Source organism: Ptychodera flava, chromosome 20 (assembly GCF_041260155.1).
Source record: "Ptychodera flava strain L36383 chromosome 20, AS_Pfla_20210202, whole genome shotgun sequence".
NCBI classification, from domain to species: Eukaryota; Metazoa; Hemichordata; class Enteropneusta; family Ptychoderidae; genus Ptychodera; species Ptychodera flava.
The window spans coordinates 16,470,610-16,542,698 of record NC_091947.1 but is presented as its reverse complement, the minus strand read 5'-3'; the positions used below and the strand labels follow the sequence as shown (position 1 = coordinate 16,542,698).

General features: G+C 37.0%; 1 protein-coding gene across 1 annotated transcript; it reads right to left on the bottom strand.

The window, feature by feature from the left end:
* Positions 1 to 13,896: 13,896 nt before the first annotated feature.
* LOC139120169 (transient receptor potential cation channel subfamily M member 5-like) lies at positions 13,897 to 68,558 on the bottom strand. Its single transcript, XM_070684330.1, has 22 exons — positions 68,394 to 68,558; positions 64,545 to 64,736; positions 63,777 to 63,930; positions 63,513 to 63,681; positions 60,156 to 60,297; positions 52,858 to 52,965; positions 52,073 to 52,201; positions 48,154 to 48,253; positions 41,281 to 41,389; positions 39,423 to 39,566; positions 31,522 to 31,663; positions 30,756 to 30,838; positions 27,636 to 27,711; positions 27,053 to 27,117; positions 26,470 to 26,601; positions 25,683 to 25,943; positions 24,307 to 24,490; positions 17,920 to 18,028; positions 15,926 to 16,095; positions 15,204 to 15,447; positions 15,028 to 15,115; positions 13,897 to 14,394 (listed from the first exon to the last, which is right to left on the bottom strand). The coding sequence occupies exons 2-13, from the start codon at positions 64,647 to 64,649 to the stop codon at positions 27,705 to 27,707; spliced, it is 1,392 nt and encodes a 463-aa protein (XP_070540431.1). The 5' UTR covers positions 64,650 to 64,736; positions 68,394 to 68,558; the 3' UTR covers positions 13,897 to 14,394; positions 15,028 to 15,115; positions 15,204 to 15,447; positions 15,926 to 16,095; positions 17,920 to 18,028; positions 24,307 to 24,490; positions 25,683 to 25,943; positions 26,470 to 26,601; positions 27,053 to 27,117; positions 27,636 to 27,704.
* Positions 68,559 to 72,089: the final 3,531 nt, after the last annotated feature.

Sequence of the window (72,089 nt, the reverse complement as noted above, 5' to 3'; positions counted from 1 at the left end):
GAGACTCCTGAATTGACTCTCTAACAGCAGAGAGCAGAAAATGAATTCCTTCATCCCACTGCTTCTCTGTGTCAAAACAGTAGGTCCTAATCATATTTTTCAAAGTTTGATGAAATCGCTCAAGAAGCACCCTGACCTTCTGGGTGATAAGCGGATGACCTATACTGTTTAATGCCTAGCTGATCCATTACTGTTTGAAAAATACCAGACATAAAGTTGGAGCCTTGATCGGACTGGACATATTTAGGGAGGCCGAATAAAGTGAAAAATTTGACTAAAGCTCTCACTATAGTCTTAGTCTCTATATTTCTCAGTGGTATGGCTTCTGGAAACCGAGTTGATGTACACATTATTGTCAACATGTACTCATTTCCTGATCTTGTTTTTGGTAGAGGCCCAACACAGTCTATTAGAATCCTACTAAATGGTTCTTGAAATGCAGGAATAGGCTGTAAAGGGGCCTTTGGAATGGTCTGATTCGGCTTTCCTACCATCTGACATGTGTGACAAGTTTTACAGAAATGTGCTAAATCCTGCCTGAGATTAGGCCAATAAAAGTGACTGAGAATTTTATGATAAGTTTTCCTGACTCCTAAATGACCAGCCAAGGGCGTGTCATGGGCCAGGCGCAATATTTCAGCACAATAGGACTTTGGAACCACAATTTGATGTTTTATAGCCCAATCGTCATCAACCAAGACATCTGGAGGTCTCCATTTACGCATTAGAGTACCAGATTTTGTATAATAGGAAACAGAGCTACCTGAAGTCTTACCTTCATCATCTACCCTGTCAAACAAAGACAAAATATCAGGGTCTTTGTGTTGTTCTGCAATGAGATTTGATCTAGAAAATGTCTGACCTTGGTCAGCATAAGTTTTACTGGAAGTTTCAAATCCACGAGGGAAAACGGAATGATCCGTGTCAAACACCTGACTGAGAAAGGTGTCATTTAAGTCAACATCTGTGACATTATTTTTGAGAATATTTTGATTCTCAGAAGTTTTCTTTGACATGGCTCGAGTAATAGCACATGAAGGGAAAACCCGGGAATTTCCTCTTCTATTGGCTCTGGATTCTGATCTAAACTAGGATTATCAGTCACAAGTGGATTAGTAATGACCTTGTCCCCAGCAAGGTCGTTTCCAAGAAGAAGGTGAATCCCTTCAAAAGGCAAAAAAGGCCTAATATCTAAAGTCACAGGTCCAGAAACAAAGTCCGAAGACAAATAGACATTATGGAGAGGAACAGGAATGTAGTCATTACAATCTACTCCCTTAATGAGAACTTTAGAACCTGAAAATGACTTTTCAGAAAACGGCGGGGTATCTGCCACCAAAAGAGACTCGGACGCCCCAGTATCTCTTAAAATTATGACAGGGGTAGCAGAAGAAAAATCACTAAAAAGTGATATAAAACCATCATGGATAAATGGTTCGAAAACACCCGTAATGCTATCTTGAGAAGAATTGACCTTGACCTCAGTAATTGGGGATAAGAGGGGTTTAACCTCAGAAAATGTATTACACACATTATTAGACTCTAATTGAGTTGATGAAGAAATAAAGCCTGTGGACTTAGATCCACTTTGACCACTTTGACCTTCACGTTTTCTTTTCAATTTGAAACAATCTGACACTAAATGGCCATCTTTCTTACAATAATTACAAGAAAGTGTACCAAACTGTTTGCCAGAAGAACATTGAGATATGGGATCTGATGATGTTGGAGTGTACTTGAACTCTGTGAACTGTTGTCATTTGTTTTCCTTATCTCCTTTGAAAAATTCTTCGATGAAAAGGAGGACTTAAATTTACCTGCATTGTTTCTGTATTAAAAGGACTGGGATGGTTTGCTGAGAAAGGAAGATTTGTGGGTCAATGAATAGTCATCGGCCAAACGTGCAGCAACCTCCAATGTATCTGCCTTTTGTTCATTGATAAACGTCTTGATGTCACTTCTGATGCACCTTTTAAATTCCTCAATCAAAACAAGTTGTCGTAATTTTTCATAATTCTGACTGACCTTTTCAGAAGAGCACCAACGATCAAACAGTTGTTCTTTTGTCCAGCAAATTCAACATAAGTTTGATCCTTCACCTTCTCACAATCCCTAAATTTCTGACGGTAAGCTTCAGGCATCAACTCACAGCCCTTGAGAATTAATTCCTTCACAGAATCATAATTTGAAGCCTCTTCTACTGACAACTGAATATAAATTTCTGTGCCTTTACCCACCAAAGCACTCTGCAAAAGCATAGACCAGGACTCCTTGGGCCAATTCAGACTCTGAGCAATTTTCTCAAAATGAAGGAAATATTTGTCAACATCCTTTTCTTGGAAAGGGGAAACTAACCTGAAATGCTTAGTGATGTCAAAATTGTCTGAAGGGAAGAATTTTCCTGACTGTCCAAGCTCTAAACGTTTTATTTCTACCTGTAATCACTGTTCTTCTAATCTTTGCTCTTTTTAACTTCTGTATATTTTTTTTTGCTTCTATTATTTAACATTATGGGCATTCATGGCCTGAAATAAAGATTAATAAAAATAATAAAATAATCGCAATTCTTTTTCTCTCTGTCTTTCTTCCATTTCTAACTGCATTTGTATTTTTTCTTTTTCTATGCCTGTCTCTCTTTTTCCATTTGTAATTCCAATTTCTTAAGTTCAAAATTTGCCTGTATTTCTAACTCTAATTTTCTGAGTTCAGAGGTAGACTCGGGCTCATAATCTTTCAGGGTGGATTCCTCAAATTTGCTTAAATCAACTAGATGTTTGGCATTATGGTACTGTATTTCCCATTTGCGCATAGATCTTTTGACTTCTACTTTCAGGAAATTGGTCAGTGTTATGAGGTCATCTTTTCTGAGGGAATCAAATGTGTCCTGATCAAGGTCATTCATTTCCTCTGGTTTAAATTCCGCCATGATTAAATTTCGCTGAGTTCACGGTTAACAGTTGTTTTGAAAAGACTGGCAAAATGTTGTCAAATGGCTCAAAATGTTCGTCTCCCGGACGAACCCCAAATTTTGTTACATGCAGAGATACGAACAAAAGGGTGAACTCAGCAGTTTCCGTTTAAACAAAATTTATTACGAAAATAAAAATAATTGCTAAGTCAGGGATAGAATACAAGCTTTCAAAGCGTAGCGTATCTCAGCTGGGACGGCAAAGCTCCAGTCTCAGAGTTGTAACAGTCAGTCAGATGAATGAACAGTCCTTTGGCTTGCAGGCTTGAAGTTGCACAAAGTCCACAGTATAAATCCAGCGTTGGCAGTGAAGGTCTTGAAAAGTCTTGAAAATTACTACTGCTGGAGTTTCCAAAGACTTGAAGTAACACACAAGAGACACAATCCCAAATGTCTGACTGCAAGCTGTGCACGTCCCTATTTATACACATGTGCTTACATAATAGCATATAAGAACAATCCAGAACTTTTATTGACATGCTAATTACTGTTCTAAAATTATCTCTCTTGCACAACTCAGTAGATTTCCAGAACATTCCAAACATGACTAATTGAAATCAAGGTTGTGAGGTCATTAAGGGCAGTAACCTTGAGAATGTTCTAGACTAATGGAACTCAGGTCATGATGAGTGTGTGAAAATGACCTACATAACACATCTTGCTCTGAAACATGGTCTTCTTGGTCCTCAGTAGCTTCAAGTAGTTTTGAAAATTGACTGTTTGGGTTTCCTAGCTTCCCCTTCTACTGCATGGTGGAATGCCTACATTCACCCCACCAAACATCATGCATATCTCATGATTTACAATTTATTTTGAGAAGCTGTTTGCAAAATATAGTGAAATTGCATATTTGTGTTTTTAGGGCAATTTTAGCCCTTTTTTGATCAAAGTATCTATTTCTCTGTAGCAGCATGTCCAAATTGATTGGATGTGTATAGATGTGGTGAAATTTCAATATTTGTCTTTTTTAGGGCAATTTATGCCATTTATCGTAAAAAAATCTGTATTCACTGAAAGGGCTTGTCCAATTTCTTTGAAATTTGCTACATAAGCCCCTTAAGATTTTTTTAAATCATGCTCCTTTTTTGTGATGGAAAAATTTTTCAGATAATTGTCATTCAGCATTTGCTACACACAAACGATTATTCGTGCAGATTCATTCAATATTTGCTATAGAGAAACCTTCAAAGTTCAACCCTTTTGTGTGTTTATGCGTTGGGATTTGTTGTATAGATGGCATTCTATGTAGTGTATTGTTGAATGTTAAAAGATGTGTTGCTGTTGTTTTTAAGGCTGTTTTTTAGGTTAAAAGCAAAAGCAAAATAATACATAATGACTTGATATGTTGTTTTATCATTATTGACGTGTTTCTACTTGTTCACCCCCCCCCCTAAAAAAATGAACCTGATGTTGCCTGCATCTGTTCACCTTGATCTTAAAAGGCAAATATAACTTTCTGTCTTGACAACCATACCGTAGTTTCAATGTTATACCTAGCGTACCTGCCTGGTTTGTACGCAGGAAACAAGTAGAAAACAGGCTCTATAATTTTATAATTTTAAAGCGATCAGAATACAAAAGTCCTGAAAAGATAAGATAATCACAACTTCTAGAATAAGGGATAAAGTCACTCTAAATGTATAAATTAATATTAAAAATGTGCCTGGAGGATGTACTAAAAATACAGAAAGTTGCTTTCTGTCGGTAAAATCTAAAAAAAAATTTAAGATTTTTTAAGACCTTTGCAGATATTTTTTAACGCATTTGTAGTCTTATTTATGTTTTTTTATTTTGCAAACTAGTTTGAAGATTTTTTTTCCTAACTTTCTGCTCTGAATTTTTTTTTTCTGTTTTTGACCACCCCCTTCCCAAGATCTAATGGTGCGTCCCTTAGTGTTGTTAAAGTTATTCAGTGTTTACTTCTGACTCATTTACCTTTTCGGGGGGGATATCGTGACTGAGTGACTCTTTATATTCGCTATGCTATATGTGCATTGAAAATTCATGTCGAGCTAGCTTGATGCAGAACGCGGATCCTGGAGCTGACCAATCACAGTTGTGAGTATATCATGGTCACAATACCTTTTTCGCTATCACAATCGGATGCAGATGTTTCTACTTCTCATGTCACTTACGGTATGATAATTTATGTATTTTTCTGTTGTTGATAAAATCTGATACATTTCAATTCCCTGTCGCCAATGACAAATTCAAATACTTTGTTTCGCTGACACATAAGAAGTTCTTAAATGACAACAATAATTCTTCCGTTTTGTGTTTTTTGTTGACAAGGAAAACAAACGATTTTCTAATATTTTGTCACTCATGACCTTAAAGCAAGTGTTTTAACTACCAATGGAAAATCCTGTCAGGTCTCAGAAGTGTCACTCATTTTAGTCCGGGCGGGCTTACAATTGCAGTTAGTTTCACAAGAATATTTGGATGACTCCTCCACGGCGATTTTGATACTTTTTTGGTTAAAACAAAAAACGGGATTCTTGACAAATACATATGCCAGTGTTTATCTAAAGGTATGAAATGCACCTGCAATTCTCTTTGTGACTTTAATATGATTATACAGTAATTGATCTAAATTTATGTAATTTGTACCCCCAAAATATTCTCCCGACGAAAGATTAGTGCAAAGGCAAAAATGAACCTGGTGCCCTCATAAAGTAGGTACGTGTATGGTATTGTGGGTGACACCATTGGCTACTAGCTTTGTTTAAATGCAAGTAACTGTAAATAAGTTTCTGAAATGCTTTAATGGACATTTCACACTTGGGACTTTGTTCTCCAAAATGACTAATGAATTAGGGGGACACCAAATTAGAGATACACTAGTGTGTTTTACTTAAGGTAATAGTTCTTTACTGATTTTATAATAGAAACGTTTTTGGGGACATACGGACAGACTTCCACATTTCGATTTTATCTAAGTAAATATTTATTCTTCAGTGTTCCCCTAAGCATGAATCAACCTGGAGAGAGAGAGAGAGAGAGAGAGAGAGAGAGAGAGAGAGAGAGAGAGAGAGAGAGAGAGAGAGAGAGTGCTTGTGTGTTCGTGAATGCTTGGTGTTGTAGCGCGGGGATGTCGCACAAAAATGTAAAGGCAGTGGGGTTGTGGAGAGGTCACTAAAAAAACGCACTAATAATTTTAGGACATGGTCGTTTCAAGTTTGGAATGCCAGGATTGAATCTCCAACGGTAAGTTGCGGCGTTCTTAATTCTATGCCTCAAAACAAGATTTGCCTTGTGATTTTAAAAAATAGAAAAAGTTGTAAACATACATGAGATGACAAACATATGAACCGTATATGCTCACGTGTTTGACAACAGGTTAATTAATAATAGAACGCTTCACAGAACAATAAGATATCTGTTATCACTATATGTAGCAGGTTTTTTCAACTTCGCACAGTACTCTTAGAGTTTAATCACTAATTACAAAACTTTATTTAATATGCAAATGGGCTGTTAATTAACTTGACACTGCTAAATACTTCATGGGAAAATTAGATATCCATCAGATTAACATTTGTAGCACGCTTTATTAATTTAATGCTGTAATTTTAGAGTAATGTCACTAATTACAAAGTTCGTTAAATATGCAAATAAACCCTAAATTAACTTGACACTGTTCAATGATTCATAGCACAATTAAATATTTATCAACTAAATATCTGTAGCACGTTTCACAAAATTTGGTGCCGTTATTTCAGAGTTATATACCTAATTACAAATTTTATTAAATATGCAAATGAACCCCTAATTAACTTTACACTACTAGATGCTTTACAACACAGTTAGATATTTGTCGGATCAGTATATAAGCAGCAGTTTTCATCACATTTGATGCAGTTATTTCGGAGTTATATGACTAATTATAAAACTTCATAAATTATGCAAATGAGCTAATTATTTACTTGACACTGCTCAATGCTTCTCAGTACAATTAGATATCTATCAGATCAACATATGTAGCAAGTTTCATTTAATGCGGTAATTTTGGAGTAATATAACTAATTACAAAGTTCATTAAATATGCAAATGAAGCTTTAATTAACTCTACACAGCTAAATGCTTTACACTACAATTAGATATCTGTCGGATCAGTATTTGCTGCAGATTTCATCACATTTGGTGTATTTATTATGGAGTTATGTTAGTAATTACAAAACTTCATAAAATATGCAAATGAGCTATTTGTTAACTTGACACCGCCCAATGTTTCTAAGTATAATTAGATATATATCAGATCAATATTTGTTGCAAGTATCATCAAGTTTGGTACTGGAATTTCAGAGTTATGTCACTTATAACAGAAGTTCATTAAATATGCAAATGAGCAGACAATTGACATTACACTCACAGTATCATCATAATGCTGTAAGATTGTCATCTGTGAAAAGTTTCATGAAATTTCTTGCAGTATTTCTTGATATATGTCTACACTGTCATTACCGTCTCCATAGGGAAACCATTGTACGGAAAAAATGATATTGCATGACTTCATAAATATGCAAGCCACACTAACCAAAGTCTAATCAGTTCAGGCGTTTTTGAGTTATCGTGTGAACAGACAGACAGACAGATACAGACACACACATACTAACACACACACACACTCACACACACGGACAGACAGACAGACATCGCTATGACATTAGCCCACGTGTTCACACACGTTAGCTAAAAATGAATTACCGGACTTCTATACATACACAAGTTTAGCTAATTTGATATTGGAAAAGTATTATTCATAGCTCTCTCATAGACTGCAATGTCGAGTGAATCAACATTTTGATTTATATCCAGAATCAAATTCGTTGCATACACGTGCACTTGTAACCACCCTAGTCTAATGGAGTATAGGAAAATGAATTATAAAAATGTCTATAAATACACAGATTAAGCTAGTTTTACATGGAAAAATAATTATTAATAGTCTCCCCATAGACTACAATTGATAGTGAATCAACATTTAGGAGAAATTCAAAAATCTGATTTCCTGCACACACATGCACTTCTAATCAAGTACATTGAAATGAATTATCAAACGTCTGTTAATGCACAAATGTAGCTAGTTTTGTATTGAAAAAAAAAACTATTCATAGTTTTCTCATAGGCGTACATGTTTCGTGTATCAACATTTTTTATGGAATTCAAAATTCAAATTTGTTGTACCCAAATGTACTTGTAAAGATCCCATTCTTATCAAGTACATTAATATCAATTATCAAACGTCTATAAATGCACAGGCATTTCTAATTTTATGTAGGAAAAATTTATAGTTTTCTCGTATTCTACCATGGAAACCAAAAATCAAATTTCATGTACACATATGTACTTTCGACCTCCCCTTCAAGCAAAGTACATTTTGATAAATTATCACACATATGTAAATGGACAGATATCGCTTGTTTTGAACGGAAAATTGTTAATAGTTTGCCCAATAGATTCCAATGTATTACATTTGATATTTTTAGGAGAAGCACTGTATCGGGTACATCTTACCTTCTTATAATTGCGCAAAAAAGATGACCCTCACCAAAGGCATGTATGATATTTCATGACCCTTAAAAATGCTTGCAATGTGCAAAAATAGCGACCCACCCCAAAAAACACCAGCCCACCCCCTGTTATTTCTGTTATGTCCCTAACTTGTCTCTCCTACGAATTTCCCGGCACAAAATACTCTGTTACCTATCCCCATCCAACATTACAAATACCGATGCCATTCACCGGTTTTGGCCACCATTTATGACTACTTGCTGAGCAAGAGAATGCCATATCAGCTATCAAATGAGAAAACAATTCTGCTGCCAATGGTTGTATGCTTTTTGGTTTTCGCTTAAATAATACGCTAGTTTTGGGTATTTGTGACAGTGGTAAATCGATAGCTTACACATTTGAACAGTCACTGACGATATGCATGAGAGGTGACAAAAATAAAAAAAATACACACAGCAGAGACATAATTTCTGAATATACTATTGTTTATCCTGATAATCTTCCAAAAAGGCAATCTTGCGAAGGTCTATTTAGATATTTTACCAGCCTCTCATTCAAGTGTTAACAGCTAGGTCCTACTGAGCGGAAAACATTAAACAGACCACTTAATTACCTGGTCTTTGAATTTGAATCACAATGAACAAATTTTAATACGTGTAACGTCTTATGGAGAAAACAAGTTTACAAGCGAGAGAAATCTCTCACCTCTGCAAGATAAAATTCTCCAAGGGGACAGATAGTGGTATTATTCAACATTGCAAATATTCGAATTGAAATAAAAGTAACCACAATCTTATAAAGGACATCTCAGCGCGTCACTTCAAAGTCTGTGGCATTTTCACAACTGTGTGAGGCAAGTTTCTGATGGGTTTGACGGTTTATACTCACCTGTCACTATATAATGCAACAACCCTTGCCACCTACCCATATAATATCCCTATTACATTGCCATGCCGTGTCCATCGCATTTAAATTGGTCGAGCTGAACCACGTGACTGACAACAGATAAAGGTAATGGTTTGTTCATATTTCCGTGAATATGCATAATGATATTAAATACGGATAGTTTCAATCGGATTCGAACCCACAACATACGGCATCAGTCGCCTAGCTGAGAGGCCACAGAGAGAACCGCTCGGCTAAATCTCCACTCCCAATAAAGAGTGGTTCAATAGCCGGCTAAGTTGTTACATTTTTCTGACTGAGACCGCTCAACACGTTGTAGAGTTCGTGAGGCACTCACGCACGCATGCTCTCTATCATACATCGCACATACACACTTTATCGAAGCGAAGAAACGAATTTCATCGCTTTAACTGGGCGAACGATAACCTCGGGGACAATTCTGTCCACCAGCAGTGTTACCAACCCAGGGTAGAAATACGGCTAGTTTTCAATCGGATTCGAACCCACAACATACAGCATCAGTCGCCTAGCTGAGAGGCCACAGAGAGAACCGCTCGGCTAAATCTCCACTCCCAATAAAGAGTGGTTCAATAGCCGGCTAAGTTGTTACATTTTTCTGACTGAGACCGCTCAACACGTTGTAGAGTTCGTGAGGCACTCACGCACGCATGCTCACTATCATAAATCGCACATACACACTTTATCGAAGCGAAGAAACGAATTTCATCGCTTTAACTGGGCGAACGATAACCTCGGGGACAATTCTGTCCACCAGCACTGTTACCAACCCAGGGTAAAAATACGGATAGTTTTCAATCGGGTTCGAACCCACAACATACGGCATCAGTCGCCTAGCGGAGAGGCCACAGAGAGAACCGCTCGGCTAAATCTCCACTCCCAATAAAGAGTGGTTCAATAGCCGGCTAAGTTGTTACATTTTTCTGACTGAGACCGCTCCACACTGTAGAGTTGGTGAAGCATCACGCACGCATGCTCACTATCATACATCGCACATACAAACTTTATCGAAGCGAAGAAACGAATTTCATTGCTTTTAACTGGGCGAACGATAACCTCGGGGACAATTCTGTCCACCAGCAGAGTTACCAACCCAGGGTAGAAAATACGGATAGTTTTCAATCGGATTCGAACCCACAACATACGGCATCAGTCGCCTAGCTGAGAGGCCACAGAGAGAACCGCTCAGCTAAATCTCCACTCCCAAAAAAGAGTGGTTCAATAGCCGGCTAAGTTGTTACATTTTTCTGACTGAGACCACTCAACACGTTGTAGAGTTCGTGAGGCACTCACGCACGCATGCTCACTATCATACATCGCACATACACACTTTATCGAAGCGAAGAAACGAATTTCATCGCTTTAACTGGGCGAACGATAACCTCAGGGACAATTCTGTCCACCAGCAGTGTTACCAACCCAGGGTAGAAAATACGGATAGTTTTCAATCGGATTCGAACCCACAACATACGGCATCAGTCGCCTAGCTGAGAGGCCACAGAGAGAACCGCTCGGCTAAATCTCCACTCCCAATAAAGAGTGGTTCAATAGCCGGCTAAGTTGTTACATTTTTCTGACTGAGACCGCTCAACACGTTGTAGAGTTCGTGAAGCACTCACGCACGCATGCTCACTATCATACATCGCACATACACACTTTATCGAAGCGAAGAAACGAATTTCATCGCTTTAACATGGCGAACAATAACCTCAGGGACAATTCTGTTCCACCAGCACTGTTACCACCCAGGGTAGAAAATACGGATAGTTTTCAATCAGATTCGAACCCACAACATACGGCATCAGTCGCCTAGCTGAGAGGCCACAGAGAGAACCGCTCGGCTAAATCTCCACTCCCAATAAAGAGTGGTTCAATAGCCGGCTAAGTTGTTACATTTTTCTGACTGAGACCGCTCAACACGTTGTAGAGTTCGTGAAGCACTCACACACGCATGCTCACTATCATACATCGCACATACACACTTTATCGAAGCGAAGAAACGAATTTCATCGCTTTAACTGGGCGAACGATAACCTCGGGGACAATTCTGTCCACCAGCACTGTTACCAACCCAGGGTAGAAAATACGGATAGTTTTCAATCGGATTCGAACCCACAACATACGGCATCAGTCGCCTAGCTGAGAGGCCACAGAGAGAACCGCTCGGCTAAATCTCCACTCCCAATAAAGAGTGGTTCAATAGCCGGCTAAGTTGTTACATTTTTCTGACTGAGACCACTCAACACGTTGTAGAGTTCGTGAGGCACTCACACACGCATGCTCACTATCATACATCGCACATACACACTTTATCGAAGCGAAGAAACGAATTTCATCGCTTTAACTGGGCGAACGATAACCTCGGGGACAATTCTGTCCACCAGCACTGTTACCAACCCAGGGTAGAAAATACGGCTAGTTTTCAATCGGATTCGAACCCACAACATACGGCATCAGTCGCCTAGCTGAGAGGCCACAGAGAGAACCGCTCGGCTAAATCTCCACTCCCAAAAAAGAGTGGTTCAATAGCCGGCTAAGTTGTTACATTTTTCTGACTGAGACCGCTCAACACGTTGTAGAGTTCGTGAGGCACTCACGCACGCATGCTCACTATCATACATCGCACATACACACTTTATCGAAGCGAAGAAACGAATTTCATCGCTTTAACTGGGCGAACGATAACCTCGGGGACAATTCTGTCCACCAGCAGTGTTACCAACCCAGGGTAGAAAATACGGATAGTTTTCAATCGGATTCGAACCCACAACATACGGCATCAGTCGCCTAGCTGAGAGGCCACAGAGAGAACCGCTCGGCTAAATCTCCACTCCCAATAAAGAGTGGTTCAACATATAAAAACGCACAGATAAACATCGTAACTTTATATCTAAAACGGAAATTGTGACTTGTACAAGGATCGCGATCAATCGCAAAATAAAATGGACCACTTGTGGGCAAAGGTTAGACACTTTTTCAAAAAAAAATTCGGCTTTACAAAATGTTTACAGCACGCGCGACAGTGCGTTGCATATTGCAGTACACACTGAACTCGCATACAGCGTATAACACGATAGAACATTTGTGTAATACAAGTTTGGGGGCCCCTGTTGACTTTCGCGTTGTGAATTTTCGAAAATTTTGACGGCTTTCTTGGGTTCGTTAATGATATAATGTACATAAAAGACTCCATCCTGACCATTAACGTTTATTTATGGGCGCGGGCGAGATGACAGCCAAAATTAAAGGGCTCGACGAGCCTCGCCCATTAAGTTTTGGTTTTTCTCTCATCCTTGCCCATAAATAAACGTTAATGGATAGAGCGTCGCCCATTATTTCTCTAATAGCAGTGTAATCACCCAAGAAAAACATATAAACATTAACACACTGATAATGACATTGATAATACAACTGAGTGCCTACCACTAAAATTACCTCAGGTAATCAACACGATTTGAACTAATTTGGGATGATTGGATTTTCATATTTTTAAATTTCTCAAAAGTGTTAGGTGCCAGATAGTTGACTGTTGCATACAAATAACTCATAAAAACAGGTGTGTAATGTAAAAAGTAAAGCAGATGAGATTACATTGAATCGGCATTACTTCACCAACCAATTATCCCAAATTAGTTCCAATCGTGTTAATCGTAAAAGCCCTAAGGGCCAAGAAATGTTAGATAAGTTGAACAATCATTTTAACCATGATATTTAGTTTGCGATTTTTAAGTAAGCTGAGATTTTTATTATGTAGTCACAATATCTATTTTTACCTAAACTGCGATATTATCTTGTTGGCAATTCATAAGGATTCATGTACATAAACCCTTAATGCTGCCCGCTACTCTTATTTTGTTCCTTAAGTGATATTTTGAAATTATTACTGAAACGTTAAACTATATGGTGAAAATTGGAAGATACTGTCGATATTGAGACGTCGATCTACAAATAGCCTCTTTATATTGTAACATAAACGAGGAATAAAATGAGGTTTATGAACACTAAAATTACGTTTGTTTTCTTCGGAGTCCCCTAATCATTTGTGCAACTAATGTCATAACTGGATATTGACATTAATTTCAAAGGAGCTGGCATAGTTGTCACGTTAAAAGGCTGTAAATGTAATATACTATTAATCATTCCTTTCGGATATAATAATCACAAGAAACTAAATGCAAATGTAATTCTAAGCTATACACAAGCAGTTGCACTGGTCGCTACACACTTTAGATGCAACTGGGTTAAAATTGACAGATTTCTTGTTTACTTGAATCTACAAAACTCTGATTTTTGAGGAATTTTGAAAGACAGAATTCTCTCTAACCTTAAATACTTTTCCCATAACATGACATAACATATGATAACATCACATTTCCTATTTAGGCACAAATTTCAAAGGGTATTAATGGAAATCTTCAAGATTAAAGACATTCGTTAATGTGCGAAAAATTGACATGATTGATTATTCCTAATCGATATTTTTTTCGTTTGGTAATGTTAGGCTACGATCAACATATTTCGTTGATCTTTTGTATCGTATTAAACAAGGTGAGCACAGGAAAATGCAGAACATTAAATAACATTACCAAGACTAGATTATATGTACTGTTCAATATTGATTAAGAAAACTCCTGATGTTTGTGTAAAACTGTCATCATTTTAAAATTTCAATTTTTGGGAAAAATATGTCCCTCCTTGTTTTTGTCATCGAAAGCTTGCAATTTGAGTTTTAAATCTCTCTAAGCAATAAAAAGGAACACAGAGATAACATATCAAACATGTCAAAAATAGAACTTGGAGAATACCTAAAACAGTTACTAAATACATCAGCATGATTTACAAACAAGTATATGCAGTAGGATTTCCTATTCTTCATATTCCAACTTCCAATAGTAATTTTGCCTTTTCCCCCTTTTCAACGATGATAGATATCCTTCATTCACTTCTCTCATGCTTGGGTGAACATATGGAAGTAACCATCTATTTACCTAAAGAGGCAACATAAAGTCATTTCACCTTATTAAATACACATTTGGTTATCTATTTAATGTTGTAGTGCATGTTGATATTGAATGCATACTTAACAATATGTGTGTCGATATCGGATTTTGGAATTTTTCTCTGTTTGACGTCATCTTACACGAGCTGGACACTAAGAAGATAACTTCACAGCTGTTGCGATAGAACAAATAACCAACAAAGACCCGGTCAACTTAACATTTTGGATGAAGAAACTGCGCACTTCGTTCGCGGATGGACTAAACACAAAAACGCCTTAGCCGTGTAATTGACACGATCGAGTTCTGTCATTCCCTGTTCAGTCTCATTTTACTATTCCCGTTGGTTGTACTTTGCCCGCGGATTCTGTTCATCAGTTGGACCTGACGATGCCTTGTGACAAGGTGAAAGCTTGTCACTGTAAGAACCATAAGTTGTGTTTTGTTGAGACCAGCCAAACTCTAACATTCGCCAACGACTGTACGATATCATAATATTTCGCTAATCATAAAGAATCTTTAATTACTCCGGAGAATATATCTCATCAAAACAATTGCACTCCAATCACTTAACATAAGAAATGGCTATATATTTAATTGTTTGAAAGAAAAGGCCTTACTCACTTTAGAAACTTTCCTGTTGGGATCCCATTCGTCAATTCTTTCAACCAGTGATTCCAATTTTGAAACTTGTCTTTCCAGATCTGTTAGTCTAAAACGTAATGGTTTTGCTTAGATAAATAAATAGATTGATTATATTAAAATAATACAATAAATATGGAAAAATGAATTATATTCACCTATCGTATAGCTTGCTTTCAGTGCCAATCGTTGTTTTCTTAGCTTTGTTGATATATTTGGTTCCGTGCTTTATTTTTTTGGACCAGTGGTCGACATCCTCTTTGATTTCTTCCCCTAAATCTTCAAGCCTGTCAAATTTGTCTTTGTAAGAAAATTCCTGGCGTTTCTGTTCTTGCATAATGTAGTCATTCAGACATTCCCGCATGAACTTTTTGTCTTGGTCGTTATTGGGGGTTTCCATATCTATGTTGACGTATATACAAGTTCACAGTTACTAACATACACGGTATAGCGCATTTGTAATATTCTGTAGCCCTGGACTACAAATGTTTAAAACAATTTCAGTTGATGACGTAAGCCAGGGGAAGGTCAATACAAGAACGCGACGATGTATTGTTGATGGCACTCAATTTTGAAGTTATTAAAGCAAGTTTTATGTTTGCATATTTAAAATAAAATTACGATGTAAACGTTAGCATTTATAAAAAGTCTTTTTACTAATGTCACCATATGTGGGTATATGTATACAATTTGACAGTCTTGGAATACGACAAAAACAAGTCACGAAGAAACCTTCACATGTCCATTCTATTCGATTTCTACAAAAAGGTAAGACCCTGTGAACATGTAATTACGACCTATCTGTAACTGTCTGCATAACTGCTTCATGGTATCACATATCAAATTACATCTGTACCACAGAACAATCTATGATACTTACCACTCTTTCCACAGCACTTACTATACAAGTAGTTGGCAAGGTAATTAAAGTATACCAACAAGGATAGAGGCTCTGGGAGGGCTGGTCGTCTAGAAAATTGGTTATGTAAAACATAATGTTCAAATATCCAAATTTCCTTTGATTGTTCATCTACTTTGTCGATGTCACGGCTACAAATGGGAACATAAGAGGGAGATACATTACATTTTGTAACAATGTTTTAAACTCCGGTATCATCAATAAGAGTTTTTGAATACAACATTCTAATAATAATGTGAATACAATTTTGAGGAGTGGAAAAAGGAGAAAGATGGTACGCTCATACTTTTCCTGTGCGAGTTTGTGGTGAAAGCAAATAGTTACTTATCTACTAAAGAAAACATTGAAGTCGTACAGAATGTTGGCGCTTTAACTATTAAAATTGGGAATAAAATAACCAACGGTTATTTGATCTTGACTGCCATATTGGATTTTCAAAAAATCCAATATTATATATAAAAACAATCTTCTCAAGAGGGAAATGATCATTTGAATTGAAATTTTACAATATTATTACAAGTGTGAGTACTTTCAATATAGTGAACATGTGTGTATTGCACTTTGGCGGCCATATGCTATCTGAAAAAACCTATGATTACCATGGAATTATGTTCAAAAAGCTTCTTCGCCCGAAGCAAATGGACCATTTGAAATGAAATTCTGCTCATGTCAACATTATTATGCATACTTTCTAATTCGCTAAATGCATTTCGCGTGGTTAGGCGGCCATATCGATTATGCGAAAAACCTACAATAATCATGATATGATATTCAGGGCGGTTTTGACTGTGGCATCTTCGTTAGGCGACTGAATTCGAAGCCGATCGAAATGTCTAAATTCCCCAGAATTAAAAGAAACTTTTTGCTCGAATTTTGCACATTTGCAAAAGACGTGCCAATTAGTCATATTGCCATCTGAGAAAAATCCAATGATAACCATGATATTTAAAAATCTTTTTCATCATCACCTTAAATGATATGGTTAAGACCTTTAACACCTGTCATCTTTCTTGTGTGTTGTTCACAAGTGATTTTCTGCCGTGTGCAATCTACACTTTAATGTCTATTTTATGCATCCAATAACATAAATATGGTGTCCTTGTGAAGTAAGCATTTTACTGTCTCTTGAAGTGCTTTTTGGAGAATTATGAGCAGTTAGTGAATGTTTTTAGACACTTGAAAACATTGTCATTGTCTTTTAGTCATGTATGTTAGCTCTCTAGACTATGAGTTGAACTATAGATTATTGTCAAAATTAACGATGTAATTTAAGTGTTAAACTGACATATCCGCAATTTCTGAATCTGGTGTGTTCTGTGTTCGCATACTGAAAAGCGGGCCACATTATTTCTGTCTTTTTTAGATTACATTGCATGAATGAATGACCAGTGACTTATTTTCACATATCTCCGACGCTACAAGAGCCAGCGATTTGATTTTCTTCAATATTGACCAGTACATTTGGCCTTCATATTCATGAAGATACCTCGTATTCCTCCCAGCTTGTCATGAATGTTAATGTGAACTTCCTCTATTGAAAATCATCGTTTTGAGAAATATTAGTCAATAACAACACCGGGTTTTGTCTATCAATAGTTTCCTGTGTGCCTGTGTGCTGTACGAGATACGAGAAGAGAAATTACCTATTTATATCTATATGATAACTCTTATGTCCAATTGCCTTATTTTTTGTTCATTGTAAAATTATTTCGGAAACAAGTGTGACCCGTTTCAGTGGCGCTGTTGTTCCTAGAGATATGGTGATGCACAGTGCTATAAGAGTACTTTATATTTCTGTGCAGTGCAGGTCGTCTGGGCTACATTGATATAATAAGAAATCAATATGTCGCGCATGTATTGCTTCCTACATCTGAATGAAAGTTCATTTTGGACAAATGAAAGACGATTGATCCTGAAAAGCAGAAAGGTAATTACTATATTTACTATTTACTTACTTAAATAAGGCAATCAAAAGGTTCAGCATCAGTAGGTGCCCCATGAACAAGTATGCAGCAAGAAAGCATATATAAATCGTCGATATTAGTGTTTGTGGTTGGCTTTCACCTGCGGAAGATAACAGAAAAACACATTTTACTTCCTCGACGCTTTCTATCATACGAGTTCCCTATGCATTTGGTGAAAAATGTTATTAAATATCAGTCATATTTTAGACCAGCAGATGATTCAATATGATTACATTTGAAAACGTTTGCATATTCATGCACTTCCCCATGTCACTCTCACACATTATCTGTGATTGTCTCCTAATATAAGACAAAGTGCAAAGTCCTTAGCTTCAGCAAGAGATTTTTTCCCTTTCTAGTATGGAAATAAACTCTAAAAAGCAGATATCCAAAGCAAATACTGCAAAGTTATCCAATGTTGCTCAATCTTAATACGATGGGACTCGAATATATAAACTCAGAATCTTATTCAGGTGTAAGAATCACTAAGAATACTTCATGCCTATGTTTCAGTCTGTCTTGGGCACGAGGAGACAGGGAAACCCACCTTACTCTGTCATATAAATACAAAGAATTTCCTTTATGAAGTACCTTGCCCGCATGGCACTTTCATGATGGATTTTGTAGCAACCCAACTAGTAGACCAGGGAGGCCTGTCATGCGAGACACCGTACTAAGTTGTCGGGGAGATATGACTGCGTTATGGTGTACCCAGTGTGTTTAAGAAAGTCTCAGGAAAGTTCGAGGATGAGGCACCTGATTCGCTGATCACCTCATTTTACAGGATTGAAAGCAAGGTGTTTATGATGAAACCTCTAGTAGGTGACAAGAACATAAAAGAAAATAAGAGCGTATCAAAACATATGGTACGTAGCTAAGCATATATGAGAGATCGACCATAGAATGACTGAATTAGTTCGTCAGAAGATGTGACGGGGATCCCCAGCTTGTGAGATAACAAGGAACGTGGTGAAATTGAATGAACATTCGTTGATATAGTCGGTAAGCATGGGAATAGTTGATGCCCTTCATCTACGAGAAAGATCTTGGGTGATTCCACCCGCGGTATAAAGGAAATGCAGCTATGATGAATTCAGGTAGCCCAACTACTTAACAGTTTCAATGCTGCAAAGCAGACCCAGGCTCTTTGTCCCTCAACGTACCATAGCGTATGTATAGAAATCGGGTGAGGTACTAGGTGTTGGGGAGTAAAATGACGATGAGAATACTCCTTGGATGAGATTCGAGTAAACCTGACGTCGAAACAGAAGCGAGTGATTCGGTTCAATGTAAAAAAACTACAAGTTGGTTTATTACAATTCGAAGCTACGAATAACAATATCTAGTAACACCAGAGTAGTAAAGCTCGTCCAGCCATGCCATGAAGCATCAGTCACCTCTAAAAATGGCAAGTTCCTATCTTACATCCTGATACAGAACGTTGGAGAAAACCTCAAGAAAAATATTGTTTCAGCGTTAAAGTTACATGAGCGGTAGCATAGCGAACTCCGGATAAAATAATATGTCTGTGAGTTTCTATCTCAGGGCCCTTATCTCAGTAATGAATAAATTTTGAATTACATTTTAACTTCTCCCAACTAAGTACCTTATTCAAACGTTGGCGAGGCACAGCTTTGTCTTTCTTACAGCATCTCTCCTGATGTTGCACTGCTGCTATCCCGAATATCCCACATTATTTTAAGGTATACTGTTTCGACGTTTATCTTCTTTACCAGGTGATATGCATGTTTACCCATTTTTAAACTACAGTATTTATACAGACGAACGGGGCATTTAGAGGTGGATTGACAATATCAAATCTTGGTTACGGTAGTAACAGAAGAAAATGCCAAATACTTTCCAAAGATGCTGTTCCAATACTGAAAGAGCAAAGGGCCCTATCGGTTGTCTCTCCAAGACCTTGCATGACAATTGGCAAAGGTATTAACATGCAACGAGCTTTGATTGACAAACATGGGGCCCGGGGGCACCGACGTCCTTTGTACCTCCTTACTGTTTATTATTTGCCATAAATGTGAAATTTGGCAAAAAGTCAAATTGTTTGGACATGAATGAAAGTTATTTGAACTGGTTGGTTACTGCTCCAGCATAAGTTCAAGTGTGGATTCTAAGTATCAACAACCCTGATATGAAAGTGAATTAAGAATTAGAGATGGACTCAATAGGATTAACAATATCTAAAACAGGAAACGGTGAACTTATATAATACAGAAGGGGAGAAAATTTAGCCAATGGCTAATCTAAACCAAATTACTTAAACTGGACTGTTGGCATTGATTACACATGTATTTATTGTCCATCATATAGAAAATAATTTGGGCCATTGACTAAAAAACATTTGCTTGTTACACTCACCACACTTGTACTTAGTATTTGGAGTGTACACCTATCTACAATACAATGATAAAAAGTTTGGACTCTGTAGGTCAACAGTGCATCTTTAATGTGTGAGACTAAATAAGCTTACCCCTCAAGTATGTATAGGCCAAAGACAATATTTAGTTTTGAATTATGTAGTGCAGGGAAGGACATACAATATGGTGAAAAGCAAATTAAATATAAAAACTGAATATACAATTATATGGAAATGTTGTTTTACAGTCATGAGTATCTGGTGTGTGAGAGAGACAAATATTAAAATTGGACAGTATCATCCTGACCACAGTTTGTCTGACTGGTTGTTTCCTTCTGATTTTCTGACACGGTGATAGGTACAAAATATTATGCTATTCACGATAGTTATACAACATAGCTTGCATTTTGTTCACAGTAGAACTGAGTTTTACATGTAAGATAACTTTCTCGTAAACTGTAAATTCTGGCTTCTGGCAGCTCAAACGTCGCAATACTACATTTTTTGATATGATATGGAGTGACTTCCACACATATGCAATATGCAGTGACAGTCGATATGTTCATAGTATAGAGTCTACTACATTCAAGCATAGTGATGTTGACAACTACATGCATGCCAGTGCACGATTTCAAAGTAGCAAGGATGAAATTCTAATGGTCTTTTAGTGGAAATATAGGTATTAAACGACAGTGAAACAAACAACATTAGTTATCGTGACCTTGCTAAAGTGCAATCTCGGATCATGTATGATCTGATGATCATGCCAAATTTATACCATGTCGGATTATGCCGTGATTCTGAAGTGCGCGTACTTCCTTAGTAAATCGGTCAACATCCCTGCGTACGATGCTGTGTGTTCCGCTACAGCTAATCGCCCCGCTCACCCTACGTACGGGTCTTTGCAGGGCTGTGGTGAGCGGAACACACAGCACTGTAAATGTAATAGCGATCGGAGTCAACAATGATGTCAAAATCAATGCACAACTGTCGAAATTACCCAAAATAAGCAACAGAAAACTAAAAGTTATCGCTATGTCGAAAGGACAGTACATCAACATAAAACGACGCTAGTTTGTTATGACATGGAGGTAGAAGGACAGAGCGTTCCCTCACTCTCACCCAGCTATTAGTACGGGCCGCCGGTGGGATTGCCTCGCTGAAGCAATGGTACTGGGGAGTACCGAGTACGGAGGCCATCATTCTTCAGTCTATCGAAGGAGCGTTTCGTGCCAAAAAATACATGACAGCAACAAAAGTACCATCACTGTGAACTCCATATTTACAAAACATCATCAAATACACGCTAAAAACCCAAAAAAAGTCAAGATTCGCACCAGACGCGAGAACAAGATGGCGTAAGTCCTTGCAAACAATGCTAACTTGTTAGTATTGTTATATGCGCATGCGCATATTAAGGGGTGACCCATTTGATTTCGGGGGGGTATGCAGGAAGTGGGTATGGGAACTTTTTTTGGTCTGAGAGACAGCATTTTTTTATTTCTACTGTCAGACCTGCATCAATTTTTTTTTCAAATGGAGTAGCAGTGAATTTTCAAATTTAAGCCACTGTTTCACATATCACAGGATGGTTTTATGTATTCATTTTACATTCCACAAAATGAAAACAAAAGTCTAGTATATATACAACTTTCAATTGTAGAACACTTTTTTGGCAAATCAACTGTGATCATTACTATACCTGCTTTTCTTTAAAATAGTCAATTCCTTTTAAGTTCTCAGGGGGGGATGTTATCTTTTGTGGTCAGAGAAACAAGGCTCACACATTGTATTTCTTTATATTTGTTGTTCCTCAATTTTTCATTGTCAACTTGTAATCTTTCTAACATATTTATATTGAGAGAATAATGTATTGGTTTTAACACTAGTTTATTGACTCCTGTCTTGTGTTTTAAATTTTCACAATTTACAGAAGTCAAATAGTCCCATCTAGATATTGCCTATACCATTGAGATATTGCAACAGAAATGCTGAAATATGATTTCCTTGGTCAGAAAAGGGAAGGGAAACATCGAGTGCACTGAGGTGTAAAGTAGTGAATGCTTATATCGTAAGCGCTGGGAAAAAAATACATAAGAATTGCTTGTGGTAAAAACATTTGCGCTGCCTATGGCAGCATGCCAGCAAAGAATACATGAGGATGAAGTTTCCAAAATTTTGCTCATTTCAACTGCATTGTGACAATTCCTTTTTTTTCTGTCTGTTATGAGAATTTTTTTTTCTCAAGCCATTACAGGCTTAATTTTTTTCTTTTATTTCACCTGGTGACATTTTTTTTTCTCAAAATCCTCCATACCCCCCCGGAATCATGTGGTTCTTCCCTAAGTGAGCCCCTGACCTATACGGGCCAGTGGATTGCTTCCTCAGTAGAACTGATATGCCTGCCGGTACCGGTGTTTATCGCCTACGGAGGCCATCATTCTTCAGTCGATCAAAGGCGCCTTTCGTACCAAAAAATACACGACAGCCGCAAAAGTGCATCACTGTCAACTTCATAACTATAGAACATGTTGAAACACACAGTGAAACGTTCACGACGTAAAAGATGTACCCACACCGAGACACAAGATGGCGTCCGATTCGATTCTTCAACTCAGAGTTGTGCGCATGCGCAGACGGTAGCTTTAACGAAAGCGAGGCAAAATCAAGTAAATATAAAATAAAAATGGATAAAAATATTGTTTAAAAATAATACAAGGCATGTATCACCAAATTTTGAACATTTCTGACGGCATTGCAACTATACGAACACCCATGCCAAATATCACAATAATCAAATCAGTGGTTTTGAGGAAAAATTGAAAATAGTGGTTTTCAGAAAAAAGCTAAAAAAGTGACTTAAAATGATTCAATCAAAAAAAGAAAAAAGACCGTTTGAGATACATGCCCAAGTGACCACCAGACCAAATTTCAGAAAAAGTTACTGAAGCGTTTTTGAGATACCTGCGTCCACAGCATACGGCCCACTGTATGCAACATCAGAGGCCGCGTCATCACATTAGTACCTTTGTGCCCACAGGGCACAAAGTACTAAAAAGTAAGAAACGTGTTTCATGATGAAAATACTGTATTTTAATGACACTCATGAAGAGTCAATGATTAAGATCTATGCATTTGTGCCATTATAATCATTATTATATGGCACGTATTATTCGTAATTGTGTTGTATTGTTATTGGCTAAGACTTAATTATGTAAATATTGAAAAAAGCCGTGATAACACATACTTTAAACACAATTTCTACACCCACAGTCTGGCCACCTACAGTCCATACACTGGTGGTGAAGTGACTTGTACGCTCGATGAGATGATCTCGAATAGTACAAACATACCTGAATTCAGTGGGCATCTTATATGCACATAAAAAATGTTGTTTACGTGTTTTTAAAAAGGCACGTTTACAACCCTAGAGCGGACAGCATCGCTACACCTAACTCCAGATTAATTCGAACACATTGAAGTACAATTAACTTAAAGTGTCATGCAGTACGTACGACTAACTACAATCATTGCTGTTTCCGTTCTTAGAAATTACTTTAAAGCAGCTGAATAAGACGGCGTTACAGTACAATAAAGTGTGAGTACGTTGCTTGTTCCATTCTTAGAAAATATTAGAGAGCAATTTTGGACATGACTTTCGGAAAATTGAGTCGTTTTTACAGTGGCGACTCGTTGCCTTTGACTATGTTCTATGCTGTAACAAATATAAAAATAAAACGGAAGTATTATGCAGCCAGATAAAAGACAATAACTGTTGCATCAATGTTGCCAAAACAGAATTGTTAAGAATAAAAAAAAGAAAAGAAAAGAAAAGAAAGAAAGAAACCGCGTTGCTGCATCACTTTTGCTGAATGTGCAAGGGCAAGAGACAATTTTCTTTTTGGCCTTACGTCGCTGACACCGTATAAGCTAAGGGCCCCTCGCAAGGCCATGATGTGTGAAGTTTTTAACTTATTTAAAAGACAAATTAAAGATGATCTCACCTCCGGGAAGTTCGTCGAGGAAAAGCTCCCCAAAGGTCTGAAAGTATGCCTGATAGAAGACATCCAGAACAGCATAAAACGTAACACTCTGTCCTGCGAATTGCCCAACTACAGCCTGCACGGCAACAGCATATGCACTCAGAAATATAACAAATATGGCTGAAAATTTCAATGTTCTCAACAACTGAAAAAAAGAGTAAAGACTGTATGGTTAGTACATATTCATTGTAACTGCAAAAGCGTACATATTCAATTGGTGTAGCGTAAAGTAAATCATTAATCTTTTCAGCACTGTAACATCATTTTATTAACATTGTTATCACTAAAGAGACATGGGGTAGAAATTTACTCCCATACCTTTGGGCATACAGTCCCTAGCCTTAATACCATGTATTCAAAAATTGCCTGAATACTGTGACTTCTTCCTTCGTAGATTTCACGATTTTTTTTGAAAACAAAAAACTTTTTGAAAGTAGACATGTTCAGCGTGCGTTGTGTGTAATCATTCCTCGAATTAGATGTGCCGAGGAAACGAGAAAAAGTAGTTCTGACCAAAGCAATGTTGGCAGCGCTTTTGATGCGATGGTTTTGCCACCCGTCGAATTAACAAGAAGCTTTCAAAAGAACGAAAAGAGTGAGAGGCATTTGATATATGAGCACAAGAAAATTGAAAATAATTTCAGGACGGATAATTATATCATAAGGCGGACGCAAATATACTTCCATTCATTCAAGACATAATGTGGACGAGTTCAATGTTTGTCGAAGACTAACCAATATATCGCCGAACTTTCAGGACAATTTTCTTATCAAATTAATGCCATTAACGATGAAGGCGCGTTTATGACGTTATTACAATTCACTTTTGTTTGCCATTGGGAAACTGCCAGGCGAGAGTTCATCGTAAAATCCACAATTTCGATAAATAATTCAAAAACATAAGACTAAAAGCATTTCAACTACCGTATTTTCCATAAGATGTAAAGCCTGTCGGATCAATATTTCAGATTCATGACAAGCACATTCTACGTTTTATACCTGTCGAAATCTGTAATCGCACGAACAAAATCGACAAGAAAAGTAAACACCAAATAACGGGGAGTCATATATAAATACCAGTAGTTCTCGGCGTGCGGCTGTCTGTCAAAGAACTGGAATATTTTCAATAGGAATATGATTTACAGGATTGGAATATTTCAATGGGAATATGAGTTAGAAAATGATCAACCATATTTCTGTACTGATATATACTAAGGTAGGGAAACATTCCGTCAGGGTTTAAAGTACTCCTTCACGGAAATCATCGCAGGTCTATTTCATGTTTTATTTTACGTTGATATGATATGTCACTGGATAAAAAAATCTTTGCGACTTACCATGAGTTTAACCATTGTAACCAAAGGGCCTAATGTTTTGCTTGCTGTATATAAGCGCAGAATTCTCAGAATGAAAAAGGAGATGTTGATACCATAAAAGATTCGTGCTACTTGTCTTGTGCAGGGAAACCAACGGCAAATAAAGGCAATACACAGTGATAGTATAGTTGCCAGTGATATCAGGTTGCCAATGGACGTTATCCATTCTTTGAAATGTTTCCAGCGGTTAAATTTACGCCCGTGTTTGTAGAGATGGAACATCTGAAGAATGTACAGATTTGCATGTCATATTAAATATATAAACATTGATATTTCAATGTGTCATTATGCAGCAGAATTCTAAGTGTGTCTTCGATGTAACAATACCATAGAGGGCAACATGGTCCATTGACATAGAATATAGGTACTAGAACGTTTGAACTTTTGAAGTGTCAATGAAACATAATCTCAGCAATAATTGTGGAATATTACGCCTCTTTTGTACCCCGTCGCCACTCAACGTGACTCGTTAATATTTTGGCTCATAATCAATTTTGTTATATATAATTTGTTTAACATAATACCTTGCAATGATCAGTGTTGGCACTATTAGTTATGAAAACGCACATATATGAGCGAGAAACTTCGAACATCGATGTAAGATCAAGAGTGACACCTTCTTAATCCTTGAATCGTTCATTTATCAAGAAAAAAATCCTTTGTAATAATTTCGAAAAATAGAGGCTTTGCTAACCTTAAATCAAAATGTTTATCATAACAATGTATTCCTTTCAAATCTATAACCTACCTCTCTTGTTGTTTCAATGAACATCGATAGGATCCAGACATGGAGAAAAATGTCCAATGGATGAAATGTGTCATCAAGTCGACCGAACACCATTAACCATGCATACAATACCAAAAACGCGACATACGTTGCCTAGAATTGAAATAAGTTTCTGGGTACTAAGTATCACACATAAGTTACATCCAATGGTTGCAGCGTCCTAAATGTTAACGTATCAATTACCATTTTCGTTTTGTTTTGTGACATTTCATGCTCACAATCTAAAACACCATTTAGGAATTAATTCAATTTAGCAGAAGTATCTCCTCATATCGACAATGTCTCTTTCAAGGTAGGAAGAAACTTCGCGGTTGTTTCAACACTTAAACGGGAATCAGTATTATAGTTTTAACAACGGATACTCTTAGTGTATGCGTTAAAGACTCAGAGTCCGAAAACATAACATCAAAAAGTATCGGCGAGAAAGACAGGTGGATAGTAGTAATGGAATGGCAGTTGTAAAGCACGAAAAATAGTATGATATATTATATGCACTCCTGATCATTAGTCTAAGAGTGCATTTGATAATAAAATTAACACTCACCACATGAGATCCGTATTTAGCAACTGGAGCCTTATAGAAATTTTTGCACTTCTTTGTGTGTGAGTCTTCAAAAATAGGATACAATAAGTATATTAAAGCAGTATATTGATGACATAGATACAGTCATCCGATAAGTCAAGAAGACAATATGTCCATAGTACAGTCGAAACACGCGCGAGCTCTTGGTAAGGGAAACCCCTTTGTAAGGTTCACACCATATGCCATATACTATTATGGAATTATGTCAATTAACCTTTTCAGCAAGGGATACACCATGGGGTTTGCACCATTGACTCCCATTTGCACTTACTATTGCTCGACCATGTATTTTTGTAAACTTGTCATGGCTTACTCATCGGTCCTCTACTTTATTGCTTAAGGTAACTTTCCACCTTTATCGAGGTATTATATGTTGAAAACACGAACATTTGCTTTTTCCCGAAAAGTATTTCAGTCCCTTGTATCGCGTTAGCATAAGTTCCATTTATGCTGCGACAGACACTCGGCCCTTATCACGCCAAGTATAGTATTCACTCATTTCAATTGCTTACCATTGCGAATCTGATTAGAGCCCAATACTTACTGTTAATTTGGTCGTCGCTGAATTTCAAGGACACAAAACCACCCAATAACCAATAAATTGGTGAAAGTGCTATGACCTGCTTTTGAGAGAAAACTAATTGCCATTTAACTTATGGAATTTATACAATACACGATAATTATCTAATTACGATAAATTAAAAAATAATGTAGTAATAATTCAAAGTGACCAGATGATATTCAGGTTAATATAGTATGTAAGATTAATGTTTTTTTCTTTTCATTTCAGGCAAGTTCTCTCGTTAGTGCTATATTTGTTCATGCTGGCGAAATCTAGGCCGTATGTACGATTTTGTCCATAGTGATCATCTGGATGCATTTACTTATCATTTTGTACCTATGTATAGTCAACGCAAGTAATCATTAGCCGCAAGCATTCAATATTCATAAAGCTAAGAATTCATACAATTTACCACGACTTTTAGGTAATTGAAAATTTGTGGTCATTATTCTGACATCCCTACGCTAGTTTTGTCCAAATTTAATGTAAAAAAATATAAAATGACATTACACCCGTTTTTCATGTACGTAAAAGGATAGTTGAATGTCATACTTACTCTCGTTACAGAATTAATACTTTATTCATCACACTACTTGAGCACGAAGCGTTACTACATATTTACCATGATATTAAAAAATGTGCGAATTCAATCTTGCTTCTGAATCGATGTAAAATGTGACCGATTGAATAAGTTGTACTTTAATGAGGTGTACCTTTGTCGAAGTGCGATCAAGGGGATGCAATGCGACCTGAGGTGATCGATGGATGCGACGCAATGTATCCTTTTGCTGCCATAATAATGCGATTAAGGAAAATAATAATGCTATGCGTATATGATACATGTACGTATTCGATGCGTAAGCTTATGTGATGCAAGAGAATAATGATGCGATGCGATGCGATATGATGCGATGCATTCTTGGGCTGTGACAATAATACGATCCGTGTTTTTTTCTCGTTGATCCGATGAGGATGCTATGCTTATGCGATGTAGGAGAATATTGAGGCAATTCTGATGCGATGAATATACGAATGTGATGCGATGTGGATGCGAAAAATGAAACTGGTTATGCGATACACGTACTGTAATTCATTGCATGATAAAACCAAAGGCGTCTGAAATACCATTTTACTTCACTTATTACTAATATTCGTGGTTCTAGATGGTCCTTTCTAAAATTGTAAATATATGTGTTTATGCGACCTGGTAATTTTGTTACGTTATATCATTTGGATTACTTGGGGTTTTTTGACGTCATATTACCTCTTGTATTGATAAAACCTATGCTGCAATGTTATCTGCGTCTAAAGGACTATGTTCATGTATCTCGTTACCTTTGTTGATGAATATATGCAAGTACATGACAAACGCTGCCAACACGGCTCATTTATTTCTTACATTAATCGACCGTAAAGTCAACTTGACAACGAATATTGCTTGTTAAGTTAATACGACAATTTGAGTTGAGTTGGCCCTTTACATCTGACAACAAGTCATCGTTGATGACACAGCCCCACTTGTTAATGAATACTTTGATTACACGTCCTCAGAGAGGATAGAGTCCTCTTCATTAATTAGGTCTGTGATAAAAATACTTTGATACAGATGGCGCTCAATGGCCAAGAATGAGTTCCATGGTGATGAAAACATAAAAACATGTAGGCCACCATCCTAAAGGTCATTAAATGAGTCAATTAGGTAATTAATCAACAGGATGTTGCAAAACATTTTTTGCATCCTATCATAACACTGATAGATTATCACTGGTACCATATTTTATAGAGTTTGATGCAGTGCTTCTGGACATTCACCCTAAAAACAAAAGTTCATCATGTAAATGCAAATTAGCAATTAATTTAATTCATTGGATCGTATCACAAAACAAATCGACGTGCATATGTATGACATGGGTCAATGTCCTTGTACCAACTTTGAATAAAATCGGTTGAGATATGCCCCAGTTATGGCTCTGTACATGAAAATATCGTAACAAAATGGCCACACAGCAGCCATATTGGATCGTATTACAAAGAAATCGACGTACATATCTATGACATTGGTCAATGTCCTTGTACCAACTTTGAATAAAATCGGTCAAAACATGTCTGAGTTAGGTCTCTGTACATGCAAAAATCGTAATAAAATGGCCGCCTGGCGGCCATATTGGATCGTATCACAAAACAAATCGATGTGCATATGTATGACATAAGTCAATGTCTTTGTACCAACTTTGTATAAAATCGAATGAGATATGCCAGAGTTACGGCTTTGTACATGAAAAAATCGTAACAAAATGGCCGCATGGCAACCATATTGGATCGTATCACAAAACAAATCGACGTGCATATCTATGACATTGGTCAATGTCTTTGTACCAACTTTGCATAAAATCGGTTGAAACATGTCTGAGTTATGGTACTGTAAATGAAAAAATTGTAATAAAATAGCCGCCTGGTGGCCATATTGGATCATATCACAAAACAATTAAGATGCATATCTATGATATTGGTCAATGTCCTTGTACCAACTTTGAATAAAATCAGTTGAGATATGCCCGAGTTATAGCTTTGTACATGAAAAATCGTAACAAAATGGCCGCCTGGTGGCCATATTGGATCGTATCACAAAACAAATCGACATGCATATCTATGACATTGATCAATGTCCTTGTACCAACTTTGAATAAAATCGGTTGAGATATGCCTGAGTTATGGCTCTGTACATGAAAAAATCGTAATAAAATGACCGCATGGCGGCCATATTCGATCGTATCACAAAACAAATCAATGTGCATATGTATGACATATGAAGTAATCCTTGTACCAAGTTTGAATGAAATCGCTCCAGGCATCTCTGAGATATCTGCGTGAACGGACGGACGCACGGACGGACGCACGCACGCATGGACATGACCAAACCTATAAGTCCCCCCGGACGGTGTCCGTGGGGACTAAAAACGGCAAATATACTTTTGCAAAGGTGATAAACTAGATGGTGAAATGCATCTCATTTAAATGTACACCTGATCAATCGATATTTAATTTTAAAATAACAGTAATCTGCGGAAAATCAGTCCAAAATATGTAGCTTAATTTCCTTGCCTTCGGGAACTCTCCTCAACATCAATTTCTCCGAACCACATCTTCCGCAATTTGTAATGGCAACAGTCTTGTGACAGAAATGCCTGAAATTAAAGGATTTAAATAGCGCCGAATACTCCTATTTTTAATGAAATATGACACTAAATCACTAACACTTAAAGGTATACAGCCACCTGTAATCTAAATATGCGCATATATGGTCAAAGGGGCGATCCTTGGTATTCAAAATGTTCCATGTGAGGGCGCTGTTTTTAAAGAGCGACCACCCGCTTAAATCTGTGATTGGGTAGAGTTTCTCTTTCCATGGTAACTGTTGCAAAATTGGAACAGGTGACAGTATTAGTATACCTTTAAATGTTTTCTTGTTATTCCGATGGCTTTATTTCAGCTTTGGATACAAAATGCCTTAAGCGGCATTTACTTTGTGATAACAGATTGATTACTTATTCAAAAAGTTATGAAGCTCAAAACCAAGCTCCTTGCCTGCCGGCAAGTCGAATTTTAGGAATCGATTAGTTAAAGTATCTTAGCGGATCTGTAGCTATTGGGAAAGGTAGATGTCGATTTCTCTATCTGCCAGGGAAACAAAACATCTTAACAATGTTAGAAATTGCTTTATTTAGTGAAAATATCTTAGAGGATCTCAAGTAGGAAGTTAGTCTATTATGTAAGTTTTAAAGTGTCTTCAAAATGAAACAGATACAAAATATGAACTCGACTCCGATGCCCTGGCTTTTATTTGTATTTCATAGAACAAGACATTTACCTTGGCTTTTCCTCCGATAGCTACTTCAAGGCATGTGAACTTGTTCCAACACTTATGTTCGTCTTCCAACAACTTGTCTGCCTTTTGTGCATCACGTAAATGCGCAATTCCGATTATTTCAATGGCCTTTCTTTCATACTTCCTGTTTTAAGACAGTATTTATCATATATGGAATTGCCTTTGTTATTGCTTTTATCTGTCTTTTAGTAAATCAATAGATACATATATAAATAGATACATACAAGACATGCACAAAGATACATACATACGTACATACATACATATATACATACAAACACATAGTACATACATGCATACATACATACATACATACATACATACATACATACATACATACATACATACATACATACATACATACATACATACATACATACATACAAACACATACATACATACATACATACATACATACATACATACATACATACATACATACATACATACATGATTTTTACAATTATGTCTATAATGAGAAATATGTGAAGAATAATATTGCGCATACATACATGCACAGTGTAATAAAGAACGATTATGATCTGATCTCCAGGGCCGCATATATTGTCTTAAATGTACTATGGGGGGTCGGGTCTTAATTTCATTTTTATGTTTTGGTTTTCCAAAGATTCACCATGAACAACAAATATGCGCGCTTAATGACAACAGATGTAGTTGTTTAAATGATAGATGGATGTGAATAATTTGATAATATTGCTCAGTAATGTACCATGATGTACAGTATAAAAATCGGTACGTTAAGAACCTGTATTTGCTTTTAGGAGCTAAACTATTATTATTCATGATATAAATTTGATATTGTAGACGATATCATAAAGCGTTTCATCTAGACAGGAGGATGGAGGATTCCCCCCACCCCCCGCTTTTCACATGTTGACACCGCCAAGTAATTTGTCAAGAGGGTACCACATGTAATGAAACGGTACCAGTCACACCTAGAGATTCAAGAAGAACACATGAACTATTAATTAAAAATTTCCCTAAATTTTCTGGTAAAGGGAAAAAATACCCCTGTTGAGGCCATCCTGATGAAATACTGGGATATTTGAACACAGCAAACGATAAACTTTTCATTATTGTACTAGGTTGTGCTTTAAATTTAGAACCCTGATTTTTGGTGTAAAATTGGTAAATGAAGAGCATTAATACCATTTGAGAGGTAAAAATGATAATTTATTTATCAATAATCATTAAAATGGTGACCATATTTCACAAATGAAAACAAGGTAAAACCTGATATAGGATATGAAAATTTGTAAATTCAGAAGCTCACATAATAAGTTAAACCAGACGATCGTTTTTGAAGTGAGTTCGAAGGTCGCTCGTATATTAAACCACATAGACGCTAGGCCGGAAGTTCTCATTGGCATAGATAGACCGAAAAACAGTACATATGACACCTCCAGCTGTACGTACACATTGACGCCTGTGGCAATGTATGCAACGCACGTCGGCCAACTAAAATTCAAACTGTAATAAATCGAGAATTTTTTTCGTGAGAAAAAATCAGGCCATTACCTTCAAAAACAGTTTAAACCCACGTAATTACTGTTCTCTTGTTCCTTGGTCCGCCTTAAAAACCCAAGATCGTACCGAGATGCTTGACCTCGCGATCGCTTCTCCCTCTGTTTCGGTCATATTGAATTGAGCTTATGAGGGCCGACAACTTGTGGTACACACGTTTTCATTGGCGGATATAAAGGTCACCACAGAGGGGTCAGCAATTGCTGTAGCCAATAGAATTGTTCATTGTAATTCCGATGTTTACTCGGGCAATACACGCCAGACGCTGAGACGTGTTACAGGGCGATCGCGGTGCTCTTCTACTAAACTTTGTTTCACATAAAACCCGTTGAAGCAAAGAACGTAAAACATATTTTAGCGATGAAGGAGTCCCAATTTTCCAAAAAAGCAGCCGGCGAAATCTTGAGAATAAGGGACTGGACGTAAATTAGCAGGGGGGGAGGGCCGGGGGGATTTTGTAAGAGAGTGATCAAAAATTTATGACCCTCCCCCAAAGCAAGGCTGAAAAATTTATGACCCTCCCCCAAAGCAAGGCTGAAAAATTTGTGACCCTCCCCCAGTTTCAAAAAAATAGAATATTACAAATTGATCGAATCTTCAACGATCAAAAATTGAGGTGGGGATTTACAACACAGGGCAATATAGATGGATACCAGCAAGGGATTTGCTTCTGCTTGTGACAAGAACAAGTCTAGATATGGATGTCAGCCTTACCTAAGAATACTTTCAATGACATGGTGTCAGTCCCATTTGACCAGCATATGTAAAAGTAATCTTGTTGAAAAAATCTCGATAATTCTATGCTACAGATTTTTCAGTACTTTTAATAAAAGGGAAACTCCTGATTTCTCTGCCTACACAATATGCATTTTGATTGTTATGATAATGGTTTATATACTGTTTAACTCTTACACTGTTTAACCCTTTCACTACCATGGTTTGGCCCAATCCCATTGTTATCAATGGTGAGTGTGGACCTGTTTACAGGGAATTGGGGTGAACAGGTTAAACTTAGTAAACCAATCACCAGATAAAGGAGTACTGGTATTCTTGTTTCCAGTGTGGTATGGGTGGATTGTTCTGGGGAACACCATAGGATAAACTCTATGATTAAATTAATTCATCATTTGATTTTCTGCACAAGTTTGATGAAATGCTCTATTTTCCACTTTGTCAGCACACTTGTAAATGTGGAACAAACCACAAAAACAGTTTAAGACTTCACTGGACACAAAAATGACACCACTGCTCAAGTGTCATCAAGCTAGGCTGACAACTGAATCAATACAGAGTATATCATGCTAAAATACAGCAGCTAATACTGAAAATTCTATAATCTTATGAATTTATATAACTTTGACCTGCAAAGTAAACAACAAAACCATCATCTTGTCCATACACCATTGTTTCAAATTTCAGTGACTGACAGGCAAAACTAACAAAACAGCAAACATGGAGTTTAGCCATTTTCATTTGCCATTAAGGACAAAGTCACTCATTGTTGACAAAATTTTGGTCATTTTAATTTACGTTGAATATATATGCTTTTCTGGTGCTCACTGAAATGGACTTAATTGCAATCTCTGGTTGTCACAGCTCAACTCATATGCATGCATGGATATAAAATGTGGTCACTTAATAATTTAATTTAAGGTATGTACCAAAAGTTGTCACAGTAAATTTCAAATGTTAATGTGCCTTATAAAGAGTGAGAATTGAATTGCAATAACAAGACTTGAGCATATTTCAGTGAGAATAATCTATCAAAAGAAATTTAAATGGCAAAATAATGTCAATAATGAGCAACTTTGTCCCTTTAACTTGGTACATATCTAGTAGAGATTCTTTTAATTCAGTGTCGAGCAGCATGACCATTGCACTGTTGAAGTATTAAAATGGTGGCAATGAATATTTTTATAATTGATGCATTGACAAGATAGTACTGTAAAATGTTGACAAAAATAGCTTTGTCTAAAGTATCATAATATTAGCCATTTCTGAACAGGGATGTAAGATTACACCACCATGTGAACTCACAAATATTTCCAACTTGAAAGTGCAGTCCTCTGCTGAGTGCCGAATCATGTACAGCACAGTCCCTCTATCCAGAGGGACTGTGTGTACAGGTATGTTGTACAAAGTCTTGGTACTAGATGACCACTAAACAAGATTGGCAGCTGCTTGTTTCAAAGCTATTTAAAAACTTTCTTCTGGGCTTATTTAACATCATACTTGACCCTCTGCATTTGACCTGCAAGCTTGGTACGTACACAGTTCGTGTACACTCTAAAATAGGAGACATTTGCTGAAGTCATGACCTTTTGTATTGGCCAATCGCAGAAGGGCATTTTTCATGAATATTTAAATTTGTGACTGCGGAAGTGAACCTACGATTTTGCGGGAACGAGCCCATCGGCAACTTTCGGCGGTTTTTTTTTAACCCCAGTTGACAGATATTCGGTGTCTTTTGGATGAAAATATCTCCAAAATGATCTACACTTAAAATGGCAGCTTTGGAGAGCGGCACGTGCCAGATTTTTCTCGTTACGTCATTTTGAAGTTAGTCATTGAAATACGAAAATCGCCATTACACTTGCCCGCGATTTAACGTTGACAGTTGACTTATTTCTGCGGGCGTTTTACGATCGTATTTATAGTTTACTTAGTTATTTCTTATATCATTTGAAGGCAGAAAACCAGCTTTCTAACGCTGCCTAACACGTGGGTGCCACGGAAAGGTGCGCAACGGTGCGCGGTTTTGAAAACGGGAAGCATTGTTGATCGCCGGTCGCCTGACTAGTACAGTAGTGTATTCCAGTCGTGGCCCTGATGCGTTCTTTTTCATTTTTGGTCACGACACGATGTCGATCATCAACGGCCGGAACGACGAAGCACGGTCCGGACCGTGGACGAAGACATGAAATGACTGGCTATCCGATGGTGACATCAATTGTGAGTCCTCAGCTAAATACGTCTGGAAGACCATGTGAAAGTGTCTTCGTCCGTCCGTGGCAAGAACTTTGTTTTTCTCGATAGGCGGAGTTGAGCAGTCGCGATATGCGCATGTGTCAGACCACAGACGTACGTCTCAACGTTGGCGGCGGTGTTCCGCATGACGTTATCGATACGGTGATTGGTTTATTTTAGTCACATGTGGGTTTATGGGATATATTTTAAACGTCTCCTAATTTAAAGTGTACACGAACTGGTACATGTACTCTGGAAAATGACAGTAATTTCAACGTCATTTTAAGTCAGAGATTCGTCATGTAAGTCATTAATTTCACTCAATTATTTCTGTCCGTTTTTCCTGACTGTCAAAATTGATTGAGGTCTAAGTATTGAAAGTACTTAATTTAATGATGATTATCACAAAAATGTTTCACTTACAACTTGACTAAATTGTCACTACTTCCAAGTGTGACTGTGAACATCATTCTAAAGATATTCAAATACCTTCAACGCATACAAGTTTGTTTACAAGTTTCGCGCTGTACCAAGAAGTTCTCTGGACGTACACTGTACATTTTAGCCTAACATTTTCAGGAAATAAACGTCTGTATGTTTAAATGATTGACCTATTGGCTTATGAAAAATATATTAAGGATCAGAGGGATGTTGATATTGCAATTCACAAGTCTCGGTGTTGTTTTCCCAAGCAGGAGCGTATCAGTATCACCATGGAACTACCTAGCTCTGCATGGCAGGGCTGTGTGTTACCAGCGCGCGTTATACGGCCTCCTACCACAGGCCGTATAACGCTGGTAACACACAGCCCTGCCATGCAAAGCTACGAGTTACCACACTCTTTTGGTAGTACCGTGGTATCATATATTGCTTTATGTAGCTGCATTTCCGAAACTGTAGTGTTTGCCTTTTTCGAGTTTAAGCTTTTAGATTTTAGGTTTGATGAAGTTGACGTCCTACCTAAACAGCAGTCCAAATATTGAGGTAGAACGGCAATATTGCCCTACGCTAGGCGAATATGTATACCACCGTCGCTACGCAAAGACTACTTACCCCAAAGAGCTCTCTCTCTACCGGGTGCATAGGCCTTCGCGTTGCGACTGTTGTTGCACCTGTGTGATGAGTATGCCGTTGTTGGAGGCAATCAAAGCAGCTAATAGCTGAATATTCTTAGCATTCTCGTAAGGCTTAGACTGCTAAACCAAGTCAATGGCATATATCATGTCAAATAGGCAGTAAATATGTACGCTTTCACTTTGGCTTTGAACTGCAGATGTGGAATGTTATGATTCAACAGACTGTCCAATAATTCCAATAATGAATGCCCAAATTGGCTCATAATGGAATAGAGCACACTTATATTCCATTAAGAGTGATTGTGATAAGTAATGCTCTTCAAACGTTTTCTTTTATATTAATGCACATGCACGTGCCTGCCATTTTTTCTAAGGAATTATAATTTGATATTTATCAAAATATCAGTGAAATTCATAATTTTGGAATGTATCACATTGACAATTGAGGGAATACTGGAAACACAATGTGACTCTGATCTCCATAACAAGGATATATGGTCATGTACAATGTATTGAGCAGTTCAATCTCTACATGGGGAGGAAATATGGAAAAATACAATGTATGTTATAATGTGTTCCTGATACAGATATAAAACTACATATGAGCATGACCCCATTATTCACTGGATTTTATAATATTTCTGATAGACCTGTATAGTCAGAGAACTGAAAATACCTGTACATGTGCTCATTGCACTCATATCAAATCCAGTTTTACAAAATGTACTATTGTGTTCCAGTAGACAATGAGAAGTTTGGTCATGTTGCCCTGTTTGTGGAGAAAGGTCAACAGAAAGGCTATGCCTATTCAAGCAATAATTTAAGCAAACAATTCAAAGTATGGTCATGGATTGAATGCTATAGTGTGAAATTATGGTGTTTTAACATTGACAATACTTTGTAAATTTTTGTGCCTCGTTTCTTTGCATTTTAAACATATCACAGAAAGCAGCCTAGATAATAGAGGATAGACTGATCCTGATTTGACACAGAAGTGGCAAACACTATTTCATGACAATCAAGTCTCCATATTCTGAAATGACATTGGGATATCACCATATTTTATCAAGTTCAATCTGAATACGTGATCAACATGGCTGATTCACTGTATAAATTATCCACATTAAATTTCAACAAATGTCATATATCCTGCCTTCACAACACAAATGAACACTATCTATTCCAAAGATAGTACCCATGTGGTAAAGCCAATATAAACTTGAAAAATGCCACAAGTAGCCATACCAATCAGATGACTGTACCTAAATATTTAAGTATACTAAAATCACTTTTCTGGAATCAAAATTATTAATTATCACACCAAAGCTTGCTCTTAATTTCAAACAATAGTATATCTAAAAACTAAAATTCATGTACCTATAAAGTGACTGATGCAGGGTGGAGCTTGGCCTTAAACTTTAAAGGGAAGTGGCTTATGAAAGAGAGGGAACTTTTGTTGATCAACAGAAAGTGGAATGAGAAATAATATTGTCAAATAGTTATAGGTTCAAGATTTACTACATCAGTGGAACAATGTAAGATATTGTGGTAATATCCAGCAGTGTTTTTGTTAAGGGCGGTACGTAGGTGAATGTTACCGGGGTTCCCCGGTCATTTTACCAGGGTTAGCCTTAGTATATCAGTGCAGTCATACTAGCGGACAACAGAAATTTTACCAGGGTTCCCAATGTTCCCCAATCTTAGCAAAAACACTGTCCAATGTTTATTAACGAAACACAATACATGTACACTGAGCAGCCAGAATGCCATGGGTTAGCTGAGAAACAATAGATTGGATTTGCTATAAACTTAATGGCGATAAGAATAGCAACAAGAGAGACAATCCTATTTAAGATAATGGTGGGGAAGATATATACAAAGAGTTGGGAATGAGCACTTAATAGAAAGATAGAGGCAGTGTGCGAGTGATGTCATGTGAGCATAATTGTCTATACAAACAATTTGCTTTCTACCTTTAGTGCACCGACAACAAGCCCAAAAATTTGTGTCCCTCCCCCTTAGAGGAGCTCAAAAAATTGTGACCCTCCCCCAAACAGAGGCTCAAAAATTTGTGACCCTCCCCAAATCCCCCCGGCCCTCCCCCTGCCGAGCTACGTCCAGTCCCTAAGCGGTCCATTTCGCCGGCTGCCGACTCTTTATACAACCCCTGACGTCATAATTAATGGTTCATATCAATTCTCTCTACGTAATGGCAGAACGGCACATTGCATGTACAACAATGACAAATGCATACAGTATTATTTTCATTTTCACACTGTGATGGTTTCCTATTACCTCGAGATTTCTGTGTAGTCATCTTTTTTCTTCTGTTGTCTTTGAGGCACCTTCTCGGCAACAGATTTCATAGCCAAGCTGACGACAAGTGACGCCATTATTGGTTCTTCTAATCTTTCCCATGCATACTCTGCAAGGTCAAATCTATCAGAATGCACATAAAAAAAACTGTGTCAAAAAAATTGAACATCTTTTACTTTAATATTTGCATTTGCAAACGTGTTCACCATTCTCAATGCAGTCACATGGCAAAAGGTTAAGCATACCCTCCATTAAAGGGGTAGAGTCGGCCATTTTTTGCTCACGTGTTCACGCACGTGAGCATGTGTCGCAGCGATGTCTGTCTGTCTGTGTGTGTATGCCAGTCTGTCTGTCTGTCTTTGTGCTCGATATCTCAAAAACGGCCATCAGATCAGAATCAAATCTAGTGCATAGATCAAGTGTGCAAATGGCAAGAACTTATAAGTTTTGGGTGAGTGTGGTTTGCTTACTTTTTGCTCATTTGCATAATTAATGATTGTAGAAAAAATGGATATACATAGAGGACAACTGCACACAATTTGATGAGATTGGCTACAAATGTTGACCAAACCAAGATATATCAGCAAGGGGTGACATGAAAGATAATGTATAATTTGCATATTTAATGAACTTTCCTAATTAGGGATATATATCTGAATTGACTCAATCAAAATTGACAAAACTTGTTATGTATATTGAAGATACTATGATTTAACTTTCTTGGAAGTCATTAAGCATTTTTACTTCATCCAGCCCGTAATTTGCATATTTAATGAACTTTTGAAATGAGGGATATTTATTTGAATTGACATGACAAAAATTGATGAAACTTTGTGACTTGCTATATACATAAAAGATACTATGATACAACATTATTGAAAATCATTAAGCAATTTACTTCAGCTAATTCCTTATTTACATATTTAATGAACTTTCCTATAATGGACATATATCTGAATTGCCTCGAACAAAGTTGATGAATCTTTCTACATATATTGAAGATACTATAAACAACATTATTGAGAGTCATTACACTTGTTTACTTTAGCCAGTTCCTAATTTGAATATTTAATGAACTTTCCTATTTAGGGATATTTATCTGTATTGACTAGACCAAATTAAACGAAACTTGCTTATGTACATTAAAGATACTATGATACAACATTATTGAAAGTCATTAATCATTTTACTTTTGCCAATTCCTAATTTGCATACTGAATGAACTTTCTTATTGGGGATATAGACTTGGATTAAGAATTAATCTGTGGTGAATATTGTTCATTATGTTGATCATAACAATTTCAATGAAGTTGCAAACATGTGGCAAAGGTTCAAATTTACACATAACTGCAATATATGATGAAACACGTGAGCATTTTCAGTTCATATCTGGTTCATGAATTTGTTCGATGCAAGATACTACTTATATTGTTTGACATGTTGAAAAATACTGAATAAATGAGTGACCGTGCACATATTCGACCCCGGTTTTGGACAAATTAAATTAAACCATGGCGAAAATGAATTAATGGTCGTGACCGTTAATTCATTTTCGCGATGGTTTCATGTATCATGTCTCAAAAACCGGGGACGAATATATGCATGGTCACCCAATCATTCAGTATCTTTCAACATGTCAAACAATATAAGTAGTATCTCGTATCGGACAAAATTCGTGAAGAATGGCCGACTTTGTCCCTTAACTGATTTTAAATATTTCTAGACCATGTGATCCATACACCGTAGCGTCAGCACAGTCGTTGATAAAATGAATTCACTCATGTCCTATAAACAAATAAATAACTGGAGTAATCGACTTTAGCGCAGAATCGCTTACCTTTGTGTTATAATAGCCCAAAGAAATATGTCACGGAAAGATATCTCCCTTGTTGTGTTCCAATTCTCGTTTGCTGTAACCTGTTCGTCTCCGGTGGATTGTTTCTGCCCTAATAAATAAGATTTTGGAAGTCACATTTTCATTATCATGCTGACATGAAGACTTGTTAACGCCTTGGTTAGGATCTTCCCCAACCAGCTGACATGCCTCCCAAGGTAATTCATATACGACAAATACCTTGCATTGTGGTGTTAATATCTGCTAATGTCAGCATTAAAAAGTGTGCAAGTATTCCTCATGAAGCTATATGGTTGAGAGCCCCAGTAAGCCGTCGTTTGGTCGTACTTTTAGAGTGTAATATCTATCATGCCAAAGAAGTCTACAGGTAACACGACGGCAGAATTCAAGAAGTTGTAAAGCCACAAACTGATGTCGTCACAAACACTGAGCGAAAAACAGACATCCATTCATTGCGGCACTGAATAATCAATTAAGTTTAACAGCATTTCACCTTTTTTAAAATTATCATCAAAATCTCCGACCGCTAAGATTTTGTGTTTGGTAAAGCATAGTAGGGCTAGGAATTGGGACAAACTGACAAAATTATCGGAATAGATCGAGCCTATGCGAGCAAAATAGTCATTCCTCCAACTTAATTGAACCAGCCTATAGTGTTCGTAACACTGTTAGTACTCTGTACGTACATATTCTACGCAAATACATATTCATTCTACACTTTCCCCGCCTAGGTAGTTTCCGTACCTGATGAAGTCAACCTGGTTGAGCTACACAGCTACAGTACGTAGTTTCTGAGGGGTTACATTTTGACATGCATGATTTTTCTACCCGTTATAAACAGCATGTCAAGCGATTTTTTACGGTCTGTAGTCTCTCTAACACTGCATTTGTACATTGGTGTTTAATACAAAAGTAGTCTTCGTAACTACGTAGTCTTCTTTCACGAGCGTTCGTACCTGACTTAATTAACATAGTTGAGCTAAGAAATTATGCAGTATTTGTAGCGGTTGTCTAGCCTTTTTAAGCATGACAAACGATTTTGACCTCTTCGATTTATGTATTGAGAACTTAATGAGGCCCACGCCCTCTCATTGTTTTCGACTATCAAGATTAAATTAAAACTGCTGCTCATAAGATCTGGTAACTCATTAGGTCTCTCGGGTCAGACCCGACTTCTCGTTTCATCTACGCTGATGTCGTTGCCAGCAGCAGAAGTTGTTTTGGGGGCCCGCTTTCCATCTTACACTATACTTAAGTACACTCCGGAGGTAGTATCATTTTGGGACGACCCATGTTCTCTAAAAATTAAGTCACATCCATCCGAAATTCTTGCAATTCCTCCCACAGTATATTGCAGAGTATTCCTACCTGTCCAGGACAAGCATTATTAACGTCAGGGGCGGACCAGAAAATATTTCTTCAAGCTTTTTTCACACCCACACAGCGTTCGCCAAAGTTTTTAGAGGCCCCTCTTTTTGCGGAATATTTTAGTGGCGATACCTCCCAAAAAGATATCATGTGGATTCGATCAAATATATATGTGTGTGTGTGTGTGTGTGTGTGTGTGTGTGTGTGTATGTATGCACGCACGCACACATGTGTGTATGTATGTATGTATGTATTTATGTATGTATGTATGTATGTATATGTGTACAACACAGACACACAAGGGGAGCTTATAAAAATAAGCACACATATGAAAATAGTAACTAAGTGTGTCATTTTTTTTAAACATAAATCTTCTACTTACAAGGGTAAGGTAATTTCCAACGGTTAAGGTCAGGGTTAGGCTTAAGTTAGGGTTAGGCTTAAGTTAGGGTTAGGGTTAGACGTAAGTCACTCCCTCTATATTACCAGTCTGGTATATAGAGGGAGTGACTTAGACGTAAGTCACTCCCTCTATATTACCAGTCTGGTATATAGAGGGAGTGACTTACGTCTAACCCTAACCCTAACCCTAACTGAAGCCTAACCCTAACACTAACCGTTGGAAATGCATATAAACAAACAAACAAACAAACAAATAAATAAATAAATAAATAAACTGCTCTTTATTGACAAATATAAACAAAACAGCTTTTCCTTATTTTATTAAAATAACAAATAAACAAATACAAACACATACACACAAACAAACAAACAAACAAACACAGACACAAATAAACAAGGAGAAAGAGCCCCCTGTGGGTAAAGTAACGTAATAGGTGAGTGCACGGACAGTAAAACATTTGCTCAGTCTTCATCACCGTTGAAAAATTACCGTTGAGTTTGCACTAATTTAGTCTCGCCTTAGGTTGTAGATCATGATTAAAGCAAGAAGGTAAATTAAATGTTCAAAAGCCCAGAAGTTAATCCAAGTAAATCTACAGTTACACATATAATTTCATATGCATTTCTTATTCCTAAAACAGTCTAGACAGACTGTTCTAAATCACCGCTCAAGCAAAGTATGTTATGACTATACTGCATGGCCAGCCTTGTTTATCTAATTACACATTCACGAAATTTGTTTATCCTGATAGCACGTATTTAAGTTTTGACAGGCTTCATATAGCAATTGCCAATTAAAAATTAGAAAAAACAAGGCAAGGGCACGGCCGTGCATGTGCATTTATGTCAGGCATATCTTTGTTTAAACTGATGACACGTGATTATGTCTTGACATCCATCAAAAGGAAAAGGGCCAATCAAAAACAAATACTGTAGAGGCACCAAAATCCGTGATAACACTGTTCTATCAGTAACATTTCATCGCCCATGGTCATCTAGCCATGAACAGACAATCGTATGTGTACGTGCATCATGGGCATGGGGCTATTATAGCACACTGGCTGAAGCGCAAACTGTCCACTTTGAGAATGACTTACAACAGCGTAAGCGTACACATTTTATTTGGCTTTATTTATGAGAACGACTCTTTTGATAAAAGATATTTTGATATATAAAAATATAACAAAGTTTATTCCCCGGCCTCTGGAAGTAGTGACAACCATATTTGCATATGAATAAAATAAGAAAAGGAGCGCTTGAAGCCAAAACAGAGGGTGAAGCGCCGGTCAATATAATTTCACTGCCGCCGCGTCAATATAATTTCACTGCCCGCCGCTGTCGGCTCCTATCGATGCCCGTCAGAAAATTAGCCTACTAATCTCTGTACCAGTCAGTAACTCAGTACCACAGACAACTACTCTTTATAGAAACCAACAAATTAATAGTCCCAGTCTCTAAAATGTTGATTTCCAACAAGGAGTAATGTTGATCGTGTGATTGTACACTCCGGGTGTACACTGCTCAGCCACGTCTGTCCGTCACTCACGAAACTAGCCCCTCATTATGATTTACTTGAAGCAGTCGATATCTCAATACCAAAGACCACTGCTAGTTATGGAAACCAACAAAATAACAGCCCAAGATTCAACAAATGTTTATTTTCGAACCAGTGGCAACGCGGAGACAAATCTATTTGTCTACTATCCTTCACCGTGTGTCACGCGATCACGCCACTTCAATGCTTTGGGCTAACGTACGGGCAGTGCAATGTAGTGTACTGTCATAATTATATGATCTCCGCACGAGTGCTTCAGGGAAAAGGGCGTGAGGAAAATACGTTCGCCGGTCCGGTGCACATGGTGAGGAATTTCCCTAGCGAGGCAAAAATACCAAACTTGTTGAATATTTTTCACAACGGCACAAGAGGAAAAAGTCAGGAAAAATCTCCCGTTAAGAGAATGGCTGAGCAAACAGCTTCGAATGAAATTTTACTCAGCGTACATAGCCACTTTCTCTCGTGTGTCGCAGGCTTATACGGTGTAATTTGCTGTAAATTCCTAATATCTACTTGGAAGTTATTACTGTCGCCTATTTTTTTCTCAATTGGTTCGGAAACATCACTCATGCAAATGCTCTGCTCGCTGACACAATCAAAATCTGCTTCAGGCGGTAGCAAGCGCCATTGCTGTGTATGGCGGTACCCCAGCCTGCGGGCGAACTGCGTGCCTAAGATGACGTAACAACATGGCGGCGCCATTATTGCAGAAGAAGTAAAAGTTGCCAGCCGATACCGCATCTTAAAATGCGAATTTAATGCACAAGAAATGCACAAATGGCAAAGAAATTCGAGAAGTCGATAATAGATGGATTATTCTACATCACAAATGGGTCTAAAAACCTTTTAATTTTCATGTCAGTTCCTCTTTAACATCGTAACCTTAGAGCTAAAACGTAAATTTGATATACAAAGATCACAATCGATCATATAGCAAAATGAAGCACATGTGGGCCAAGTTTAGACATCTTTTTCAAAAAAAATCTCCGTATATTAAGTTTGACAGCACGTTTGACAGTAAGTCATATATTGCACAGGTTCTGGGGCACTTTGTCTTTCGAGTAGGAAATTTTCGTCAATTCAAACGGATTTCTTGGGTTTCTTGATAGCATAATAAAAAAAACAGACTCCACCCTGATCATTCAGGTTTATTTATGGCTAGGGCGAGGGGAAAGCCAAAATCAATGGGTTTAGCAAAGCCACGCTTTACCTCGCGCCCTTGCCCATAAATAAACGTTAATGGTCAGGGCGTCGCCCTTTATTTCTATATTTGTGAACAAGGGATGTTATCATTAATTTCACCTAAATGGGTCATTTACTGTATGTGGTAGTCAATGGTGCAAGCTATGAACAATATGTTACCTGAACAAAACAAGATATATCTATGCATTTATATGTATTTGACAATTGATATGAATGTACTTCTCTTGCATATCGTGATTAAGAGCTAGGGCATTTGCGTAAAAGAAATTTAATTTTCGAATTTCACTGAAAAGTGTCATTTCACTATACATTCAGTTGTTTATGTCGCAAATTATAACCAATATTAACTAGCTGAATCTATGCTTTTATATAACTTTGAAAACTGAAAAATATACTGATTACAAAGGAATTTGTGTTCCAGATATACGATTTTTGAATGTTACCTTAAAGTGTCATTTCACTCTACAATATAGTCTATGGCATACTCTCTCAGCAGTTTACTTTCCGTTTGGTGCATTCGCACGTTTAATTATTGACCTAAAGTCAATTCTCTAGAATTAAGTGATTAGAAGTGTGCAACAAAGATAACATTTACATTTCATTAAAAAGATATCTACTTGTTGTGCATGTAAATCAACTGGTAAAACTATGCGAGAAATCAATATTAAGGTAGCTGTATCTGTATTTGCCTGAAGGCCCTTTTCCCAGCCTATTGTCTACCGTCTCGGTATCCAATGATAGCCAACTGTTGCTCTCATTTCTCATTACTACACTTTGATAGTCATTATTACATTGCTCAAAGAACAAACTGTTAATTATCATCAGTCATTGAAACACAGTTCATTGGATGTTCTCAGAAATCATAATTATGTTAGATTTGTTCTCTTCCCACTTCAGAGTGATTTATCGGAATGATATGAATTTAGTAAAAAGGTTGGTGACTCCTTATGGTTATCTGGAATGTTCAAGCCACCACAAAGACCCTGGAGTTTTTCATGACCCCATGTTATTTCCCCCTGCCATTAATAAAGTTCGTTCCCTTAAACTCCATCTAGCAGATATCCGACAGAGACTATGGATGTTACGTAAGCACCACCAGCCGGTTCAAACCAGTCAACATTGGTTTAAATCAGTATGACATCCATGAATAGAATATATCCCATTTCAAGGATAAGTTAGTTCACGCCATAGCAGGAATAACTCCTTCTGATTCAGGTTAAAAAGTTATCTATCTGACATTTTGTATATCACAATAATTTATCACACCTTTTAGATTATAACCTTTGACCTCATTTCCGTTACCGCACAAACCTTTAATGTCATCGATCTGTAGCTATACAACTTCTTGAATGTTGCTTACTCCACACAAATTTAAAGGTACTGATCCCTTGTTTGGTGTCTTTTAATTAAATATGAGATGGTGATTTTTTAAAAGTAAGGTAGGGGGTTGCGCAAACCGTGCTTTAAATTTTGCCCATACTACATTTTGAAAACGTCGTCTAGTGTTCAGCATAAACACCTTTGATTGGAAAAGAAAATTACATCAAACATCAAACGTACCGATATATGTAATTAAAACAGCCCAATACCTATATACCGTTGAGATGGAAAAGACTTAATAAGTGCACTCTAAAATAAAACAATTGTCAGTGAAGTTTAGCTTGCCTATGACTGTCGCTCGAACAATTTTAAACCAAGCCAGTCATGTACAGCATCATTAATAGATCGGAATAAATATATCACATTAAGAACAGATTCAAGGAGTACTGTAGTCATGAACCATTGTGTCATTCGTTATGAACCACAGGAGAGCCCTGAAAATATAACGGTCAACCCATCTGAGTGGCAATTGCGATTATTTCTATATTAGATTTTGTTGGTATATACGCTTCGTCAGTAAATGCAGAATATTGAACGACGTTTTACCAAGTAGATCAATTTCTGGAAAATAAGCCAAATCTTGTGTGTCTTTACAGTTTATGTGGGCGTACTTGAAACTTAAATTAATCATTCGGTGCATTTATGTCCCGAAAGAATAATAAGACAACTCTTCTACTTTCTACACAGGTTTGGCGATACATGTGCTTTCCCTTTCTCCCAAGACACTAATTTAGGCCTAAGCAATATGGTTTTAATATTCAAAAAGGTTGTACTTGTAGACAAGCTGATTTTTCTAAAGTTTAATTGCTGATTCTGCTTTTAACGATGGAGTTTCTTTGCTTACAATTATTTTTTTAAATATGTAATGATCTATTTTCATGCATCATGAGAACACACAGATAATGGATGAAAGGCCACAAATTTTGTTTGAAAGAAACACAACGTACCTGATTTGTACTTCAGGTTGTAGTATTGTTTAATCGATTTCTTTACAGCCTTATCCGCCCGGAAATCTAAATCGTCTTCTGCCCTATCACCCTGTTTATTCTGAAAATAAATTCAACACAAAGTAGAACCATTCAGTTCAATCTTTGTGCCACTTGACTTGCTCAAAATTTTTTCGTCACTAATAACATTTTAATTAAAAAAGAAATTTGTTGACTGTATTGGTCATTGTTTGTTTTTTAAATGTTGCACATTTTGCTATTCCCACTCTAACGTGCAATGGGTAGCGCTCATCAGATAGTGTCACCTTCACATGGGATTGTGAGGTTGATTATGCCTTGTAGAAGAAAAACATTAGGTATGAAGCATACTTTACTGACAAATTTATCCCATCCCAGGCCAAAGTATTGTCAATTGCGGTCCAATTCTAGCTGACAGAGTTGGAGTCACGTTTAGTATATTCATTCCTTTTTTGCTCACGTGTTTACACACGTGAGCATATGTCGCAGCGATGTCTGTCTGTCTGTCTGTCTGTCTGTCTGTCTGTCTGTCTGTCTGTCCGTCTGTCTGTCTGTCTGTCTCTGTGTGTGTCTGTCTGTGTGCTCAATATCTCAAAAACGGCTCATTAGATCAAAATCAAATCTAGTACATAGATTTAGTTTGCAAATGGCAAGAACTGACTAGTTTTCGGTGGGTGTGGCTTGCTTACTTTTTGCTCATTTGCATAATTAATGATTTTAGAAAAAAAAGGCTCTACATTGAGAACGACTGCATACAATTCGATGAGATTTGCTACAAATGTTGATCACATTAAGATATATCAGCTGTGCAAGTTATTAAGGGGTGACGTGAAAGATAATTACTAATTTGCATATTTAATGAAATCTACTAATTAGGCATATATATCTGAATTTACCCGATCAAAATTGACGAAACTTGGTATGCATATTGAGGATACTATGATTTAACATTACTGAAAGTCAATAAGCATTTTTACATCATCCAAATTCTTATTTGCATATTTGATGACCTTTTGAAATTAAGGGTATATATTTGAATTTACATGACCAAAATTGATGAAACTTGCTATGTACATTAAAGATACTATGATAGAACAGTATTAAATGTCATTAAGCATTTTTACTTCAGCCAATTCCTAATTTGCATATTTTATGAACTTTCCTAATTAGGGGTATTTATCTGAATTGACGAGACCACAGTTGACGAAACTGGCTATGTAAATTAAAGATACTATGATAGAACATTATTGAAAATCATTAAGCATTTGAACGTTAGCCAATTCCTTATTTGCATATTTAATAAACTTTAATAATCAGGGATATTTATCTGTATTGACTAGACCAAAGTTGACGAAACTTGCTATGTACATTAAAGATACTATGATACGACGTTACTGAAAGTCATTAAGCATTTTTACTTCATCCAGCTCCTAATTTGCATATTTAATGAATTTTTGAAATTAGGGATATATTTTTGAATTTACATGACCAAAATTGATGAAACTTGCTATGTACATTAAAGATACTATTATGTAGGCTAACATTATTGAAAGGCATTAAGCATTTTTGCTTCAGCCAATTCCTAATTTGTGTATTTAATGAACTTTCCTAATTAGGGATATATACTTGGATTTATTTGATCAAAGTTGGCATAACATGCTATGTACATTGATGATTATACCAGATTATACCAATATTGATAGTCATTTCGCACTTAAGTTTTCGTGTCAGCTAATTTATAGTTTGCATATCTAATGAGCTTTCAAAGTTTGGAATCTATAGTTTAAAGGACTTGACCAAAGGCATGCAATTACACTTGCTATATAGAGTGGTGATATTATGACAGCAGTCAAAGAAATTAACTATTTCTATTTCAGCTAATTGCGTATTTGAATACTTAATGACCTATAAAGTTAATCTGTGGTGAATATTGTTCATTATGTTGATCATAATACTTTCAATGAAGTTGCAAATATGTGGCAAAGGTTCAAATTTACACATAACTTCAATATATAATGAAACACGTGAGCATTTACAGTTCATATCTGGTCTGTCACAGTCTCTCATTGCACCATTTTCTGTCACAGTCTCTCTTAGTACCATTTTTTGCTCAAGTGTTGACACATGTGAGCATATATCGCAGCGATGTCTGTCTGTCTGTCTGTCCGTCTGTCTGTCTGTCTGTCTCTGTGTGTGTCTGTCTGTGTGCTCAATATCTCAAAAACGGCTCATCAGATCAAAATTAAATCTGGTACATAGATATAGTTTGCAAATGGCAAGAACTGACTAGTTTTTGGTGGGTGTGGCTTGCTTACTTTTTGCTCATTCGCATAATTAATGATTTTAGAAAAAAAGGCTCTACATTGAGAACGACTGCACACAATCCGATGAGATTTGCTACAAATGTTGATCACATCAAGATATATCAGCTGTGCAAGTTCTTAAGGGGTGACGTGAAAGATAATTACTAATTTGCATATTTAATGAAATCTACTAATTAAGCATATATCTGAATTTACTCGATCAAAATTGACGAAACTTGGCATGCATATTGAGGATACTATGATTTAACATTACTGAAAGTCATTAAGAGTTTTTACTTCATCCAAATCCTAATTTGCATATTTGATGACCTTTTGAAATTAAGGATATACATTTGAATTTACATGACCAAAATAAACGAAACTTGCTATGTACATTAAAGATACCATGATAGAACATCATTAAATGTCATAAAGCATTTTTACTTCAGCCAATTCCCAATTTGCATATTTTATGAACTTTCCTAATTAGGGGTATTTATCTGAATTGACGAGACCACAGTTGACGAAACTGGCTATGTAAATTAAAGATACTATGATAGAACATTATTGAAAGTCATTAAGCATTTGAACATTAGCCAATTCCTTATTTGCATATTTAATGAACTTTCATAATCAGAGATATTTATCTGTATTGACTAGACCAAAGTTGACGAGACTTGCTATGTACATAAAGATACTATGATACGACGTTACTGAAAGTCATTAAGCATTTTTACTTCATCCAGCTCCTTATTTGCATATTTAATGAATTTTTGAAATTAGGGATATATTTTTGAATTTACATGACCAACATTGATGAAACTTGCTATGTACATTAAAGATACTATTATGTAGGCTAACATTATTGAAAGGCATTAAGCATTTTTGCTTCAGCCAATTCCTAATTTGTGTATTTAATGAACTTTCCTAATTAGGGATATATACTTGGATTTATTTGATCAAAGTTGGCATAACATGCTATGTACATTGATGATTATACCAGGTTATACCAATATTGATAGTCATTTCGCACTTAAGTTTTCGTGTCAGCTAATTTATAGTTTGCATATCTAATGAGCTTTCAAAGTTTGGAATCTATAGTTTGAAGGACATGACCAAAGGCATGCAATTACACTTGCTATATAAAGTGGTGATACAATGACAGCAGTCAAAGAAATTAACTATTTCTATTTCAGCTTATTGCGTATTTGAATACTTAATGACCTATAAAGTTAATCTGTGGTGAATATTGTTCATTATGTTGATCTAATACTTTCAATGAAGTTGCAAACATGTGGCAAAGGTTCAAATTTACACATAACTTCAATATATAATGAAACACGTGAGCATTTACAGTTCATATCTGGTTGAAATTATAACTGAAATTCAAAGGCACATCATAGTGAACTTATTCATTAATTTAGTTAAAGAATCTTCATATGTATGTATGTCTTCATATGTATGTATGTAAGTATGTATGTATGTATCTATGTATCTATGTATCTATGTATGTACGTTGCTGCTGCTTTGTGCTGTTCATGTTGAATACAAAACTTCGCAATCGTTTTTTAAATATACTTTTGGTGGATTCTCCTTACCTTTGCATAGAGCTCGTCATGTACAGTTTGTTCATGCAGTAAAGCTGAGATCTTCTCACCATTTAACAGCTTAAGGATACGTTTTGTTTTCTGAGTCCGCAATGCCTCGATAAGAAGTAGTTTGTTTTCCTTTGTCACGTTGAGGAAGGGAGATAATAAGATTTTTATATTATTATAGGAAATAGTTCACCAGCAAAAATAGAAATATAATTCATCGCAAAGAACAGGTCACAAATGGCGACCATAATTGCAAAAAAACAACGTCATGATTGATGTGTTGATTAATAAAATGTACGTTAAACAAAAATATACTTTGTTCGACGTGTAAGGTGATAGTGTTAAAAAGAACAAAAATGACAAGTATGAAGGCTGCTATAAGCGTTCTAAATATTGAACATTATGTTAAGATAGTAAGCAAACTAGCGGCCGGAAACTGAAGATAATATCATTAAACATACTAAGAGTAATGAGAATTAGGTATTTGTTGCCAAGTTAACTATTAGCACACTCTATAGATTAGTTGAAATATTAAAGCGATCAGCAACTTGTGCTAATGAAAGTTACTTAACTGACGGCTTTTGAAAATATTTTTATATCGTTTAAATAGATTTGAGATTGTCATGACATCAAGACAAGTATTCTTGAGTGTGAAAATACAATTGAACTAATCAATCGTCTTGAACCATGTTCATGCACATTTACTGGAATTTAGGTAGACTTTCCTCTATAATCTATAAAATCGGAAAAAAGTCTGAAATGGTTTCGTACCATAATATGTGCCTTACCTTATCTCTACAAGTAGCTTCATCTATAATTTCTTCCAGACTATGTCCCTTTTTGTCTTTACTTGCATTTGAAGCATCGGTATTCAATTGCCAATCGTAGAAACGAAGCTTGTGAAAATATTGATAAACTAATATTAGATAAGCCTTGACGTTGGAATTTGTTCATTAACAGGAACGTGTCTACTTGTGACATTCCACTTTTGAAACCCACGTGCCTGCAATGGAAACCAGTTGGGCTTTCGGAGATGCAACTCCAAATAGATGTATCATAAACAAAGAAACCTGCATTAAAGCCCAACAGAGTAGTGATTATTTTATGACTGGGCTACAGCGGTCATAGTAACCCGATTAACCTTAAACTTGGCTGAACAAGTACTTGCCAGCAAAAACAAACGATCAGCGTCCACTTTTAGCGGTACCGGATTTAACTTGTATAATAACCAATTATCTTGAGAATATTCGAATTGTGATTCGACTGACAATTTGCTCAAGTGTCTCTTGCCAACAGCGCGAGATAATGATTGACAGACATCTCCCCAAAATGTGTAAAAAACTGAACTCAAAGTGACAATTACAATACCAAAATTTCGACTAGATGATTATATATATATATATATATATATATATATATATATATATATATATATATATATATATATATATATATATATATATATATATATATATATATATATATATATTGCTAGGCGTGGAACTTGTCGTGATTACTCTACAAACTGTTTCATGCGTTTGGCAATCATCAGGAGTGATGTTGGCGGGCTCGTTGCTACCTATATATAGGGTCAGGTGTATATGCAAACGAGGCTGTTGTTCTGGCGCGTTCAAGTGTTAATGAGAAGGAATTTGCTTCTGTGTCTACATTTCGAAAGAAATTCTGTACGTTTGTTTAGCAGTGTTGACTTGTCTGAGTTGATAAGGGACGGACCATTAGATCTTGGGAGGGGGGGTGGTCAAAAACAGAAAAAAAAATTTTCAGAGCAAAAAGTTAGGAAAAAAAAAATCTTCAAACTAGTTTGCAAAATAAAAAAAAAATAAATCAGAAGACAAAGCGTAAAAAAAAATCTGCAAAAGTCTTTAAAATTTTGAATTTTTTTTAGATTTTACCGACTGAAAGCAACTTTCTGTATTTTTTAGTACATCCTCCAGGCACATTTTTCATTGTACTTTATACATTTAGAGTGACTGTATCCCTTATACTGGAAGTTGTGATTATCTTAGCTTTTCAGGACTTTTGTATTCTGATCACTTGAAATTATGAAATTATAGAGCCTGTTTCTACTTGTTTCCTGCGTACAAACCAAGCAGGTACACTAGGTAAAACATTGAAACTATGGTATGGTTGTCAAGACAGAAAGTTGTATTTGCCTTTAAGATCAAGGTAAACAGATGCAGGCTACATCAGTTTCATTTTTTTCACAGCATTTTATTGCAATGATGAATGCAAGAATGGCTGAACAAGTAGAAACACGTCAATAATGATAAAACAACATATCAAGTCATTATGTGTTATTTTGCTTTTAAAAAGGCATTTTCAATTTTTTTTCTCAAAAAACAGCCTCAAAAAACAACAGCAACACATGTTTTAACATTCAACAATACACTACCGTACGTAGAATGCCATCTATCCAACAAATCCCAACACAAAACACACAAAAGGGTTGAACTTTGGAAGTTTCTCGATAGCAAATACTGAATAAATCTGCATGAATAATCGTTTTTGTGTAGCAAATTATAAAGAAATTGGACAAGCCCTTTCAGACAAATATTGAAATTTCAACACATCTATACACATCCAATCAATTTGGACATGCTGCTACAGAGAAATAGATGTTTTGATCAAAAAAGTGCATCAATTGCTCTAAAAACACAAATATGCAATTTTAACTATATTATTTAGCTTATTTTAGCTTCTCAGCTTGTCAAAATTAATTGTAAATCATGAGATATGCATGATGTTTGGTGGGGTGAATGTAGGCATTTCACCACGCAGTAGAAAGGGAAGCCAGGAAACCAAAATAGTAAACCAAATAACACCATTTTTATCTCTATTTTTCAAAAGCTCCAACAGCAGGAGGGGGGACACCCCCCTCCTGACCTCCCCCCGCAAAAATACTCCCCAAGTGCCACCAAATAACACCATTATAATCTCTATTTTTCAAAAGCTCCAACGGCAGGAGGGGGACACCCCCCTCCTGACCACCCCCCGCAAAAATACTCCCCAAGTGCCACCAAATAACACCATTTAATCTCTATTTTTCAAAGCTCCAACGGCAGGAGGGGGACACCCCCTCCTGACCTCCCCCCGCAAAAATACTCCCCAAGTGCCACCAAATAACACCATTTTAATCTCTATTTTCAAAAGCTCCAACGGCAGAGGGGACACCCCTCTCCTGACCTCCCCCCCCCCCGTGACCGCTTCGTGGCCGCTTGTGGTGCTTGGCACCACATCTTTGCCCTCTTTATCTTCAGACAGCGACGAACTAAAAAAAATTATAAATCTGAAAATTTACTCTGAAAAAAAAAATTTGCACAGCTAATCTCAATTGGAAAAAAAAAAATTCAGAAATTTACAATAGTAAAAAAAAAATTTTCACAATTTCATTGTGACCACCCCCCTCCCAAGATCTAATGGTCCATCCCTAATGTGAAATTTCTCCGTGATGCAGAGGTTACGGCGTTTTTGTCTTGGTTGAGTAAGGCTGGGCTCTGTCAATGATAGACCATGTGACGTTGTATTTTGTGTCGCTGTCCTTGAGGGTCCATGTATTTTGAGAGTTCCGTGCTGTTCCTGTGTTTTGATGTTTTGAAAGTATATTTGTGATATGTATATCTTGTTTTGAAAGCTGAGTCCGTGAGTCCGATATAGTGCTTTGTATCATTGCTTGTATTTACGGTGGCTTTGTATACTACTGAGGGCGTGAGACAGTTTCCGGACAATGGGCAATCGTCTTTTTTGCGGCAGTTACATGGCTTGGTTGGTTTGTTGCCGTTGTGTAGGAGGTGGTTATTATGGGCTCTGATGATACTGCCCATATTTCTTGTACAGCTGTAGCTGACTTTCACATTGTCTTTATTGAATACCTTGTGTAATGGATGTCCTTGCGGGAAGTGTAATTTAATGAGGTTCAGGAATCTTCTGCCGATGTTGGTTTTTACTGCTTTGTTGAATGGTCGGTTATACCAGATTATCTGCCTGCTTCGTGATCTTTTGGGGGCGCTGCCGGTCGGTGGCTGATTATATTTAATGTTGTGCTGATGGCCGCTTCTCTTGAGTGCTGTTTCGTATTCAGGGGCGGCCTTTTTAAATGTAGCTTCACAGTCCGATATGGTTGATATTCTTTTGTTGACGGAGATTGGAATTTGCTTGAGGATAGGTGGTGGATGGTTGGATCTTTTATCAACGTAAAGCAGCTGGTTATTTGCTTTGCTGTAAGGTCGGAATGTTCCATTTTGCAGGTTGAATGTTATGTCGAGAAAATTTGTGGTCTTGATGTTTACTTGTATGGTGATGCGTAGGTCAAATGAATGGAACATGGAAATGATTTCTTTCTTCATTTTGTCGCACTGCCTTGGTGATCTGATGTTTGTGACTGCGAGGCCGTCGTCTCGGTAGAGGCCGACGTTGGTTTTTCCAAGTATTTGGCTGAGTGATGAGAGGATGTATGCTCCGACCAGTTCGCATATCTCGGCCGCGTCAAAACTACCCATTGTCACGTCGAACATGTCGCCGGTAGAGCTTTTCTTGGACCATGCTGATTCGTTGTTATGTAGGATGGACTTTCTTGAGTGCATAATAATATTCAACTCTTCGTCTGTGATGCTTGTATATTTTTGTGCGTGGTCGATTGCGTCTGCTAGCAACTTCTTGGTGATTGAAGGGTAAAAGACTATGATGTCAAAGGCGATGAATGTGCTGTGTTCTCTCCGATTGATGCATTTGAACCAGTTCGTGACGTCATTTGTGTTCTTCCATTGATGGAGATGCGTCTTACGCAGTATATCTCGGTTTGCCCGGTCCAGGATGGTTTTGCTTATGATGCCTATTTCTGATTTCGATGGGTTGATGAGCCTGCAGAAGGGTTTGTTTCAAAATTTTCCTTGTGGTCTTTTAAAGTTACAAAAGCTTCTTTTTCTGCTGTACTAGTCCCCATCGGATCGACAAAAGTGATGTCAGAGGGTAATTTTTGAAAAGCTATTTCCCTAGGGAAATAGTTCTGACCAAATTTGGAAAAGTGCCCGGTCACGTGACCGTAGTGTCCTCTGCAACTTTGCAACAATGGCGGGTGACTGTGATGTGCGTCCGGGATAGGTAACGACACTTTCTCTAAAACAGATTTTCCAACATTTTCAAACATTCCAACAGCGTAGGAACTTGAAAAGCTCATCGACGGAAAAATTAAAGTGCAACTAAGGATGTCGCTAGGTATGCTTAGAATATTTTTTGAAAGAAAGTGGTACCACGTACAACTGAAACCGCTGTGGAAACATCGCCCAGTAAACTTGTCACAATGGATTGTTGCGGTGCAAAATATCAAAACGCATTAAAAGCTGTACAACTTGAGCATGTGGTGTGTTATAAAACACCTATAGCCTGGTCTTTATTCGGCCTATAGCGCTCGTCTATCACCCCTCGTGGCCGTGTGTTACCAGAAACACATCGCTATACCCCTCAGCCTACGGTCTCGGGAACAGCGATGTGTTTCTGGTAACACACGGCCCCTAGGGGTAATAGACGGGCGCTATAGCCCTCATGACCAGGCAATAGGTGTTTAATATATATATATATATATATATATATATATATATATATATATATATATATATATATATATATATATATATATATATTACAGTGGTGAATGAAAAGTGACCCATGCGGGACTCGAACCCACATCCCCTCCCCCGTATACATTACGGATGCTCTACCGACTGAGCTAATGGATCAGTCGGCTCAATGTGGGCGGTCCTGACTCTATATATATAAGGATTGCTTATAGCGGAATATACAACGGTTGCTGGAGAAATGAGTTTGCGATTTCGATTTCATCACTGCAACATTTTCTCATGAGTCACTGGTCCCGCTTATCAGGAGACTAGACTGGTTGGAATACAAGGGTTCAGATAGCTATTTAAGCAGATGTCGGAATGTTTGTTGGGCTTGACAGTTGTTGCATAACAATGTTTAGTCTTGTCTCCTGACTAGTAAGTCTAGCTGCTCACGAAACAATGCTGTAAAAATGAAATTGTAAAATCATTTATCCAGCAATCTTATACATACATGCATACATACATGCACACATACATACATACATACATACATACATACATACGTACGTACGTACGTACATACGCCGAAGTCCTGTGTTCTACTTGATATCGTTTTTACCGTATATATATATATATATATATATATATATATATATATATATATATATATATATATATATATATATATATATATATATATATATATATATATATATATATTACTTCTTCTGTCTGATGATTGCAGGATGCATGAACTTAAGTAACAGATACTTGAAGTAATTTTGTGTTATTATATATGACGCTCTGCTTCAGCATCGAGCACTGTAATTTCCCACGAGGACAATTGTATACTTCGATATATATATATATAATATATATATATATATATATATATATATATATATATATATATATATATATATATATATATATATATATATATATATATATATATACGTCTAGTCCCCACCGGATCGACAGAAGTGACGTCAGAGGGTATTTTTTGTAAAGCTATTTCCCAAGGGAAATAGTTCTGACCAAATTTGGAAAAGTGCCCGGTCACGTGACCGTAGTGTCCTCTGCAGCTTTGCAACAATGGCAGGTGACTAGAACATGATGTGGGTCCGGGATAGGTTACGACACATTCTCTAAAACAGATTTTCAAACATTTTCAAACATTCCAACAACGTAGGAACTTGAAAAGCTCATCGACGGAAAAGATTAAAGTGCAACTTAGGATGTCGCTAGGTATGCTTAGAATATTTTTGAAAGAAAGTGGTGCCACGTACAACTGAAACCGCTGTGGGAAAATCGCCCAGTAAACTTGTCACAATGGATTGTTGCGGTACAAAATATGAAAACACATTAAAAACTATATAACATTATTACACCTCACTCATTCAGCGTGCACTGCCATTGGTTAAACACGACTCACGTGACATGTAAAAGAACGTGATGATGCCCTCTTCGAACGTGATGATGCCCTCTGCGAACTTGATGATGCCCTCTGCATTTGATATTACATGGATGACGTCATTTTACTTACTGCGCATCCTTTCTGCGCTTAATAAATTGTCGTTCGCTTGTACTTGCTACTAAATGTCATACAGAGTTAGACGATATTTTGATGCAAGTAAACAGCAAACGAACGAAAATGGCAACAAGGAATGCAATTTCTGTGTTCAGCGACTATGCAGCAACAAATTTGGATACGCCACCGAGGAGAGCGGCAAACTTTCAGCGGCAACCCATGGACTCGGCACTGACAACATCTTACGCTGAGGTCCGGACTCAGAAAGGCGAAATGTACTCGAAGACGTCTTTTTGTGTTTTTGTGTCTTTGCATGTTTGCTTGTTCGGTGTAATAAAAATAATAACACATGAGAGCTAGGGCAATATCACGATTTTTTGCCTGCCCTCGGGCTGGTGGTCAGGATCGAAATACTGATGATGCCCTCGCCTACGCCTCGGGCATCATCAATATTTCGATCATGACCACCATCCCTTGGGCAGGCAATAAATCGTGATATTGCCGTCGCTCTCATCTGTTATTATTTAAATACAACATGAGCATGTGGTGTGTTATAAAACACCAGTCTGGTCTTTATTCGGGCTATAGTGCCCGTCTATTACCCCTCGTGGCCGTGTGTTACCAGAAACAAATCGCTATACCCATCGGCCTACGGCCTCGGGGAATAGCGATGTGTTTCTGATAACACACGGCCCCTCAGGGTAATAGACGGGCGCTATAGCCCTCATGACCAGGCAATAGGTGTTTAATATATGTGTGTGTGTGTATATATATATATATATATATATATATATATATATATATATATATATATAATTATATATATATATATATAATATATATATATATATATATATATATATATATATATATAATCCGAATCTTTTACACTGGATCTTCAACAAAGTTGAACACGACGACATGCTGGCACAAAGAGCAATACAGCTGAGTAGTTTTGTTTTTGCACAGCACTGTCTACCTGATTTTTCTTCTTTATGATGGCTTTAATGTCCCTTTTGATGTCTTTTTCAACTTCTTTGTCAAACATCTCATGCCCATAGCTTTTAACGTGCTTCAACAAATCAGCCCACACTTTCTCATCATATCCATTCGAGTCTTCTCTGTAATAGAAATAATTTTCATTAAGAAGAGGATATGAAGTATTGTTACCAAAAATAGAAGTAGTACTGATTGTCAGACTTTAAAGCTTGAATATATCGTAGCATAGGTAATACACAATATTATAGTATCATATCTGCCTATACAATTGCATCAGTGATTAACAATTGGTATTCAAAAATAAACTATGCGAACTTTTATCTTAATAGCCTTTACTACGGGAATGGATAGAGTTCGAATACACGAGCTAAGTAAATCCGCCTTCAAGAAAGACTCATGATTGCAATTTGTGTTAGTACTATTTCTAACTAAGCTTATCCCTAATTCGATTCAGGGTAATTAAAATTGTGCTATCACAGATCACTACTTTTACTGCCCTTCTTGCTTTAGCAAGTCCCGTGTCGTGAATTAAGCTAAACACTCAATATTCGTGTAAGATGTGGTCGCATTCCCCTTGTAAAAGTATTTCACCTCCTTCGTGTATACATGTGAAAAACAAATGTCTACATGCACTGTGCGGTAAGCTTTAGCGACTTGCGGTAAGTTTTAACCCAGGACTCAATGATGTTTAAGACGATGACATGAACCTAATCACAATAATAATGACATCATGCAGTATGTCATAACCCCAGCTGCGTTACAGAAGCATGAACATCCAAGAGAAGCCCCTTCACACCTAGCGTTTTTTGATTCACCCACAATTATAAATATGATTATGACGAGCAATGATGTTGCCCCTTATTTTGTGTCACTTCAGAGCGAGCGCTGAGGCATTTCGGTATTCTGCACTATTTGTCAAAATTTCTGCATTGAATAGTTTCTGGAAGGCAGGCCACATTCATTAATGTGATGTGCTGTGATAGCATGATAGAAATTACAAGTGAAAGATGATATAGATTTTCGTCATCAGCTTCACCATGTAGACTGGTGTAAAGCTGATCGGAAGACCACTGACAAGGACAAAAATGAAAAATGGCAAAGAGTCTAAAAAGTGGGTAAATTTTGGTGAATCGTATTCAAGTTTAAAGATCTGTACATCTGAATCATCCTGGGCGTTTTTGGAAAGCAAACGAAAAGTTTAGGTTTCAAAGCTGACTATGCAGCACCCGAACTCGTATTTAGATCATGCGTTGCAATGTCCGATTTGTTACAAAGAATAAAATAGTGTGAAAGAAATAACTTCACTCTGACTTTTGTGCGGTACGAAATGTGTTTCTACTCGTGATGAAGTGTTTACTGGCAAGTGAAGCTCGTGAAATGACAGCGATCGAGGATACATTGCATAACGAATAAAAATGTCTTTTGTATCATAAAAACGTCAAAGCGAGGTCATCAAGTTCTGTTATTATTACATAATATTATGTTCCTAAATTCCACAATTGGTAACTTCCTTGAACAAGTCAAATCCTACATACGGTCGGCGTGTGCATATCACTAATTATCACATGAACTGGCCCGGATCGCCACCTGTGTGGCGAACACCAGCACGGATAAGAAATACATATATTACCCCTGTTGTACGTAATCAACAGGAATTTTTTCCTGCACTATAAATACCGTTTATGCATACGCGTCGCGACGCTTGCGTGCACAGACCGATCTCGTTGCCGTGCTCTCATGACAGTTTTACGAAAAGGTGACGCAATAAATCCAGACATGGAAACATAGAAGGCATGTACAACGAAATGTCGAGTCGCTAAAGCTTTAGCTGTTCCAAATAATCGAATGGGGATGCCGTCAAACGTATACTGGCTCAGTGTCGCGGCTCCAGTCAAGTCGTAAGGTTTAATCACAGAGGAACATAGGCAGAGTGGCAACGGGTATTGTTTAAGGCGTGAAGGGGTTACGTAACCCATCCATGTTCGCCTCGCCTCAGGTTGCTCTCGCCTCTCTTTTCCGAAGAGTGCCGACCATGCATCCTTCAGTAATTTTCGGATTTTCGCCAATTGTTAAGCGAAAGTATGTTCGGCAAAGTTTGTGTTGTTGTTGTCGTGTGGTGCTGAGCGGAATTGACGTGCTGGAGAAAACGGGAGTGTTTTGAGCTTCAGGAAAGTGAGTTTTACCGTTTTAAAAATTCCTCTCATATTTTTATGAATATATAATGAGTGTGTTTGAACCAAATTTGAAAGTCTTTTATCGATACTGTCTGCTTTTACTCAATGGTTTACGGTCAGTCATACCGTCTTTTACACGTGCGTCAAGGAAGGACATGTTTATGAAACTGCTGGCGTGTTATGTTTTGATTGGCGTGAAGCAGTGTTTCTGGCCTGAGAGCTCACAAAGTAACTATGGTTGCTACGCGACTGGCAGTACGATGCCATCTCGTCGTATTTTTCGCATAATCTCGTGTAATTATCAACCACAAACAAAGCCTCCAAAAAGTTTAACACCTTTGAAGCTCATTTTAATATGCAAAGCCAATAGCCTACCGCGACGACCATAGAACAAAACGCATGCAAGCGTTGCCACTCTGTTTATGTGGTTTAATCATGGGGGCTGCACAAAATGTCCGTCCCAAGGGGCAGGGGTTTGGGTGATGGTGTCTTGGTCTCAGCATAAGGTTCTCTTTGCTATGTTTTATTTTATTTTAATACGTTTGATTATGACACGTATTGCTAATAAAGATTCATACTACAAAACTTCGATGTATTTGTGTTATGTTAGCACTGGTTTTCTGACGATTTATTTATTTTTCTCCTTAGCCGTGCCACGTATTTAAATTTGTCCCTTGACAATCTTACGTGAAGTTTTGTTACTGTGTTGCGTATATTATCTGATGCGTTTGATTGCCTAATGCACTAGAGCAAGCGAGGGCAGATTACTAATCTGTGGACGCTGTCACAAGATTATCACCGGATTAACTTTGACAAAGTTAACAACGACCGCACCAGCAAGGTTTAACAGAAGACAGCCTCGCTTCCCGAAAAGGAATGGTTCAAAAGTTTTGCTTACCACAAAGAGAAGTAGAAGGAAAGATGCTAGTCTGTGACAGCAGAAGAGTATAACAATCGAAATGTAAAGGGAGATGCTACATATGTGCTATATCACAATTGAATCACAATGGTTCTAATGATGATTCTTTGTACTATTTAACGAGTCTTTTGAAAAAATTAAAAAGGAGTTCTCTTTAAATCCCCTGAATAGCCCCCATGCAAAAGCCTTATCGAAACGATCGTAGATGATATAGGTATTTACTTGCATTACTGGCCATACTTACTCTCCTTTATGTTCATACCTGCAAAGTCGCTCAATAAAATCGGTTGCGCCACCAGTTCCCTTGAATAGTACGACGGGGATAGGATTTTGATCGCGGACAGCATTTGCAACCTCCCTTATCGTCTCAAACCCGCCGTTTATAGACAACATGATGATAAAACACTGTTTACCTATTAGAAATACAGAGACAACGATAAGAACATAATTGCAAAACAGCATAACATTAACTTGTAAATTTTGGATGTTCACTAGCAAACACCCTTACCCGCTTCTTTTGCCTGGTTTGATAAAGATTGCTCCAGCTGTTGTCGAAACATCGTCCTTTTCTTTAGCCAATTAGTTTCTTCTTTATGGCTTAATAGCAGAAAATGAGTATGGTGTCGGTTAGGAGACAGGGCGTCACTCTCATCATCTTTTGTCTGGAAAAATATTTGAAAATACCAAGTTAATATATTTCTCAATATACTAGTAGGCGAACTCATACTATCACTTAATGGTGTTTATGAATCACCAATTTGTGTGCATAATAAAAAAGAAACATTGCTGAAAGACATTAATATGTTCATATCAGTCCACTAAGTGTATGACAATAAATGTCAAAAATTATCATGGAATACACTTGTCACGGACCAACAACTTCAAAGCTCAGTATTATTATTTAGGGATCAAGCTTTGACCGGCTTCAGTCCCATTCAGCTTTGAAGTTGTGCGTTCGACGGAACATCTTATATTATGTCAGACAATGTAATGTAGTCCACACTCTTAAGATTACCTGTGAAATAGCCACCACGTAATACAGACATTTCACGTGAAAATTCCATTACTGATTTGAACTTGATAATGGGTCAATTGGGAACCGAATATCTAAACATCGTCTAATTATGGTAAAATGTTGTTTGTTTCATTTCGATTATCTTTACAACAACTGGACAAATTCAGGTTGAAAAGATGGGTTACAAACTATTTTTTTTTCGTTCTACATGCACATTACTGTTTATACTGCAAACTGCCATATTGTGACTACAGCACATACCGTAATGACTATTTCTTTTGTTTTTAGGTCACAATTTATAAAGTAGGGTGTGTCATCGGGCATAATTCCAAGACATGTCAACCTTTTCTTATCTGACGCATCCATACTCTTTAGCGTTTCCCCTACAGTATGTACAACACCACGGTCGACACCAGACGTAATGACAAGAGTACGGCCGTCATTTACAAAGATCTGAAATGTAGCAATCAGATTTGTGAAACCATCAAGTCAGTATATCTTTAAGAAATTATGTTAGGAAATCGGTAAAAAGAGAAAAGCAACCGATAATATTTTCGGATATTGTATTATTGACGAATATAGCTCAATAAATATTGATTACAGCCTTTAGTTATAGATTGATGAAACTATAACTTTTACTACTATCCTTACAGAAAATAAAGAAAAACTTTGAAGGACACAAATGACATCTACCCTCGTTCTTTTTTGGCCTTAGTCGTGGTAAGATACAGAATATAGGCTTGAGGTAACCTTTGTAAAAAATTGCCCTGCACAAAGTAAAACTTTCGCAACAGATTAGAATGGTTCAATAATGATATAATTAAAATTGAGAGAGTGACGATGGAGCTGTCTATGTTGGAAGAAGTGCCGGAATGCAGTGCCAGCTACAGAAGTGTACTGGCATATGTTTAAGAGTTGTACCACAGACTTGGCTTCAGTAAGTACAGTTCATAGGATGAAAACTTTCCTCAGTCCTAAGAATGTTCTTTCAGTCGCTATGGTATAATGTATTAACGTATAGCAAGAGTATTCCCTAACAGTGTGTTGATTGAGCTAACTGTAACAATCATAAGCATGAAAGCCGTTGAAGTGCTGAAGTTGTATTTGTCATGAAATCAAATAAATAAAATTGCTTTTGATTAACATGTTTTTCGACAAAATGAGTGAGCGAATGAATTTTCTTCATGGCGTAGAAAAATGGCATTATCGGAATGCATTCTTTGGGTTCCATTTCATAATATATGCCACTCTAAGTCGGTGTATGGGATTTTGTTCAGTGATCTCTACAGTTTGAGACTTTAGTTAACACGATTGGAACTAATTTGGGATAATTGGATTTTCATATTTTTCAAATTTCTCAAAAGTTCTTGGTGCCCTATAGATGAATGTTGCAATATTACAGATTACTCATAAAAACAAGTATGTAATGTAAAAGGAAAAGCAGATGAGCTTACATTTGCGGATTAAACGGGCATCAATTTACCATCCGATTCTCCCAAATTAGTTCCAATCGTGTTAGTTTTATACTATTTAACTTTATCATCTTTTATAAGTATCGTTGGCGTTTGTATCTACTTCATGAAAAAAAAATGACATCGGCGAAGAAATGCAAAGGTTGGAATACCTTACATGTGGATGCATGGGAGTCTAAATGTACATACTAGTAAGATGAATCTCAGCTGACGCACTGTAAATATGTTGATATCTGTAAAACAACATTTGTCAAAGAAAAAACTGCGTTGAATTTGTACAAACATTATCATGTAACTTACAATTAAAAAGGCAAGTTTTAAAGACTATACTAAATCCATGAATGAGTCAATGATATAACGTGCCAATGATTTTCAGTACTGTAACAAATTTTACAAATGTAAGGGTAATGAATGTATCGCTTTTGAGTCAATTTCTATTAGCAGGTCAGTCTGCCAAAGCATTAAAATTGCTTTTGAAAATTCTATTCTGCTTTCACATCCGTTCATAGCTGTCGGCGTGTGATCATATGAGGGGCACTTAGCCTCAGGCATAACAAACTCGATGGCATGCTATCAACCAGATGGTAATTACGGAGACTCGAAACATGCTGCAAATATTAAAACAAAAAATCGCCTCAAGTAGAATGTTACATATTTCGTAACAATGTACAGAAATTCGATTAATTTAATCCATAGGAGCCAGTATACGAAAGCTTGCAAACAGTCTATAACTCAAGGAAGATTTCTCTTCCTCGACAAACACTACAAAAATTGACCCCCAAAATACATTTTTTGCCAAATATTAGGCTCGATTTTTTTCCAAACTGGAAGTCTGCCTCAAAATAAAAGTTTGCAGATCAAGTTTGTAAAATATGACCCTCCCCCAATTCCTCCGCCCTATCTCAATTATAACAATTGAAGGCTCCCTTGTATACAACAACCGAACAGGTATCGGGTGTTGGCGAAGGAAGTAACGTAAGCATTCTGAGCAAATTGACGTGTGTTGCCAGGCTCGCCTTTTCTGGTTGTCTTCAACCGTTCGTTGTACAGCAAATACTCTCTCCCATCTCTGGATAAGTGGATGTCTCCTATTTCATCTGACAAAGTTCATTACTTTCTCTGAGACTGAAAAACGTGGTATTATTCACCCACACGGAGTTAAGAATCGCGGTCGGGGTGAGTGTATCCAGATGACCTGCTTCCCTCATGGCTCTTTTATGGGCTTCCGTCACAGCCTTGGCCTTTTTGGCCAAGTTGCCTTTTCCAGCAGCTTTCAGTTGTTTTCTTTTAGCAGCGAGGGCTTTTCTACTATTTCTGAACAGACTGCTTACCTCAGATTATACTGATTCCGTAGTCGTTGTCGTGCAAAATGGTCAATCAATTTTTGATAGCTCGAGATTGAGTGCGGTTCGTATTTCTGTCCATTTTTCTGGCGTACGCTCATAAAAAATTCGGTCAGCAATTTTTCCAACTCTTGTACTTGGCGAGTTTCTCCTCCCATGGTGCGAAGCCATTCCTAGAAAACTGACACTTTGCATCTTATTTTCATTTCCGTGTTTGGGTTTTTCTACGCTCCAACTAGACGTCGACGTCAGCTGTGTTGACACAGGCATATCTTCCTTTGTTGCCAGTCCAAAACGGCACTATCAACGATGCTTCCGTGCAAAAGGATTGATCCTCTGTGTCACAAGGTGCTTCCATTGTGTCTCCGTAGTAAATCACTTTCAAAATAATCAAAATATACGCAGTTTTCCAGTCGTAATGCCTGTCCTGCATAGAGCTGGTTTCAATACATAGCAGACGGCAGTTTTTACCAATGTGTAAAGTAGTCCGCCGAATTTTATGCTTACATGCATCATTTCGTGTGAAAATACCGAAAAATTATTGACAGCACATGTGACTAATTTGAATAGTTATTTTATGGCTTATGATTCTCCCTTCTATCTGTAAGTACGATTTGAGCTTTTGGACAGGGAATGTAAACATTTCGTAATGTTATGAAAAACTAATGAAGTGTAGGAAGCAACTGTGTGATCAATATAATATGCAACTAATACTAAAAAAGTTGAACTTTGGAGAGGAACTATTGTTCTCATATGCACATTACTGAGAGACAATACCAACTTTGTGTGGGGGTGCTCTACAGAATAATCTCCAGTAAATATCTGATAATCAAGTAATATAGTAAGTTTAAATTCATTGAATTTACTAAAAACAAAATAATCAACAAAATGACAAGTACCTCGACAGAGTCAAGTTACATATATGTGCGTTTGTGATAAATATACTTGGTTGTTTGCTACCATCGTATTAAAGTAAGCTGTAGATCAAAGATGTGATGCCAGCGGTTTAAATATCATAAAACGTAAGACTTGTAACTGTGATAAAACCTTACATGAGTAATTTATAATCCAATATACTATTTTCACGATTGCGTTGTAGCAGCCTCATCCGTCATGCGTGAGTGATGAATTATGCCATGGTTAATAACTTTAGGTCGGTAAGAAATGCAATGATAACTTGCATGATTGACTTTTTTGGGATGACTAGGAACCATGAAGTGGCGATGCAGAGAAATGATGACTTATATTGATATATAAATAGTTACTTATTTTATGATAAAGTAAAATGAACTGACCTCACTGAATTCCGTTTTGAGACGATTTTCCAGTTTCGCCTTTAGAATTGGCTGTTGACTTTCTGTTCCCCCCGAGATTGAAAATACAAATAATCGCTTTCGACCTTCAAGTTTGAGATCTGTACGAATTCGTCTCAGGGTCTCTACCTCTTCCCCACTGTAATGATAAAACTGAAATGAAAAAAACATTAACTAGTAAGCACTGAACTGTTTAAAATCGTCTATCCTATTGTGTAGTATGATGTATGTATTAAGCGAATAGGATTTATCTTATACCACTCCGAAACGTAATTTACAATTATGGTCAAAATTTTGTTGTTTGCTTTCAGTTCATGGACATTGTACTAAATTGTACTAAGGTATAAGTACAGTTTTACCAAAACAAACAAACGGAAGCATTGGAATTTTGTACGTGTTGTGACCGACACCTTTCATCGTGCAGCCATCCCATACAGTGTTTATATGTTGTCTATGCTGCTGACAACTGGCTGAAGATTACAGTAAAGTCCATTAGAACTTGAAGTACAATAAGTTTACGTGTTATTCAAACGCTGTTTGACCTTTGACCTCATGAGATCTTTACATCCATATTTTATTTTTTATTGTTATTATTTGGCTTTATTTAATGATGGTAGCCTGGTAAACTCTAGAGAGTTTATCTCCCCCAGGGCCCTCGACATTACAACAAATATATACAAAACCACAAAAACAATTTTCAAAAGTGAAAATACAAATAACCACATATAACAACTGCCACATTTAACAAGAATGCAAGAAAAAATTAAAATTCTGCCCAATATTGTTTTAAATAATTGCTTTTAAAAGAGACAAATGTCTCAGAAGATTTGACTTCTGTTTTCAACTTATTCCATTCCATAGCTCCCTGTACTGACCATGTGTTTTTAAAAACATTCAGTTTGGCTCTAGGGATATCAAGCTTATTTTTGGAGCTAGCTCTGGTCACACGGCTATGACACTGATTGACATATTGAAACATCTCCGTCATATACAATGGGGCTATACCTTTCAAGGATTTAAAAACCAAACACATATTTTTGTATAAAATTCTATAAGGTAAAGGCATAATATGTAATGATCTAAAAAGTCCATTGGTCGGATAATTATACTTAGTGCCCATCATAACACGCACAGCGCGTTTCTGTAATTTGAATAACTTATTAGGTGCCCAAGCCCAAGCTTGGGCACCTATTGGTTTCGTTGGAGTTTTTCTTTCTTCTTCTTCTTGTGTCATTTTTTTGCCAGCCTAGAACTTGAATACCGCCTATGCTAAACATTTCAAACTTGGTACAATGATGGGGACCAATGAGAAGTGGTGCACCTGACCCTTGAATTTTTAATTAGTCATGTGACCTGGCTACAATTTTGAAATGAAAATGTTTTTTACTGTCCCATTTCCATAAAATTTGACCGATCCAAAATCTTTTCGCAAACTTTATAGGCAATACTACCTAGATGCTATATATGAAATTTCAAGGAAATTGACCTGGCGGTTTTTGAGAAGAAGATTTTTAAAGTATTATTTTTCTGATTTTTCAATGACCTTTGACCTCCCCTATACTTCTGCAGCTAAGCTATGCCTATGTAAGAGTCATATCTAATTCTGGGCAATCCAATAGAGCTAAAGGTCTGATTTTTGGTATATAGGGATAACTTAGCAATACAATTTTTTTGACAAAATGTAACGTGACCTTCATGACCTTTGACCTTGAATATACGTATATGTCCATAACTCAGTAACCACAAGTGCTACACCCTTCATATTTGGTATGATGGGAGACCTTATGACACCACATCCTGTACCTCATTTATTATGCGCATATCTAATTCTGAGCCAGCCAATAGAGCTAGAGGTCTGATTTTTGGTATATAGGGATAACTTAGCATTACAATTTTTTTGACAAAATGTCACGTGACCTCGATGACCTTTGACCTTGGATATACATATTTGTCCATAACTCAGTAACCACAAGTGCTACAGCCTTCATATTTGGTATGATGGGAGACCTTATGACACCACATCCTGTACCTCATTAATTATGCGCATATCTAATTCTGAGCCAGCCAATAGAGCTAGAGGTCTGATTTTTGGTATATAGGGATAACTTAGCATTACAATTATTTTTACAAAATGTCATGTGACCTCGATGACCTTTGACCTTGAATTTACGTATATGTCCATAACTCAGTAACGACAAGTGCTACAGCCTTCATATTTGGTATGATGGGAGACCTTATGACACCACATCCTCTACCTCATTAAATATGCGCATATCTAATTCTGAGCCAGCCAATAGAGCTAGAGGTCTGATTTTTGGTATATAGGGATAACTTAGCATTACAATTTTTTTGACAAAATGTCATGTGACCTCGATGACCTTTGACCTTGAATATACGTATATGTCCATAACTCAGTAACCACAAGTGCTACAGCCTTCATATTTGGTATGATGGGAGACCTTATGACACCACATCCTGTACCTCATTAAATATGCGCATATCTAATTCTGAGCCAGCCAATAGAGCTAAAGGTCTGATTTTTGGTATATAGGGATAACTTAGCAATACAATTTTTTTGACAAAATGTCACATGACCTTGATGACCTTTGACCTTGAATATACGTATATGTCCATAACTCAGTAACCACAAGTGCTACACCCTTCATATTTGGTATGATGGGAGACCTTATGACACCACATCCTGTACCTCATTAATTATGCACATATCTAATTCTGAGAAAGCCAATAGAGCTAGAGGTCTAATTTTTGGTATATAGGGATAACTTAGCAATACAATTTTTTTTTTACATAATGTCATGTGACCTCCATGACCTTTGACCTTGGATACACATATTTGTCCATAACTTAATAACCACAAGTGCTACACGCTTCATATTTGGTATGATGGGAGACCTTATGACACCACATCCTGTACCTCATTAAATATGCACATATCTAATTCTGGGCAAGCCAATAGAGCTAGAGGTCTGATTTTTGGTATATTGGCATAACTTAGCATACAATTTTTTTGACAAAATGTCACGTGACCTCGATGACCTTTGACCTTAAATATACGTTTATGTTCATAAATCAGTAACCACAAGTGCTACACATTTCATATTTCGTATGATGGGAGACCATATGGTGCCATATCTTGTACTCATCTTGTACCTCATTAAACATGCACATATCTAATTTTGGGAACGCTAATAGAGCTTGAGGCCTGATTTTCGGTATTAGGGGATGGGTATGGGATAGAAACTTTTTGACAAAATGCCACGTGACATCGATGACCTTTGACCTCAAATATACATATATGTCCATAACTTAGGAACCACAAGTGCTACATCCTTCATATTTGGTATGATGGGAGACCTTATGATGCCATATCCGGTACCTCATTAAATATGCACATATGTACTTCTGGGCAAGCCAATAGAGCTAGAGGTCTGATTTTTGGTATTTAGGCCTAACTTAGCAATACTATTTCTTTGACAAAATGTCATGTGACCACGATGACCTTTAACCTTAAATATACGTATATGTTCATAAATAAGTAACCACAAGTGCTACACCCTTCATATTTGGTATGATGGGAGACCATATGGTGCCATATCTTCTACCTCATTAAATATGCACATACCTAATTTTGGGCAAGCCAATATAGCTAGAGGTCTG

Bases quoted from the DNA above. Each gene is read 5' to 3' on its own strand.
- LOC139120169 (XM_070684330.1), bottom strand. From the start codon at position 64,649: ATGGATGCGTCAGATAAGAAAAGGTTGACATGTCTTGGAATTATGCCC. The intron at 52,202-52,857 runs GTAAGGCACATA...AACGTGACAAAG, and splicing joins AAGCTACTTGTAGAGATAAG to GAAAACAAACTACTTCTTAT. The intron at 41,390-48,153 runs GTACGTTGTGTT...CTTATTTATTAG, and splicing joins CAACCTGAAGTACAAATCAG to GGCAGAAACAATCCACCGGA.